The sequence below is a fragment of the Kryptolebias marmoratus genome, linkage group LG12 (assembly GCF_001649575.2).
Source record: "Kryptolebias marmoratus isolate JLee-2015 linkage group LG12, ASM164957v2, whole genome shotgun sequence".
Classification (NCBI taxonomy): Eukaryota; Metazoa; Chordata; class Actinopteri; order Cyprinodontiformes; family Rivulidae; genus Kryptolebias; species Kryptolebias marmoratus.
The window spans coordinates 11,655,021-11,722,758 of NC_051441.1; the positions used below are offsets into that span (position 1 = coordinate 11,655,021).

General features: G+C 40.0%; 1 protein-coding gene across 1 annotated transcript; it reads right to left on the minus strand.

Moving 5' to 3' along the window:
* Nucleotides 1-6,149: 6,149 nt before the first annotated feature.
* fam20ca (FAM20C golgi associated secretory pathway kinase a) lies at nucleotides 6,150-42,543 on the minus strand. The gene is made up of 10 exons (XM_017421748.3): nucleotides 41,282-42,543; nucleotides 40,827-41,011; nucleotides 37,644-37,722; nucleotides 13,050-13,142; nucleotides 10,424-10,539; nucleotides 9,393-9,573; nucleotides 9,196-9,305; nucleotides 9,029-9,110; nucleotides 8,838-8,897; nucleotides 6,150-8,089 (listed from the first exon to the last, which is right to left on the minus strand). Exons 1-10 carry the CDS (start codon nucleotides 41,872-41,874, stop codon nucleotides 7,831-7,833), a joined length of 1,758 nt encoding a protein of 585 aa, XP_017277237.1. The 5' UTR covers nucleotides 41,875-42,543; the 3' UTR covers nucleotides 6,150-7,830.
* Between the last annotated feature and the right edge of the window lie 25,195 nt (nucleotides 42,544-67,738).

The following is a 67,738-nucleotide window of genomic DNA, read 5'->3' on the forward strand; positions in this document are numbered from 1 at the left end:
GGTGGGGGGTGGGGGGTGGGGGGGACGAGGTCTTGCAGACTCTGCTGGGGAGTCTAGCAGCCTGTCCGGCAGCCACCACTTGTGCGGGTGAGGGAGTGGGAGACAGCAGATGGGAGGAGTGATTGCCATCATCGTGCACGTGTGTGTGCGCGCGTGTGTGCGTGTGTGTGTGTGAGGAGAGGTGAGAGATGGAGCGATTGCTGATGTGCTGTTGGGAGGGAGGAGAGGAGTGGGCTTCAAAACCTCTCCTTCGTCTCAGGTTTGCTCTCCCTCCTCCTCCTCTTGTGTGTGGCAAGGAAGCTGCATGTTTGTCTGGAATGACAGCTGCGTGCGTGTGTGTGTCTGTCTGTGTGTGTGCGTGTCTGTCTGTCTGCGTGAGAATTTTATGTCTTCTTTTTGTTTATCTTTTTTTGGGGCTTGCCGTTTGTTATTAACTGAAATGTGTGTGTTCCTGAGAGAGCGAGAGAGGAAAAAAGGACACACACTCCATCTGTTTGCTCATGTATGAAAAGAGATGATCCCAGTGTGAACGGCAGCGATAGGAAAAGATGAGTGGGAGCTGCCTGTGTTTCTGCGTTTATGAGAAAATTAGATAACAAAAGAGAAAAAAAAAGACAAGGAGCGCGTGTTTGTCCCTGTCTCTGTGTGTCTTTTGATGCTGCCAGGCTCTGCATGCGGGAGATATATATATATATATATATATATATATATATATATATATATATATATATATATGTGTGTGTGTGTGTGTGTGTGTGTGTGTGTGTGTCAGTGATTGTGCCATGAATGAAAATAAGAAGGGGAGAGGAGGAGAAGGTGGAGGGGAGAGTGTGTGTGTGTGTGTGTGTGTGTGTGACTCTCCTCCCATTCAGCCTGTCCCTGCCTCTCCTCCTCCTCCTCCTCCTCTTCCTCATGAGTGGCAGATGAAGGGCTGCTAACAGCCTGCTCAGGCGCGCGTCAATAATTAGCATCATCTCCGCTGTTCTCCTGCAAAAGAAGAAGAAGAAGAAGAGGACGAGGAAGAGGAAGAAGTCGCCATCATCCAGAATCTCTCCTGTGCAGCCAGGAGTGTTTCATCGGGTTGTCCTCCTCCCCGTCAGGAGCTATATGTGGCGCGCTCGTGCAGTTAATTAAGCACCGGCCCGTGATCGCTTCTGGCGCGCGACACGCAGGATGGAGAGAGGGAGAGAGGCAGACACCTCCGAGTCAAATAAACAAATTTATGCTCATGCGCGCGCGCGGCGGTTCAAGGGCGATTGATTTGGTGTTTAATTTCTCTCCCCGGTGCTCTTGACGCAAAAACGGATGCGCTTCAGTCTGACCTTGACAACAGGCTGGAGGAGTTTTCTCTCCCTCTTTTTCTCTCTCTTACACACACACACACTCACACACACAAACTGAATCATCCACCTTAAAATGTCAAAACCTCCTATAGATTGTTATAAATGAACGCTATCCATCTGCCTTCTAATTTTAAGCCGGCCTATAAGGATAAGCCTAATTTTAGCTGCAGCTGCGAAGAAGTCGTTTTTCAATAATTCACAAGTTGAGACTCAGAGCTGCTCTTTTTTTTAACTCTTATTGTGGAGCTGCTGCTCAGCTGACTGAGAAAACAAGGACTACATTCTCATAAAACCTCTCGGAGCATGTCTTTATGGAGACGTGATGCCCATCTGACCTGCGGGGACATCTGGTTCACTGCAGCCGGACTTAAAGGGACAGTCCGGTGATTTTTGAAGTGATAGTTGTCAACAGAGGTGTGCATCTCTGGTCTGTGGACGATCTCGATTCGCAGCCAACGATCCGTTTCATTAAAGTTAGGTGGGCAGCAAAAACCAGTGCAAAGTGGGACGAGTCGGCCTTTAATCTTGTTCAACAAAGCAAAGGAATGGGCCCATGTCAGGGTTTTGAGGGTAATTATTTACTGCTTAATAAAAAATAGCTGCTCGCTCACAAGCAGGTCTTGTTTTAAAATTACAAAACGCTTTCATAAAATTTGACTCACAGGTGACAAAATAATACACAAAAAAACAAAAACCCAACGAGGCTTAGTGCAACATTAAAAAAAACCTACAGCAGCAGATGTCTTTAATACTTCTTAGTAACTTTGCAGTGAGCAGCAAAATGTACTTTTACCTTGTAAATAAAACACGGTACGCCTTTTTACCTTGGAATCTTGTTTTGGCACATTGTCAGTGTTTGTTGCTGTTCACGACCAGCGCTGCTGCAGTCCTCCTCCTGACCTGTAGGTGTTGCTAATGAGAAAACAATACAGCTAAACAGCAGGAAGTGAATCTTTATCTGGGCTTAGAGACACTCAGTGTTATTCAAGCGTAGAGACTTATTGTAGAGAAAGAAAACTAACATTTACGTCCCACCCTGACCGTCAGCCGGGGTGGAATATTTCTTTTCCACCTTAAATCAAATTTTCCTTGTTTTGCTACTTTTGATTCGCCTTTCCATTGTTGTCCTTTCCAGAATATGATTTTATTTCCTTTTCGCCCTTGCAGTCCGTCTGGAGGGTGTGTGTGTGTGCTATGGGACAGAAGAGGGGCCCACAGGAGCCCCTGTTGCTCTGCGTGAAGAGCAAGAACGACGCGAGCTTCCTCGTCAGAGTCTCTGGTTGCTTCGTTGAAAAAGAACAGTCGCTGAATGCAGTACGGCAACAAAGTTGCTAAGTTGGCAGCACTGATTAGTCTGCCCGGGGGTTTGGACTGACCGGACTCGCTGACTGATAAGTTCAGCATCCTCAGAAGACACATTTGCGTAGTAACCAGCGTAGTTCGGTTGAGAAAACGGTAACAAATTAAACAAACTGCTTCATGCAAAAAAATAGAGGTTTAATATTACTTAATGTAGAGTCCTTTCACACCTGTATGACATCTTTGAGCAATAAGCCTGAAAAATGATTTGAAAGGGCTCTGGTTTGGCTAGCCTTTAGCCTAGCCTAGAGGACTCATACGCTGCGCTCTTTGACTGATGCCCCCAAAGCACTAACTATTGATAACTAACATCAGCTCAGAAATGAGCAGACTGTCCCCTTCAAAGCATCAAATCACACCTGTCGGTTTTAAAGCCCACTAATGCCGAACTGAGCGGAGTGGAGCTTTTGTGCGTAGTCCGAATTGCGCCAGTGCATGCGTGAGCCCTAATCATCTCGGTGCGTTTTTTTCCCTCTGTGGGACGCGTTTTGTTTTGATCGATGCGATTCCGAGCGAGCGAGGCGTGATTCTGCCGACAGCGCCGACATCAATGGAGACGGACAGGGGTTAAACACGACTGCGTTTGAAGAGGGAGCGTTTGAAAGCGCCTCTAATCTCAGCTCGAACCGACACACACACACACGCAGGTCTGTTTGTGTGGAGCTTACAGCCCACAGGAGGGTGTGTTTGTGCGTTTGGTGAGCCTTCCGCTCAAGCATAACGAGGACAGAAAGCTTTAGAACCAACGTCTTGTGAGTAGCAGATCCAGATGAAGCATTTTTTTTTTTAGATTTTGACAAACGTTTATATTTTCTGTATCTTCTTATAGGTACCTTGGTGATGGTGTGGGAATCTTTAGACACTTTACGATCCGGTTCAGAGGTCTGCAATGCAACAATAAAACAATTACTGATGCATTTCCATTATTTTGGTGCTTCCACTTCTCCCATGTGTTACTGCTCTGTAATTTTAAAGCAAAGTATTTGTGTAACTCCCAATCAGTTCACTTCCAGCCGTGTATCTCGGATCAGCCATCTTGGGGCTCCGGTGCAGCTTGGGACAATTCCTGCTAAAGCAACTGTGTAATGTGAAACATATAGCAACGTGAAGAATTAAATAACAGCAGCTGCATGAACTGCTATGAGGCTGGGAAGACTGGAGATGTAACACGGCAGCAATCTGGATCCAGCTAACATCGGTTTGTCGATGTAACTAAATAAGCACATGATGTGAAACTGGCAGCAGCATACAGGTATGTGAAAGGTGTTTAAACCTCTTTGAAACCTTTGAGGTTGGAGTTGTTTCAAGATGGCTGAGTTTGGATGAGCCTACTTAGCCGCTAGCAGGTGCAGAAAATTTCAATGTAACCCAAACCGTGCTTCATACAGAGCTCGTAACCGTTAGAATCAGGTTCCACAGCTTCCCGTTCTGGTTTTTAACGTAGCGGAAAGCACACCAAATACACAAGCAACACGCTGCTGTGAGCTCCCCACAAACAGGCCCCATCAAACGTAAGCCGTGTTTCTCCAAACTGAGGCCGTTCGAAGAGCCATCCACAACAGGTAAGATGTTAATCCTTCCTGTCTTCTCCGCAGAACCCCATGCTAAATTGGCCGGAAGGATCCCTTTAAGGGATATTTCCAGGTTTGTGCTGCAGGTGGGGCAGGAGAGGTGAAAGGGTCAGGGTCGTCTCGGATTCGACCACCTTATTGGATCAATTGGAAGGGGGCAGGAAGGGGTGGCTCTCTTGTTGCCATGGAGACAGGGGGACAGTGGCGTTGGATACTGTTACTAGGCAGGAGTGGCTGCATGCCAATGAGGACGTGTGGAGGGCTGATGTGGTGGGTAAACAACATCAGCCCTCAGCGGTCCTGCTTGGTTTACAAGTGGGGACTGTCGCTTTGCCTCCCATTTTAATCGCTGAATTTGTAGTCACGGCTTATAAACATAAAACAATGAGGGGAATAAAAAGAAATTTCATCATGAAAGCTAATATTTTTACGCCGTTTTCTTCCACTAAATCAGTGAAACTTTTTTGAATACACCAGTCTAGTGCGCAACCTAGTGGGAGGGAAACCAAGTGCAACAACACCGAACATTTCTATATTATATTTGCGTCAACAAATATGCAAATGAGCGGGTTATGTTTGCTTTGATGTGGTTTTACTGCATCAAGCCGACTTCCTGTTTCATTTTAAGTCCTATAGGTCACGAAAAATTCACAAAAATAACCGAAAAAAAGCTAAAACATGCTCACCGTAAGGCAAAAAAGTAAATAATTCGCCGGCTAAGATGTCAATTCAGGACATCAAAAGGCGCCACACGGATGTAAACAACTTAATTAGAGTAAGCAGCGCTCTGCCGCCTCTTCAGGCCACCGCAGGTAATGCAGCAAGAAAAGTTGAATACGGGCGCCCTCTGCTGGCGGAACAAATCAGTACAGGTTTATTTTACTGTCAACAAACCAGAGGTAATTAAAGCTAAGAGCTGTTAAGAAGTTTGTTTGTACTTCATTGTTCTGAAGAGGCAGAAGTTATTATGTGAAGGATAATGAACAGATAAACAACCGAAGAGCACAGCAGATACGTGCAATAAAAAGGAAAACAATCCCTGTTAAAGCTTTACTGCTCCAGTAGGAGAAAAATTCCCCTCTTGGAAATGCAAAAAGAAAAATTAACGCAAATGTACTGATCAGATTTATTATAAATAAACCTCAATCTCCTACATCACTGGGACTGCCACTGATTTTCATGTTGATTAGAAACTGTTTTTGATGTTGTGAATAGTTCTGTGTGGATTGGTCCAAAAGGACTTTTCCTAACCTTAAGGATGAGAGACAGCATGTTAGTGTTTCTTCACTGAATCATGTTGACAGTGGTGCTTTCAGACCACAGGAAGTATTAAATACAGTTCCTCTTCTTTTATGTGGCTGCACTGCAAGATCTGTGTCAGATTAGCTGCTTTTATAGGGTCTTTAAAAAAAATTTCTTAGTATAAAGGGAACCATCTGTGAAACAGTAGACAGATTTTAGTGAGACTTTCATAAAGTGATCACTGAATGCACATTTACAACCCAATAACCTTTGAATTCAACCCAATTCAAGTTAGCTGCCACAGGTAATCAACACAAGTCAGCGCAAAAAAAGGCTACGACTCAGTCCATTTTACAGTTAATATACAGTTAGTGAAGTTATCATCTTCTTTAAAAAGTTCCTTCAGAAACTTCTCCGAACAGTTTGATTTCTGTATAAGGACTCAGTCAGGATCCATTTTGCACCACAGTCAGCACTGGATCAGCAGCAGTGCTTCTTCAGCACCACGGACAGCGAAATGTTCCCTCCATGCCAGCTTTATGACAACACAGACGTTCCAGCCTCTTCTCACGTCTCAAACAATCAGAAATAACACCTCCAGTCCCACACAGGAAAAAAGCTGTCCTCGCTTTTGTTTTTATTGCACACTTTAATCATTTAGTAAACAGATCTTCACAGTAACAATGCAAGAGCAGAAAACAGAAGCAAATTACTGTGCAGTGCAGCTTATCAGATCCTCAAAATATTTATATGTATTTACACTGAAAATATATAAAAACAGGAAAAAGAAACAGTGCCCATGGGTTTTCCTGTGTTTGGATGGGACATTTGAACCTTTAACTTCCCCCTAAAGCACTTTTTAAACTTGACTTTACACCGTTTGTAGCTCTGCGAATCCTGTTAATACTGCCAACCTGAACACATTCAAGTACTGCTCTTCTGCCATTGCACAGATACTGGATCAGCAAATACACAGGACTCTTTGGAGGAAAAATAATAAAAAAAAGAAAAATTGCACTGGTACCACTTGTAGAATCTCCAAAATTAAACAGCTTATTTAAAAAAAAAATCATCTGAACATATAAATCATTCAAAGGAATGTTAGTTTCAGCAGGATTCAAATCCCAAAGTGTTTATGAGGATGAATACTGTGTTTCGTAGTTTATAAAACATCCTGAAACCAAAGCAGGAAATGAAATGTATAGCAGAAGTGGAATTCTTTTGGTTTACCAATAAATAGTTTCTAAAGAAACAGTACAGAAACTAACATTTTAACTTGCATAAACTTTAAAATTACATCATAGCACATCAAACTAACTGCTTCAGGTCTGCTTTTCTGAATGAATCATTTAAAAAAAGAAGATCTTAATGAATTAACTCACACAAGTCTGTAAATATGGTTTATAGTCAAGAAAATTAGATATTTGTGTATGTGTGTGTGAGTGCGTGTGTTGGCTTTACTGCATGTAGTGCAAAATAAACCTCCAGGAGAAATTAGGAAATAAAAAGTAAAAAGCAATGCAGAGTTTAAAGTGAGAGTTCAGATCTGTGGACAATTAACATCTTACCTGCTGTAGATAGCTCTGTGTTTATATATTGAAGTTGATTTGAACTGTCCCTTTAAGTAAGGCAAAGTGAAAATACTGTTTGCATTAAAGTGTGGATGACTCATTCTCAGATTGAAGCTGTTTAGAAGTAGGTTGTAAAAACGATTATTCGATGTGACCCACTCTAGGTCTGAGGCAAAATAAAAAAAAATAAAGACAGACCAAAAAGAGGACCCACGTTCTGTTTACAGCATATTCTCCTGGTTATTTTCAGGTCGCACCTCATCTTTGAAACATTCAGTGAAAACAATGAATCTCAACATGTTTAACAAATAGAACAGAAACATTTTCAGTCTTGTGATACCTTGTGATAACTGATAATAAAGCTTATTGTCTGACCAGACGCTGCTCAGTCAACGATGCATTTGGTTATGATTCTTATATTAAAACAAAACAAGCAGGACCAATAATCAAACCCAGCAGAACTCCCTTTATGTCTCTTACAGATCAAAGAAAAATATGGCTGTACCTGACAAATATAGATCCTCTCTGTGTAAACACAGTCTGTTGTGGAATTAGTGGACTGTTGTTGTTGGTTTATAAACACAGTTTAAAGCAGTTCCTATGGAGGCATTGATGGCAGTCTTGGAATTCACTGAATTCAGCTTGATATCAGACGAGGGATTCTTGGTCTAACCCCAAAAAGGTCAAACAGCCACAGATGTGTGGTCCATGTTTCAGTGTTGTCACCCTGAAGTGTCCCCCTCACTACCTGGGGCCCGGGCCTCTGTGGGTGGCCGTGTCCCCAACAAGGTCCTCCTCCACCACATTGATGTAACCCTCCTTCTCGACGCAGCCTGCTACGACCTGCAGGACGAGCCGCAGCCTGCGGTCCATGGCGTGGAGGTGAGGCTGGATGAGGACCGGGGACAGGCGGTCACGCAGCAGAGTCTCCTCCATCAGGGAGCTCAGCTGGTACTCCTCTTTGGCAAGAAGCTGCAGGCGCAGGTACGTGGACTTCCTGACCCTGGAGACAACAAACAGGTAAACAGGTGGCTTTTTAAAAAACAGGTTGATTATTTGAGCCAATATGAATCAAATAAACTAGATCAAATAAACTGAACCTGCTCAACATGAACTGTAGCTCATAATTTAAAGCTGACTAAAGGTTTGTGGTCTTTTGAGCTTCAGTTCTCTGACCATAATAAGCACAAACATGACAACACTTATCTGAGGATATTAGAGGATTGCAGATGCCCATGTGGTAGAAGAAACTCTAAATTCCATTTCTTTTTTACCGTAAATTCTTATATCATCAATTCAAACAGTTGAATGTAAGTACAGCTGGTAGCCTTTTGAAAGAAAACCCAACTCTGTACCATCTGCTAAGAAGAAAATAAGTTTGGACTGTCAGGAACAAAGACTGAAAACAGATTCAGTTTGTTAGGCTTAGAGTGTCCTGGATGACTGAGAATCTGCAATGATGTTGTGCTACTTTGCCACCAGACTGTTCAACCTGAACTGTACAAAAAGGAGGAATAACTTTAGATTATATGTCAAATCCTGAACACTATTTGATACTTTAACAAGTCACTAACCCAAATGTACACTATTGATAGTTTAAATTAGGCTAAAATTAAACTTTTTCCAATGTTCTATCTAAAGTCCAACAAATAATATTTAAACTGTGCCCAAAAAGTTGTCTTGGCACCAGGAAACCATCAAATTTAACTGAATTCTTCAAATTCTGCCCCAGACGTAACAAAAAGGCCGACCTGCAACACTGGCTGAGAGGCACCAGGATGGACAGCTCATCATGGGAGTGTTTTCCAAACCTACAAGTGACAAAATAAAGAAGAAAAAAAAACCCATAAATATACTTACAATCATAGACAGATATCTGATGGCAACAATTTCATTTCACATTCACACACATATTCCAAAAAATTAATATGCATGTCTTTACCCCCTCCCGTTATCGAGGTGAATGATGAAAGTGTCGTTTCCGAACTTCTCAAAAGTTTCATAATGATGGCGGTCCATGTTACCTGAGCAGGAGGAATTACAAGACATCAGCTCACTACAAATTAGAAGCAGAATAAATATTCCTTTAACATTATCTGTCAGGTTTACCCATTAAGAAATCAAAGATGGTCATGTCCATAACGTCCAGCAGTCGAGAGCCGCGGTCGTACGGAGGCGTCTGCTTCACCTCGTCACAGTAATCTGGATCCACTTCCCACCTGAGAACGTCCAACAGCAGCGGTCTTAAAACTAACACATCTTCCAGGATTTAAAAGGGTTTTATTTTTTGACATCATGCTGCTTACTCTGCTTTTTTCCGCTTGTGATAGGAGCGTCTCCAGGGGTTCCTCCAGGTCTTCCGTTTAGCCAGGTTCAGGTCCGGCAGGAAGGCGGCCAGCGAGCCTTCGATCTGGTCCGGTTTACCGCACAGAGCGTGCTCAGTGGAGCAGTAGTAGGAGCATTCGCCATAGAAGCAGACGTTATTGGCTAAAGAAGGAAAAAAAAAATGTAGACAAACATTCAGGGAGTGCCATCAGAAATAGATCATTTGAAATAGTGCGTGCATAAATCAGGTAACTTTATATACAGTAAATGAGGAGAGAAACCAGCAAAAGGAAGAGTGAAAAGAGGAAAGACCTGACTTCTGTACAAAAAACTTTAAGGCCTAGCATTAACTGAAGGAATGCATATTACTCACTCCCTACACTGCCAGAAATGTAAACTAGAATCATCTAATGCTAAAAAGGGACAGAATTAAAAATATGGTTTTGGGGAAACTTTGAGCTCTAACTTTTTACACAATCTGCTGCAATGTTTTGAGATCTTACAAGATGTGATGACTCAGCCACTTCCACACCAAATTTTAGCTCAGTATCTGTATAATTCCCTGATTTAAAGTCATTTTGTGTTTTCAAGGTCGGTTGGCTACTTCAACATCTTGTTTCCTGATCTGGTTTTCATGCTGTTCCTTGCTATAAAAGAATTTTTAACAAATAATTTAGATTTTATAACCTTTTATTTAATTATTTTCAACATGCGTGCTCTCTTATTTTGAATATTTCTTTATGTAAAAATGATTTATTTATTAATTCCTGTGGCCTATATGTATGTATTTTCTGTTGACAATCTGTTGACTCACAGTGCCACCATGTGGACAGTTTACGGTACTTTCTTTTTTAATTATATCACCCAGTCAGACAGCCTGACTATCCTCAGCCTCATGTTCATAAACCTCCTTTGTGCACTTTGCTTGAAGCAGAATGGAAACCAGTAAAATATATTTGAAGCAGCCAAATAAAGTCCGTCTCTGTGGTGCAGGCGCTGACGGAGTCTCTACCTGGTGAGATGAAGAAGGTCCTCCACAGCTTCTTGTCCCGTGTCACGTCTCGGATCTCGCTTGTCATGTTGACGAGTCGTCCCGCCACCGGTGGGACTCTCCGAAAGTCAAGAATCCTAAAAAGACACAAAAGAGGAGAGTTGGAGGGATCATTCAAGGTTTTAAACAGACATTGATTTGATAGAGGAAGCAGTTTGTGGTGATAAAAATGTCTGGAGGTTCGGATCCAGGTTTAACTGTTTTGTAGAGTAGCTGCTACTCCTCCACCTCAACCCGTTGTTCTAGGAACATGAAAGTTTAGATAATTAGCAGGAGTGGATTCATTCAGAATCCTGCTGATGTAGCCAGCTTTCTGTTAGACAAAATAAAACAATATGATGATCAGTTATCAAATCATTAACTAATAGAAACTTAAAGGAGAGAGATCTAATGTTTAGGAATCCACATTTAATGATTTTTTTTTGTTCTGGTTTATTGGGCGAGCTGACACTGTTTCAATGGGGGTTTGGGTAACAGAGGAGAAGCAGCAGAGAGGTCCAGTCTGGTTCTGCTTCATGATGTTTGCATCATAAGTGAAGTAAGATATTTATGGACAGAAAAACAATCCTGGGTGATTTCAAATCAAACCTGTCATGACATGACTTAATCCCCTTGGTTTCAGCTCACAGTGAGCGTTAATAATTCATCGTGTTTACAGTGTTCCTGTCTGCTGCTGATGTGACCGACTCACAGCAAGCTGAACGCGGAGGACAGACAAATCCGGCAACATTTACAAAAACTCCGCGTTTCTATTAAATTCGACCTACACTTTGTGCTTTACAAGTGCTGACAGATCGCACGCAAAATGCATTCCTTCAGTGAATGCTGGGCTTTTAATGTTTGCAGCGCTCTTATATCAGAACAGTATACCTTTTTAACCCCTGTTTAGCTTGTCTTACTGTATGTTTGCTGCCCAGATGACCCTTGAACCATCTGAGACAAAGTGTAAGCCTCCTGAGAGCAGGCAGACACACAGGCAGCCTGGCTGAGAGGAAGAACGTTGGCGAAACTTTAGCCTACAGAAAGACGGCATTCAGGGGCTGCAAACTGCACCGTCATGTTGGGTCCTTGTGACAAAAGAGCTCCTGTGTGTACTGTGTGTAGCTGCGATAAGAGCACACTTCAAATTATATTTTTTCTGCTCTCGTCCAGTTCTACACACTAGAGTCACATTAAGTTCACATCAGAGCAAAGAAAAGGAGAACCCTGAGACTGTCGTGATTCAATATGAAGCAACACACCAGTAACCACAGCTGCAGTGAATCTGCAACACTTCTATGATTCAAAGCCAACCCTGCAGCATTAAAGTCATGTTCTAGTGGTAATCACACGCCTGTGATAATCCGTTTGGACTTTTCCTGCCCACAAAAACACGTGCAGTCCGAATTTCAATAAGAGCGAGGCTGTGTGTTTGTGAGCACATGTGAAGTCTTTAACATGCCCCCAGGCAGACCCTAAAACGCCTTACACTCCATTTCTTATCCTCCCATCGATCAGATTTGACTCGTCTTACTGAAGTCTGGGAGTCAAAGAATCGTGCTATAAATCAATATACTCAGCAGTGAGCAGATGAGATGATCCCTTCTCTGAGTGTTAGCTAATCCCTTGTGCTTTTAATCCCACTGAAACTGTCACAGGACAAATCCACCACCTCTCAGATATAATGGGGTTGAAGAGTTGGACTATTTTTACAGAACGAACAGCGGAGAAGGATTCCAACATCGTTCTGTAAACAGAGGAATCAAATCAAATGAAGCTGAACTGAGCAAAATCAACAGAATGGATGAGATTTGAGCTTATGAAAGGAGGATGTCTGGTTTGGGGACCTCAGGGACTCATCTTTGCTTTTTGTGGGGATGATGTGGTTCTGTTGGTGAGAAGTGGCTGGAATAAGAGTCAGCTCCTCTAAGTCTGAGGCCATGGTTCTCCACTGGAAGAGAGTGGAAGGGTTCCTCTAGGTTGAGATGAGCCTCAAGAGGAGGAGTTCAAGTGTTGTTCAGAAGTGTTGGCAGGATGGAGTGGGAGATGAGTAACGAGGGCGTTGCTCTGGTTTGTTATGGTGAAAAAAAAAAGCCGAGCTGAAAGGCAAAGCTCTTAATTTACTTGTCTGTTCAAGTTCCAACCCTAGGTAAAGATATTGACTGAAAGAACAAGATCCTGGATACAAACAGCTGAAATGAGTTTCCTCTGTAAGGTGGCCGGACTCAGCCTTAGAGAGAAGGTGAGGGGCTTCTGGGTGAGCTCAGAGTAGAGTCGCTGCTGCTCCATTGAAGGGAGTCAGCTGAGGTGTCCTCCCTTTGTGGGTTTCCAGGTATGTTCCACGTGGAGGAGACCCCTGGCCAGACCCAGAACTCACTGGAGGGATTATGTATCCTCTCTGGCCTGTGAACACCCTGAGATCCCCCCCAGGAAGAGCTGCAGTGTGTCCCTGAGGGAGAGGGATGTCTGGGTCTCCCTCCTGGACCTGTCGCCTCCGCAACCCGACCACAAACAAGCAGCAGATAATGTGTGGACGGATGGAGGACCAGAATCACATCAAGTTTATCCGAATCCAATGACGAGGACAATAAAACAAGGTAAAACTCACCTGTCCAGGTGAAAAGCAGCAATCTCAGCGTTGTGTCTTTCAAAGTCCGAGAAGTAGAAGAAGTCTGGAGGAGTCTCCTGTTCGCGGGTCTGTCTGAAAAACAGAGTTCAAAACAACATTAGCATCAGTTATTTTGGCTAAAAATGTAAATTTAAACATCCAAGAGTTTCCCCCTTTAATCACATCCCTATTAAATATGAAAAAAGATGTGTGTGTTAATTCTAGTCTTGCAGCTTCTTGACTTGAACCTCTTCAACCCTGTCTGAGAAAAAGTTCCCACCACCCATCAGTTTTTTGTTTCCTACCAGGTGAAACTCCATCCCAGAGGCAGCTGAGGCATCAGACCAAAGCCTGTGTGAACAAGTCTGCTGAAGGTAAGCTGGCTGGGATTCTTGCTCACATCCCGTATTTTTTTCTCAGCAAACACACACAATAAAAACCCCTCACACACTCTTTCAGGGAGATGTGGATCTCTGCCAACCAAGCCATGGATCTGAGTCAGAAAAAAGCTGAAAGCTTCTTTGTGTCTGTCTCTCTCTGTGTCTTCTCCCTCAGATCGTTTGTCAGACAGCCGGTTGGTTTCATTCCTCTTTATCTCACCTGTACATATGTACACACACCTGCACCGTGAAAGCTGCGCTGGCACAAACCAGCTACAGAACGTCCGTCCTCTCTGTATCGTCCTTATCTTTCTGCTGCTCCTCCTCTTCATTAGTGTGGATTCAAGGTTGAGAGCAGCATTATTTTTACCTGCCTCTTCACTCTTTCTGTCCCTATTTCCCCGCAAAGCAGTGACAACAAAAAATGTCTAGTCCTCCTATTACTTTTCTTGTCAGGAAAGCAGCCATTTACCCATAAATCAATAGCTGCCATTGTGATTCTTTCCGTGCCACCCAGAGCCAAGAGGGGACTAATGGTATTTGTATTTTCAGGGCTGGAGGATAAAACTCACAGGAAGCTGACTAAACAGCAGCAAAGGCCCTTAATTTTAAATCGAAAGAGGTCAAGTTAGCAAACATTGCACGCAAAGACCCACCTTGTTACCTGTTTAATAATCATGCATTTCCGAATAAGATTTTTAAATTTGTGCGACATTTCTTTCCCCAGTTTCACTTTTTCCCGTGCAAAATTTGCACTGCAGATTTTGGTTGCCATGGCCACCGAGATGTAAGATGCAATTTCCTGTTGAGGGGAGCTCTGTTGAATCTTGAATGGAGGCAAAGTCAGGATGTGAAAACCTATTGCGAAACAACAGATATCCCACCCCCCATACACACACACACGCACACACATCCATACTCGCGGTGCAAAATCTCAACCATATTTTTCCCCACAATAATGCTCCCATTCAGCCTTTATCAGCGAGCGTCCTTGATAATAAAAAGGGCCTTTATCTAAAGTAGAGTGCGGTTAGGCTGCAGCAGACGAGCAGCATGTAGTTCAGCAGAATCTCGCTCTGTGTGTGTGTGTATGTGTGTGTGTGAGACTGCAACGTGATGAAGCTGAACTACTTGCCTACGTGGACTCGGTTTGTGCTGACTTGACAGTTTTAATGCTCTTTCATGAGCTTAGACCTGCATGGTGGAGGGTTATATTAGAGGGAGATGGGAGAGAAGGGAGGAGTCAGGAACAGCAGATCAGCTGTCGCCTATATAGACTCTACACACACACACACACACACACACACACTGCTTTTCTCTTTCCCCTCTTACAAACAGGCACAAAATGCCAGATTGATGCTATGAAAGAGAAAAGTAATGTGTGAACCACCTCCAGGTAGTCCTTTTGGATTCAAAGAAATCACGATGAACTGAATCTGTTCTCTTCCAAGCCGGCAGGGTTCATGTTTGTTTCATTGACAAGAATCTGCAAATCTGGGCAAATGCTTATAACAGGGCGTGTGTTAGTCAATAGTAGGATTATTATTGGATTCAAAACATTTTAAGATCTCTTCCACATGTTTGAAAATTAAAACCTTATTATTTTCTCTGATAGATGTGACTTTAATCCTTTAAAGGTTAGCATAAAATTCCAGTCAACCTTCTTTGGGGTTGACTGCTGGTGTTGAGGCCCCAACATTGTGGGAATTGCTGATTGACACATGTAACAACACCGTGCTGCCCACAGATGTGCCTGCCTAATAATCAGCTTAGGAGCATACTAACTATTTTTAAAAAATGGCAATAAATGGCTCAGGTAATGGGCTCTAGCTGCACTCTACACAGATGCAAAAAGAGGCTTATTACATAAAAAACAAAAACTTTTTATAAACCACATGCATAAAGGTTGAATATTACTGCAACGTCTTTTAAACATATAGACCATTTTCAAAATATATTACAACTAGTTCTATAACAATCTCATTAAGAAGTGATGTGTTTTAATGTAGCACAGGCAGGAAATGATTCTGTAAAATGTCTGTAAAATTAATCCAAACCATTTACCTCATTATTTTCTTCAGATTATTCGGTGCAGCGGAGTTGACATTAAGAAAAAGCTCACTTGGATGTCGTCTAACAGCTTTTTGCCTCTTGTAACATTTCTCTCTCTTTTTTTAACAAACAGCACAGAAATGAGGAAGAAGACGAAGTAAAAGTCCAAGTGAAGTAAAAAAACAATCCTATATTATATTATAAGTAATAATGAAGAGATTCATTAGCGTAAATGCAATTAAAACCTGTTTTAGATCAACCTAAACCTGTCTGTTTTAGATGCAGCTTTGCTCCAACTTAGCTAATTAAAATGTTTGAACCATTTCAACAGCTCGTTACTGTGTGAAACCTATGACCCGTGCTGAATATTTACAGTAGATATGGTTTCATGAACTAGAATATCATACAAGCTGAAGGAAATGAAGGATGAATCATTTTTAACCCAACTGTTTAACGGTATAGTCATTCACTGATTTGAGGCTCGGATGATATTTTAATGCTGATCCAGCAGAGAGAGAAGCAGCTGGAGGGTACACAGGAGATCTGTCTCTATTTGTAATCCACAGAAGATCTCAGCCCCCCACTGATAGGCTGCTTTGTCTCTGTTTGGCCCAGAGTCGTGCGCCGTATGATGCTGGAAGGCTGGTAAGACACGAGCAGCGCTTTGTTACCGCATTAGCACCTGGGTAAGTACAACAGAGCGATTTAAATACAGGTCGGTGAGGTTTCGCATCAAGATATGACTAAAATGTGTAAAAATCAGCTGTTTGTAGCTGACATGTTTGTGATTCTGTCCTTTCATGCACAGAAGAAAGACAAAGGAGAAAAACGGGAGCCAATAACAAGAAAATTGATGACTGCTAGAGCCCGTTTCTTACCTGCATCAGTTTTACCAGTTTTGTTACAGTGCTGCTAAATCAAACACTCTCAAGCAGTCTGACCCTACTTAACACCAATTATCAAGTATCCATCAGCTTCTCTCTGCGATGCTCTCCTGTGTTTCCTTCCACTTAACCTTCTTCTGTTCCCATGCCCGCTGCTGCCTCTCAGCCACGTCATTTCTCTTCATGCTCTTCACACCGATGTGATGTTTGTATTCCCAATTTTCACTTGAAGGAAAGTTTAACATCTCAGAAACTAAATTCAAAACATCATATCTACTTTTTCTTACTTTTGTAAAACAGTTACTCTCTAATGCACCCAATAGTCTGAATGGTTGTCATGTTTGTCGTCTCTTTTGTACATTTTTTGCAAGCAAACTACTTCCTCATTTTTTTGTGCAATTTTGACTTTTCATACATCAAAATGTTGGGGTTAATCATTGTTCTAATTTTGCTTTTTTGTTTTGCTAGTTTTAGCTTTCAGCTACAGTTGTTTTTAGAATTTAGACAAGGTTTTGCTGGTTTTAGCTTTTAGGAGTTTATTTTCTATCAACTTTCAACTATGGTTTTGGTTATTTTACCTTATAGTTGGAGAGTTGCTTAATTTAGTTTTGTTCTGCTTTTTTGAATGTTTCAGCTTCTTCAGCATATTTCAGCAATCACTTAGTATTTTTACAAAAAAAAGGTGCAGATTTCTCTAGTTTAGTCTACAATTGCCTTTTAGGGTTTTAGAGAAACACAAGTGATTACGATGACACACTCAAGACACTTCTGGGTAAATGAATACCCAATACTTCTTAATTCATATCTTTTGAAGGGTCATGTTCTGGGGAAATGTTATGAGCAATTAGTTTTACCTTCTTTAGACAGCTCTTTGAATAACATCAGTTTGGAGAAATAGAGTTTGGTTCTGACTGGACTGATGAGCAGGTGGGAGTGGAGCCAACACCGAAGGGGTTTAATGAGATCTTAAAACAACTCTAGTCTCAAACATTTTGTTGCAGTTCAGGCTACCTTTTCTTTTGAATATTTGAAGATAGAATCAGCAGCAATTAGCTGTAGCACAAAGGAATATCACACTACTGCTGCTGGAATAACTGCAATGTGAAGTTGACAACAGTGTTCATACAACCGTGATCACATGAACCATTATGAATTTTTAAGATTGAAGCTGTTGAAAGATGACAGCAATCCACTTTACCCTTGGCCACACTTGTACTAGCTGTTAGCTTGTTGATTCTGTTCTCTAATGAGAACAGATAGTACAGATAGGGCATTATTTGTTCATAACTTTTCCACAGAATTCCACTTCAAAAGATCTGAACAAGGATGACAAAAAGGTCAAAACTAAAAGCCAAGGATATGAGAGTTTTCAGTTTTGTGATTTGTCAGAGTGTTCGTCTGCAGGCTGCGTTACACACAGGAGTATCAGAGAGAAAACTTATGCGCTCATACATGAGTTCACATCTGCAAATAGCAGCTTTCTGCGTGGGTAATATATGCATTTTTGGCACATTCCTCCCTCCGTGTCTGCTCGTTTGCCTTTATTTTCCTCCAACACCGCTACCAGAGATATATCTAAGAGTCAGGCCCGGGGCCTCAAGGTAGCTGCCGAGATTGAATTTCAAATCAGTGTTACACAAGTTGTGTTCTAGCTTCAGCTATTTTCAACACGCAGGGTGAGACACCGCCGGGAGGGAAAGGCAAGTCATCTGCATGTGTGGGATGCAGTATTGGCGATATCATCGCAGGAAAAAAGGCTTGACACGAAGAAGATGGATGAAGGATTGAGTCAGTGCCATAATTTCAAAGTTACTGCATTCTGATATGGTGGGAATTAGCGTGGAATTAACGGGACCATAAAAAGACCATCAGTGATCGTCCATCTGCAGCAGAAAGTATACATACTGGTTAAGAGGAGAAACATATACAGTCACTGGACGGTCATTTTGCTTCATTAATGAGCTGCATCAAATTATATGACTGATTAAATCTGCAGCAAATGATATGAAACATTTAGTGCCACAATGAAAGTAATCCATTAAACATTAAATGCTATGCTTGCAGGGACATGTCTCCTGTTCATGTGACTCGTTAACTTATAGCATCATGTATCCTTGTATGCACAGGAAGACACACAATCCAGGCGCACACTAGTTTCCTATTCTACTTAGCCACAGGGAATTGAACGTAGCAAACATAAAAATGGTTGGGAATTCAGTTAATTTTACAGATACTGAGCCAAAATCTGATGTGGTAGTAGCTGAGAGTCATCCCCTACACATACTGTACATAATGCCGTTTTCAAGATTTAACCAAAAAGGCTAAAAACTGCATTGAGATGCTGCGATAACATTAGTTCAAAAATCTGTCATAAAATGTGGCAGGCAACATGGATTCCTTCAAGGATTAATAGCCTGTTATTTCTTTAAATGTTTTGGCTGAAGAAATCACAAATTAATTGTTGAATAAATCAGCATATAATTTGTCAGGTTTAATAATCAGACCTGCTGTTATTTATTCAAGTCTGAAACAAGTGGCACAGACTCCTTTTTCACACAAGAATTCTTATAGTTTCACTGAAACATCGAACCCATATAGTATACAGTAAATACAAATTAATTTGACAATACCTATTTAACAAACACATTTACCAAGAAAAAACTAATGAAATGAATCAAATAATATTAATACTAACATGTTAAACATCCAAGAGACATAAAAAAGGTTTCCATAGGTAGTTAAAAAATTTTTAAAAAGATGTTGACACTTAAATAGGACTTGATTTAAAAATGACAACATTTAGCTCCTGGTTCTGGTTTCCATAATGCATGACTTTGTGTTGGTCTGCATGACTGACCCTCTGCCCACATTAAAAGCTGCGGGCAAAATCTGAGGCCTTGAATCTGGAATTTAAATGTTCATAAAGCGGCACTGCTGTGGGCTAGGTCACTATCTGTGACCAGCAGAGAGCTCCCTGGCACCTCTTGAGATAGATGACAGAACCCCTCAGAACCACACACACATAAACCATTGTTTCCGTGTGTGTGTGTATGTGTGTGTGTGCTTGCTTGCCTAAGGTTGAGTCATGTCTGAAAGTCAGTTAGATAGAATGTGCCAATACAACTGTCTCATCTGGCCAGATGGCTGCAAATCTCAGTCTCTCTGTGTGTGTAGGGGTGTGTGTGTGTGTGTCAGAGATCAGGATGTGGCTCATAGCTCTGCAAATCCCTGCTGCTCTTTAACTACCCTCTGTGCATGCTGTTTAATGAAGCAGAGTAGATGTGAAATTGAAACTAAAAGCCAAAACTGTGTTTTTTTTACTTAAAGTGACAGTTCAGATCCATTGAGGTGGGGTTCTGTGGAAAGGTCATGTTCAAATAATATTTTCTCTGTTGCAGATAGCTCTTTGAACAACGTCAGGTTGGAGAAATAGAGTTTAACTCTGGTAAGGTAAAGGCTAACTGGACCAAAGCCAAAGTGGCCTAATGCCATCTTTAAGGAACAATTCATGCTAATGCTAATTTACAAACTTTTTCACATTACTTGGTTATTTATATAGAATGGCTATTTGCAAGCAAAAAAAAAAAAAAAAAAATTAAAAAAGGAAACAGCAGCTAACTGTTACTTTATCTGCACAACCTGGTGCACTTTCTTCAGAAGCATCGTAATATTTTTGACAAAACAACTGTTTAATGCAAAACTGACAGAATGTAAAGTTTTATAAAGTAGTGTTTACATGGCATGCTGAGCTTAGAGTTGTTTTCAGATGACAGCAATCCCTGTTGATCTTCTCCACACTCAGATTAGCCGTTAACTCGTCAATCCGGTCAGAATTAAACTTATTTCTCCAAACTGAAGATGTTTAGAGAGCTATATAGAACAGGCAAGATGTTAATTGTTTATAACCTTTCCAAAGAGCCCATTAGCAGATCACTACAAATCTAAGTAAATTGTCCTCTCCACTCTTTCCCTTTTGAAGTAATAAGCAGAATGCTTTCTCCTCCTAATTCTTAGATGATAGGCAAGATGTTGCTGCATTCATGTGAAAAAACTATGACTATTTGCATTTTTTCCAAAAAGCTACCGTGTCTGAATTTAATTTTATTATACAGCTTTAGACAATTTTATTCTTCCTCAAAATATTGTTGTTTCAAATATCTGGCTTTTTTTCTTTTCCTGTACAAGTCTTAATAAAGTGGAATGATACATTCAAAAGTGTGTCATGATTAAAGCTTGAAGTCACTGTGGGGAACGAATGCGAAAGCTGCAGAATTATGCACAATTTGGGATCTCTTCCCAGCAATCTTCTTAACAGGCTTTATGAGTCAAAAGTGTGGCTATGCAGAGGAAGAAGAAAAAAGAATCAGGAAATCTTATTAGTGTCACTGTGCTATTTCTGTGTTTACAAGGCCTTCTTTTGGGTGAATGCATTAGAGTGTTTCCATATTAAAATAAATGAGTTGTTCTTGGTAGTAAAACGTATTTACTCATAGCTTCTTGTTGGAAGTGCTTCCACATGGCAGCTTTCTGAGATCCCACGAACAATAGTTTGATGACTAAACCTCGTTTTATTTGCACTTGCATATTTTATTTTGGTTTTATGATACAAAAGCTCAACGTCAGTGTTCATTTTCACTTCATCAGATAGGAAAATAAATATTTATTGGCTACTGTATAATGTTGAAGACGAACAATATTGTTTTCGTCTTTGTCTGTGTGCACATGTAGTTTCATATGACTGTTAGCAAAATATCTCATGAACCACTGCATGGATTTGAATGAAACTTTCAGTAAATAATCATTCAATGTACCTCTACAACTGATTAACTATTGGAGCCAACTTCATGCAAGATGGCAGCCATAGCAAACTGACTTTAGAAAACAGAAAAATAGCCACAATTCAGTCAGTTTTACAGATATTGGGCTAACACATACTCTTGCAATATTGCATAAAATTGCGCACAAGTTATTTCTCAACATAAGGGGATCTAAGTCTAAAACCCTGACATGAATACGGTGAGTGATATTCATTCCTTCAAGGAATGTCAAGCCTTTGATTTTACACTTCTAATGGTTCCTAATAATATTTGCATAGTATGAATGCATAAATGCATAAATTGTAACCATGTTGCAAAATCCCATTAATTATGCAGAAGTTCTCTTTCAGCAGCTGACAGGTAAAAAATAATTTAAAAAAGTATATTTAGGACGTTACATTGCACAACTGGACCAGGAGTTTTATGTTCAGCAGCAACACTGATTGTCATATTTCCCAGTTCTTCTTATTTCCTGCTATTTCTGTTTTGTTGACTTTCTGTGGAGGGCTTTGAAGACAAAATGGACCTGTCTAACATCAGTTTATCATGATAATTTCTGCAGATCCCTTGCATCGGTTGAGTTTAAAACAAAAAAAAGCAACACAAAGATAAAAATGTGTAGGTTTTGATTGTGCTGCGTGTGCATGTAGGTTGAATACTGGAATAGCGTTGCTGTAAATGTGCGCATTCACTCAGGGGATTATGTCTTAAAAAGGATGAGATGGATCTTAATGTTTGTAGTTTCCCTTTGTTTCGCGTCTCTCTCCCACATTATCACCCACAACAAACGAACATTGGTTTATCCTGAACAATCAGGACGGCTCCAGCAACGCAGAGCCACGCTCCTGACATATTTACATATCCATCCGCAGTGGATTAACTGCTTTCAATAGTGCAAGTCTGATCCAGTCCTTCGCAGGGTGTACGATTTATGACAGGCTTAGCGCAGAATTTGAACTCTGAATTATGCAGAGCATACAAAAACATCAAAGGTATTCTTGGGTCAGCAGCGATTAGACGTCTAAAAGCTTGAGGCTGTTTAGAACAATAAAGCTTTTAAAAAAATGTGACCATGTGTGCCTCTCCTGCAGGTTTTTATTGGTTTCCTGCACATTTTGTATCAAACACCTGTTCTAAAACGGTTGGAAGCTACACCAAACTGCAAATGTAATCGGCAGCCACCCATGAAATGATTTGTCCAAAGATTCACTAGGAATGTCAAAGGGTTTTACTATATCAACTACTCTAAGGGGGTGGGGGGTGACCACGTTGCAGTCTATTCCTGCAAGAAAATCCTCCAGTAAACCTTCAACCAGTTGTCTCCATCATTCACAGCTGCGGGATGTGTGACGAGAGGAGGGAGGTGAGAACGCTTCAAAGCATCCAAAAGTCCGATTTAAACCTAATAGTGTGGGAAAAAATAAAAGTCGATATTCATCTTTACACTTTTGGGACCAAATTGGGAAAACAAAAGATCAGCAAAGCAAAGCGAAGACCAAGAATGCTTCTGTAATAAAAACAAACTTGGATAGCTTTCAGCCTGTTGGGATCAGCGAGCTTTCTCTCTCACATGTGTGTGATTTTATTTTTCTTTATACCAGTATTACAAAATCAATGGGTATTACTGCGAGGCTTCATGTCTCAGTAAGAAGCCACCGTATTCAGCCTGAGTTGTAAGCTGCAGCTGATGAGGGGAGGGAGAATAATCTCAGCCCAAGCATGTCGGTACTTTTCACAGGGTTAGCAAAAAGTACTCACTTTTCTTTCTTTCTCTGTTGAGGATTGAGAGGAAGCCATTGTATCTCCTTTGTTCTCTCAGCTCAAAAATGCATCAAAAACAAATTTGAGGACATTAAAAGCAACAATGGGGTACAATTTGAACAAAAGTCTGGACTGCTAATTGGCAGATTGAGTAAAAAGGAAAGCGGAGTGGAAATGGTTTCTATAACAATAAAAAAATTTCATTTTTAAAATTTTGAATGTTCTCCAGAAAGTCTATCCCCCAAAGTAGTAAAATAACAGCTGAAAAGTTAACAGGAAAACAAAATAATTACAGTAATGCAGGAGAAGCAATAAAATTTCACCATCTCAAAGCAAACACACTCGACTCTGCCACTTCATGGAGTGTATCTGTACGGTTTGGCCCAAGGAACGGTTACTGGATTGTGTAAACATGTTGAATGTTGAATCTTTGCATCAGTGGGGTGAATTTCTCAAAATAGCTTCGACCAAAAACAAATATTATCTCAACCCAAAGATACACACATACACACACATAAAGTGTAAATGCAATCCATCACAGACAAACAGAACACCTTTTTTAAATTCACCTGCTGCTGCTGCAGATCATTCAAAAATGATCTTCCTTTAGGGCATTACGGATTCACAAAACACAACTGTGACTCTTTGATTTCTGCAAACTTGTACTGTTCAATTTTTGAGTCTTTTATGTAAATGGGACCCCATTTATCAAAGGTTTTTTTTACCCATTATTCTTAACTACAATCTGAACTCACATCTAGGACATTTTAAGATGATTCATTAAAACATGAACACTGTTTATCAATCACACTGTTTAAGAAAGTTCTAACAACTTAATTATAAACTTAGATTGGATCTAGAAAATGTTTTTTACCCTGAAATAATTTCTTCAAATGATGGCAGAATAATTGATACTTCAGTCAAGAATTAAGTATTAAGTATTGATTTACAGTCAAGACACCTGAGTTAAGGGTCAGTTTGAGATGTTCTTTTTTTTAATAATTCTTTAACATGTACATTTCAGCTGCTGTTTTATGTTAAACAACACAATTTCAAGGTTGTTGTTTGTTTTGTTTATAATATTCTGTTTTAAGACATTATCTGGTGTGCAGATAATTATGAGGAACTTTGTGGAAACAGGTTCTATTTCGGAAATGCACGATGGTGGAAAGACTGGGAAATTTGCATGTTGTGCCATTTATGGGGTTTCTCCAGGTGTCTTCATCCCATAGTCCAAAAACAATCATGTTATAATCAGGTTACATGGAGATTCTGAATTGACTTTAAGTGTGTATGTGTGTGTGTGTGTGTGTGTGTGTGCTGGCACTGTGATGGACTGATGCCCGGTCCAGGGTGTGCCTCACCTCTCACCCACTGATTTCTGGGACTGGCACCAACCCCCCCATGACACTGAACAAAACTAAATGTGTTCAGAAAGTGGATGAATGGATGTGCTTCCCTAATTCCATGGCAATATACGGCTCAAGAAGTGGTTTTGTGCTTGGGTTCTACTTAAAATCAAAATAAATCTTTGGTAGGTTTGTAAATGAGGCTTTCAGTTGAAATAAATCAGAATTATCCTTTAAAATGTTTTGAATGCAAACCAGCTAGTCCTGTATCCGCAAATCCATCTCCATCACTCAGTTCCAATTTCCGTCCCTTTCTTTTCTTTTCATCATCCTCATTGTGATTTCCTTCTCAACACACCACAATGAATGCTGAACACAAACATGTTTGCATTTACAGCCACAAACACAGCAGCTGGTTCACAGAGAAACTTGGCACGGTTTTATTTTAGACAGACAGTCACTGAAGACTTAACAGTAATGCTTAAAAAACTTGGAACCAATCCATTATTTCAAGCTGAGTCTTGTTAATGAATGATGACCACACCAAATCGTGTGCAGTAGTTCTTCTCCTTATTTCCCAAATGAATTAGTTAATTACCTGAGAAGCTTTGAGGAGTCGAAACAACCCGTTCTATTAAAAGTTAAAAGTTACAAGCTCCAGCAGTTCATCCATTTTTACAATCTGCTCAGTAAAGGGGAAAAGATCAGTTTCAGCGGTATGTCGGATATTTTCAGCACTGCTTTTCCTTCTTTCAAAAAGACTGCATACGGCAGAATGAAACCTACCTACAATAAACTAAAAGCTTTGATACGTTTACCAAAAAAAGCAATCCAGAGAGCCTACATGGAAAGTTATTTTGTGGGTAGGTTTCAAATCGAGCTTTGTTTCCTCCGCAGCTGAATCTTTCTATTTAGACCTGTCAACAGGCTTGTTGTGCACTGCGGTTTGTGGTCACATGCCATTCCTAAATAGAAACCATCTATCAGAGGCTAAGTGGTGGCTGAGAGATGTCATTGTGGTCATGAGTGGGTGACGGTGGCAAAGGACGAAGTGGTGAAAGGACTGGAAAAACAGTTCCAAGGGTTGCATTTCTACTTGTGTAAGCGCTAAGTGGGATGGAGCAGGTCCAGTGTGCTTGAGTATAAATAAGGTTAATGAGTATGTGAACTGACTGAGGAGGAGACTTCCAACTAAAACCACAATTAATTTCTGACAACCCTCTGGATGTTCAGCAGCCATCCACATCACTTTCAAAATAAATTGCAGCACTATTTTTAGTGCAATGAATGATTACAGGGCTTTTCAGCAGCAATGGGTGGGGTAAGCTGAACAAACAACTGAACAAACATCTCCTAAAGGAAAACCAGCGATGAACACTGGGCAAACCTCACGATTCAGGCCTTTTAGTTGCACCTTCACCTTTTCATACCAATAAAGACAACATTTTCAACATATCGTTCCTCTGTAGTTTGACGCCTCCCTCTATTTCTAACATGCAACACATATCGGGTTGTGTGTTGTCACGTATCCGGTGTTTTAATCTTTGTGTGAAAACTCTTCACCGAGGCAGCGATACAGACCCAGAGTTTCCCTTCACCTTCAGCACAGAGACTTCTCTGTTTGCATCACTGGTGCCCAGGACAAACAAAGAGGAAGGGGAGGAGTGACGCAGGGAAACCCCTGGATCAGGTTCCTGCTTCCCCATCCTGGTGATATCAGACCTGGTCATGGCAGCCCCTCCTTACATCCTGTCCTGACAATGGGCAAAGCCAAGGCAAACCCTCCTCTTCTCCTCTGGTTTAATTGGTAGACAATGATTGCATTCTCCTCTTTTCTCCTGGCTTCTGTCAGCAGGAGCAAGGAGAGTCGCACACACACATCAAAATTGCCACCTTGCACAGGACAGGCCTACAATGGATGTATTAACCTCTATGTAGCTCTTACAAAGGGCCACATTTACTACAATGCTGTCCCTCTTTCTCTCTGTCGATGAACTGTTGTTTCATTCATTCAGCTTGGACAGACATTCAGGTGGACTGTGACAGATCTACCTGGGAAAGGCTATTATCTAATGACAGCGCTCAGCTATATGAGGCAGAGCTTGTGGTCCTAATATCAAGAACAAAGGTTGACTTAGTGACAAAGTAAAATCGAAGCAGACGTGTCATTTTCAGACAATTTCCCATTTTTGTTTAAGCCTACATAATTATCCCCATTACAGCTTAACAAAAAAGCCTCTATAAAAATATCTTACGACACATACATAATGAGCTGCTGGCTTATTTTTAAGCACAGACTCCTAAAATGACAACTCTAATCAAAGATATAGATTCACCACTCCATATAAGTAAATTGATATCAACATTTGAAAACCGTATGTTCATTTAAAACATCCCATCAGGGAAATCTTGTATAAAATTAGCAGCTATACCATCTCAAATTAAATATTCTCACCACAAGTCAACAAGTGGCCCACTTTCCTTGCCTCAGAAAAAGAACTGCTCATTTGGGACGCTGAATTTTCATCATTCCAGGCAAATGTGGACTCTGCTAGTGGGAAGTGCAGGAATTTCCCCTTCTAGTATTTTTGACTATAATGACATGATAGACTTGGAAGGCTAAACAACAGACCCATGCAAAGCAGTGACAAAGACACTGTCAGGACCCACAAAAATGCACAATTGCAGAAAATATGATATATTTTGACTGAGTGCAGCACAGAGGGGCGTCCATGGACTGTCCCAGTCCACAAACAAGAACAGTAACACAAACCTACACATTTGTAGGTCTGTGGTCAAAATAAATCAACAATTCTCAAAGAAAATAAAGCATGTTTGAGTTCAAAATTAATGTATTTCAGAAGGAAATTAACTTTTTGGTTTTTGTATTTTGCAGATGCAGCGGGCCTCGTAAACTATGACTAAAACATTTGTGAACATGTGGTAGAAAACATCAGAGTACTTATTTTACACCAAACCAGTGTTTTTAAAAAAAAATCAAACTATATAATCCTTAAACATGAACAGGTGGTTTAAATCTAATAAACCATCCATCCATCCATCCATCCATCCATCCATCCATCCATCCATCCATCCATCCATCCATCCATCCATCCATCCATCCATGCAGTGTTGTGGGGGAGCTGGTGCCTTTCTCCAGCAGGTGGGCTACCCCCTGGACAGGTTACGATTCTATCACAGGGACACATAGATACAAATGAGACAAACAACCATTCACACGTTCACTCACACCTAGTAATAATTTGGAGTTATCAGTTACCCTAACACGCATGTGTTTGGTCTGTGGTTGATGTGTGCCTGTGTATTACATTTGACATTAATGTTAATTATCTTTACAAAACATAAAAACAGGTAAGTAAGTATCATATTTATCCAGTAAAGCTATTTACAATCTCAACAAACATTGTAATGTCTACTTTTGTGTATTGTTATGTATTTGGTTTTATTGTTGTTCCTCCCTAACAGGGTTAAAAATATGTGCAAAGATTTGACAACTAGTTCTACAAGATGTATGTAGGCAAACTGATGTTGTGTTTGTTTACTTAAAAGGAATCAGCTTTAACTCTTGAAGAAGTGTCCCATATTGCAGTGAAATATTTACACCACTCTTAATTAAGGGCCAAGGGGTAATTGTGGGTGTGTGGATCGGGGTAATACAAGGAAATGGGATTTGGCTTTAATGTGCACTGGAGGATAATAAGAGTTTACTTTTTATAGCTGCATAGACATGATTGTGGGTATTGCCTTTTAAATATTAAACAAAAATAAGGCTTCTTGTTTGCAGTCTGACTCTCGATGACGGTAAGGATAGTGCAGTAACTGCTGATGTGTGGCATTATGATCATAAAGCTGCAACATGAACATTTAGTCAGATATCACTCTTATCGCTTGCAGTATCTGCAGCTCACTTGACTTGTAATCACACTACACAGAGCTCTGTTAAATCATACTCTGGATGCATAAACACTTGTTAAACATTAAAAGAAAACAAAGAAGCGGAGCAGAGGAGAGCAGCTCTGAACAGAAGCGAGTGACAAACCGGGATTAGTACCGCCTCAGCGAATCCAACAAACAAGTCCGAAAAGAAAGCCGGGCGGGAGGTGGAGACAAGAGTGGAGGATGGACAGAACAGGGGAAAAGGAAGGAAGGGATGGATGGTGATGAAAAGCAACACTTCCCCAGGAGCTGACCTAGTAAAACATTCATGAGAGAAGTCTTTATGTGAAGTGTGTGTGTGTGTGTGTGTGTGTGTGTGTGTGTGTGTGTGTGTGTGTGTGTGAGTGGGGAGGATGTGAGGGGGAGCCTAAAATAAGATAGCCCTCAGCGTGTCAGTGTCTGTATGAGTGTGCCTGTCAAAAAATAAAGTTATTTGAGATTTAAGATGTCACACAGGTGCGTTCGGTGCCAGATGCTGCTCTGTCGACTTCCTGAATCAAGAATAGACATCAAACCGAGGACGGAGAGAAGGACTAAGAGGAAGGAGCGAGGAGTATGAAATAAATCTGCTCTGAGAATGGGAGAAAAATGACTCAATGATAGCTATTACTCATGCGACTCATGAATACAAAGGGACTGATTGCAGAACACTAAAAAGTGTCAACGCACACTTTAATGGCGAGACAAAATTAGATAACAAGCAGAACTTGGATAAATGATTGACAGATCAATTAAAACATTTCATGCTGAGATTCTGTTATAAAAACTTGCCTGAGCTGGCTCAAATGATCAGCTCAAACTGTGTGTGTGTGTCGATGGGCACGCAGACTTGACAAACCACCGAATGCAGCTGGTTTCATGACTGTTAACTGAGCACTAATTAACTGGCTCATCTCACAGCCCACGAGAGGTCACAGCGCCCACACATGGATTGCACTGAACAAACACACACCACGGCGTCATAAAGTGTAGCCGCAAGATCGAGAATTTCATTAAAAAAAGAATTTGTTTACATGGTGGCCTGGAATAGACAAATACACAGCAGAGAAGAAGTAAGGCGGAAGAAAAATATTGGAAACCGACATCAGGGTAGAAAGCCATGTTGAGAATAGCAACTTTACAAACGTATATGCGCCTGAGGGGGAACCACGCAAAAGTCTTTGATAGAACAAATAAAAGCGAGGAAGGAGGAGAGGGGATGAAAGTGGAGCTGGAGGGTGGGGGAAAGGAGGAGTAAGAGGCTGTGTAAGATGAGCAGTCTTCATCCACATTAGCACAGCTTAAACCCCAAATTAATCTTAAAGACCTAAGGAGGGAGTCAGCAGTCCGCTGAGCCTAAAGTCGAGCTGCTGGGGCTGGCTCTCTCTGGCTGCCTGGATGCAAGCACAAAGCTGCATGAAAAACAGATGTCGAAGACATCTAAGACAGTGAAAAAACAGTGTGTCTGAGGGAGAGAAAGACCATAAAATCTAAAAAGGAACAAAGGGACGCAGCAGATATTTGCTAGGAGAGCCAATCCTGGTTTTGTTCATTTCTCTGTGTTTGAGCAAACCTAGTAGTGCACAGTTAGTGGTATTATCACTACACATATATCAAACAGTGGGGCAAACTCTTCAATTTTGTTTAGAGACCTTTGAAAATATTTAGAGTTTTTGTTAATAAAACTTGAGTGTGTGACATAGAAGTTAAAGAGCCAGACATTTACACAGAGAGGACTATAACTGTGGTTAATAAACTCGTCCTACAGAAAAATATGCTGCCGGATGCATGAACTGAACAGTCTTAACTTGCTCTACCACACTTTACACAACACTGTTATAAAATAACAAATTACCCTCTGTTTATCATATCTGGATATGGGCTGATTTTTGGTTTTTAGATATGCCACGGTTTCAAATCCTCTACAATGCTCCATCAAACTGTTCTCCTATGGTTTATAGGTTTTTCAATGAGATGCCAGAAACAGTAGGTGGTTTGGGACCAAATAGTTATAAGGACCCCCTGAGGGTTTTAAGGACTGTTAGTCCCAGTATGGAGTGGTTATAAAAGGACCTATGCACTGTATGTATTTGCTTTTGCACTGCCAAGGGAACGTTCTGACTGCACAACACTCAGCTGACGGTACGCACAGTCACATCACTGATGGAGCTATGTTTGTGTATTCGAGCTTTGGTTTATTTTTTAAAGCACACCTTAAAACAGCACTATTTTGAAATAGGAGTTCCAGGAGTCAGGACTCATGACAAACCAGTTGACACTGTGATGCACACGTTCAAAAAAGAGCACGTCATAGCAGACAATGGCAACAGTTAGGAGCTTCTACTTCAACAACGCTAATGCAGTTTTAGTACTGCATCAACGCATACTTATTTATGAACCAATCACATATCTTTATGTCATTCAAGAGTCTTTATTGAGCTGAGAAAAGCACCTACTCTGAAGCAGGTGCTAAAAAGGACCAGATAGATGTTGCAAAAGAGACTGCGAATGGCCACAGTGGTGGCAGTGTGAAAACAACAACAAAAAAGGCAAACTACTTCAAAAGGTTATTGGTTAAACCATTGTGAAGTGATCCTCTGTGGTCCCAAAACACCTAAGTAGAGTTTTCTCTATCCACATGGAGCTTAAAATACTGCTTTCTCCCATCTATTTTTGCAGGCTGTCAGTCAGCTATGCATGATGACCGAAGAAAGGAAACCCTTTAAGCTTTGCCCTGTCAAAAAAGAACCAAAATTACCCGTTTTCTGGCAGTAAAAACATTGACAATCATAGATTGACTAAAAAAAGAGCACAGCCCATCCCTCTTTTTAAGGAAATACTATTTTGAAACCAACACTTGCAACAAGCTACAAGACTTAGCATGTGCATATGCTAACTTAGCTAAATGCAGACTTGTTACAGAGTCATAACCTGGTTAATAGCTAGCTAATGTCAGCTTATCAGTCTCCCAAAGAAAAGAAAGAATCAATATTTTGAACAATATGCAAATTTTTACAATAAATAAATTGAGCAGGTATTAACTTGACAGTATCAACACACTTACACAGCAGGTTTCACTGAACAATGATGCAGGACACAGTTAGGCAATATTTAACAGTTTCTCACACTAATTTTGAAAAACACAATTTGAACAATTTTCCTCTGATACCTTTTTTTGTTTAGTCATAGTATTTCTTAATCAACACATACTTATCAAACTAAACACACACAAATGTGAATATGTCCCTTTTAAATGACGACACAAAAGAAAAAAAAAAGAAAATCATAAAAGAGAAACATATAAAAGTACGTACTGGACACACACACATACACACACACTCCCCACCACACGCACACCCACCCACACACACACACACACACCCTTCAGTTGAAATTTATTGCCTCCTCTGTGTGGGCCTACTCATGAACAAGCCACACCTGTGCTCTGCAGATTGCCATTGATTTGAACAGCCAGGTCAGACAAATTGCTCGGCATCCTGAGGTGCTGCTCTGTCCTCTGGAAGCTAAAACAGCACAGCAGGGGCAGATGAAAAGCTGAAGGCTCTTTCCCCGCCGAGCCCCGTTCAGACGGAGTCTGAATGAGCCACAAAAAGCATGTGCTATAGGGTTTCCGTGAGCAGAAAGCAAGGGGGAGATGGATGTGACGATTCAGTTTCATAATATGCAAAATCTGAGTGATGATCATAATAGAAAACTTTGTGGATTATGCAATGATCCTTCATCACTTCTGTGCTTCTAGGCTTTTCAGCTTGTCACAAAAAAAACATTAGGGGAGTGTTAAATCGTGAATGGTTGGGAGTGAATGAGTTGGTTTTCCTTTGAGTTTGTAGGCAGAGTGTGGGCTTGCAGTCATCACCTTCTGTGGAATACACCCACAGCTCTGAGTGAACTGCTACAGCTGCAACTTGGCTTACTGCACATTTTCTAGTACCAGCTGTGGGTGATGGGGGGTGTACAAACTCCATAACCCTTACAGACTGTGTGTGTGTATATGTGTGTGTGTGTGCGTGTGTGTGCGTGCACTATAGCTGTGCAAACAGCTGACTTGAGTCACATGGCTGATCTGTATTCATGCACGAATCCAAAGACAAGTTCAGACATCACCTCTTAAAGGTGTGTCCAACCATTGACAGCCTTATTTTTCTTCTTCTTCTTTTTCTTTCATCTGTTCTGTTTTCAGGGGTCGCCACAGTGAGTCATCCTCCTCCATCTAACTCTGTCTTCTGCATCCTCTGTCCTCACTCCAACTACCTCCATGTCTTCTCTAACTTCATCCACTTGTCTCCTCTTTGTCTTTTTCCTAAAATTCCATTATCCATGGTCAGCCTCAGGTGATAATGAGAGGCTAAATCAACAACCAAAAAAGTACTTTTTTTCCTTTGAATTGATAACTTCACTTCTAATTAAAGTTTCTATGAATATACATAACAAAAAATGCCATGACCCATCTTCTAGGGCAAAAATGATAGAGGGCAACAATAAGATTTGTGCACACAAACTGTCTGTAAAGGATTTAAAAAAACTGAATTGCCTCTTAAGTGTTGCAGTGATGTGATTTCACAGCCAACCCTAAAGAATTGACATGCAAAAAGAGCTCAAGCATGTCAAAACTGATTCATTCTTGAAAGATGAGGACATATTTAGACTCCCTGCAGTGCTAAAGGTTGGTGCATATGCGCCCCATATAGCTATACAGTGTGTTAAATGTGCTCACACATAATGAACAGCTCTTGGCAGGACTAGAGTATGTACATAAAACACAAAGCAATCAGTGTTATTTCTGCTATATTTGCAGCACAAAGTGTTTTGAACAGCAAGGCTAAAAAAAAGAAAAAATCAAAGAGAAAGACTGGAAACAAGGTTGTAATTTGCATACTGGAGGCTTACACCTCCTCCCTCAAACTCTCAACCCCTCGTCTGACAAACCCATTTAGAGTGAACATGAACATTAAGGTTCTGCGTGCACACCACAACCAGGGTCTTGGCAGGGATGGAAGGGAAATGGAGATGTGAGCCGCAGACACAAAGATGTGGCATCGAGAGGTCTTCCTTTGGTCCGTGACTCGGCTCCAGCTGGAAGATCCGACTCTCTGACAGGTTGGCAGCGCAATAACTCTCCCTCGCCCTCTGGACCGCTTCTCATCTGTTCTCCAAAATCTGTGTTTGCTCTGTTCTTATGCCACTTCCTCCTGTCTCCCTGACAGACTTTGATCATGTTCTCATGTACTCGTCATATATCCTCCAAGTTCAGGTTCAGCCCATTTATTATTCTTTTTCAGGTAAACGAAGTGAAGATCTGTCCACGATTCACACCTGCTTTCTTTTCAATCTTCTTTGAGAGTAAAAGGCTTAGCATTCCTTGAAGGAATGCATATCGCCCGCCGTCTTGCATGCCACAGTTTTAGACCAAGATCATGTAAAGTTATAGCTCAATCTGTAAAATTATATATATTATAGCCATTTTAGGGTTTGCTAAAATTGCTTTGATGTGGTGGCCATCTTAATTCCAGTTGACTCCAAAGCTTAATCAGTTGTAGATGTACTTTCAGTGATTGCTTTCTGGAAGTTTCATTCAAATCCATTCATGAGAAAATTTGCTAATGATACAGACACACAAACATTGGTAAAAACATTATCATTCACCTTTCACCTTTTGGCGGCAGACAATAAAAATAAGAGAATAATTTTGCCGTTTGAAAGCTAAATGAGCATCCTGTACCAAGCACACTTGAAATCAAAACACTAGTTAGGCAGACAGGACAAAGCTTTAAATATTTTCGCCGAGCTGCATTTAAAAGAACGTCGGGACGACACGTTGTGAAGCTGTCAGCCTGCTCGGGGCCTGTGGCGGTGCAGACATCTGCATCCGACTCAAACGAGGCTCGAAACATCAAAGCACCACTTGATGCTGCACAGTAGGACAAGTAACAAAACACAATGAATTATAGGAACGCTCTAAACTACTGTACCCAGAATGCACCAGCCGTTCCTAAAACAAGGTAGGACTGATCAACATGACACAAAGAACAAACGCTCATGTTATGCTTTAACTAAAACAGAACAAAGGTTAGTTTTTCTACAGTGTACCTCTCAGAAAGGTCTTTATTTTTGTAATTCCGCTCTGGGGAGTTTTGTATAATATCTGTACACACTGCAGACAGATGACTGTGACAGTCGGAGCAGGAAGCCTGAATAAAATGTGACAGGCTAAACAAAGAGCCGCAGGAATCCGTAGCTTGTGGTTCAGAAACTGACATGTAATTACTGTCAAATTTGTTTCCAGCAGAATCTGAGAAAGACTGTTTCTAAAAAGGGAAAATCAGAGCTTTTTTTTTGCAATTTTAAAGGACAGACTTATAAATCCAGTCGTAGGTTTAATTATTTTACCTTTATGATAAAATTCAGTGGAAACACAATTGAATCATTTAACCTCTATTGTAATAATGCTGGATTAAAGACTAATCATGAAATTAATAAAACCACAAAGGTCCACCAAATTCGTGTAAATAAAGTTTTAAAAGTGTTCAGTGTTTAAAGTTCATCACCAAAAGGTCTGTTTGTTTGTCTGTTGTGTTAGTAAAATATCTCACGAGCCAGTAGATTTTAATTTAAATGTGAGGAATTAATCATTAGGTGTACATCAGCCTTAGAAAACAAAAAAAATGGCTCACAGAAATGAACAGAGATCCTTTTCATTTTTAGATTTTAGCTGCTGTTTTGCTAATTTTAATCTTTGTCTTGATAGTTTCCACTTTTGTTCTTATTGGTTTAACTTTGGCAACTCACTTTTTGCAGAAAATGCAAACATTTCTAGTTTTGTCAGCTTTTCAAATATATTTAAATTTATTGTCATTGAATAATAAATGCCATTTGTAAGAGATGAATTTGAGTTTTGTTTGACAAAACTGAACACTTGCATCTAAAGAGGTGGAGTTGTTCCAACTGATCTGTGGCTGATATGATACATATCTCAAAACTTGATACACAGCCAACAATACGATATATTAAAACCAATGTGATATGATGCCGTATGATTCACTGACTTTTCAGTCAACATAATGAGGTTTGACACAATACACAGAGCAAAAAAATAGTAATCCTATGCAACTTAATGAGACTAATTATTAATTAATTTGATTAATTAATGACCTTTTACAATCAGAATGAATTGTTTAATTGTCCTTGCTAACTGTTGCTAACTGTTGACAATGAATGACTCTCTGGGTAAATTTAATGTCACACTTTGCCCTGAGCAACACGCCGGGATCTGACCATGCCCCTTTGTTTTTGACCCATGCTGCCACGAAACCTTACACTCACATGCGGCTCATGCACGTGCACATATTGTCCGACTGTCCGTGTAGCTGAGAGGCAACCCATGAATCATCCGCGGAGACGGAGGAAAAACCCCGGGTAACCTCTGTACTTGTCAGATGATCCCTGCTGGGTGTTGTTGTTTGTTGGCAGAAAGGTTTTCATGTATGAAAACTAACACAGATTTATTCATCTTCTGAAGTCTGAAGCATATGCTGGGGCAAATTCTGTGAACAATGCGCTCTGAAATGCACCCTCCGGTTCAGTTTGAAAACAAGACACAGAGAGAGCAAAATCCACGAAGCTCAGATCTGCCACCACTGAGAACAATAACCACCAAACTATGTTAATTAAAGGCCTAGCATTCCTTGAAGGAGTGCATATCGCCCACCGCCTTTCATGCCAGAGTTTTAGACTAACATCATCTATGTTAGGAAATGACAGTAGTAGTTGTTTTGGTCAAACTAAGAAAATAATATTATGTGCAATTACGCTCAGAGTATGTTTTATGAATGAATCTCAGCTAGTACCAGGCCAAATGTAGCTGTAAAACTGACTGAATTTTAGCCATTTTTGCATTTAGGTATCGTTTCTACAGATGATATTGAAATCACACATCTAAACCTTCCAATTCCTGCAAGGAATGAAAAAACATAGTGTGATTTGTACTGTAAATGGCTTTTTATGGTTGGAAAGATAAAAAAAATATATTACAACCTAGTCCTTGTTAGGTAAGATACTTTGAGGCTTTGTAAGTTTCACTCACCATAAATCTTCAAGTCTTAACACACACACACACCTCCTCATGGACTGTATTTCTCACTGTACCTCTCTCTGCTCTCACTCTAATGTTCTCCACAGGGGCTCTCATGCAGAAAACCTTTTTGCATTTCATAGCAATCGAACCAGGCTTGTGAGCAATTACGTCTGATCACAGTGCAGTTGGCTCGGACGCTGTTTATACGCGTCGACGTGGGAATTCATCAGGAAAAACTCAGACAGCTGAGAGGAAAAGGTATCCATTTTTTTTTTTTTTTTTTTCCACGAGCGAAGTGCTTTCGCCAGCATGTATGCCTCCCTAAAGATGCCTTCACGACGGCTCACTGCTCGTTTTAATTAACACATAAGCCTGTTGATGTTAATTAAAAAGCAGACAGACGATTCCCCATCAGAAGAAGATCACACGAAGGGGAGATATGTGAATATGAGCACTCTGAAAAAGGCGGCAGTGTTCATCAGGAAACATAAAATAAATCACATTACGTGGTAGATAATCTGAGGAGTGTTTAGTTGCATGTTTTAAAGAAGATCCTCGGACAAATATAAAAAAAAACCCCGGCAAAGTTCTACAACCTTATTCCCAAAAAGGTTGGGTAAAATGTAAATAAAAACAAAATGTAGTGATTTTAAAATCATAGATTTACATACATTTGACAGTAAAGATATCAAACGTTTAAACCAAGTTATTGTACCGTTTCAGGAAAAACAACAATAATTGTGAATTTTATGGCAGCAACTGATTTCAACGGTCCTGGGTCTTCTTTGACACTTTTTCGGTTTCACAAAATATGCAAGGCCTTCCCTGAAAAAGGCTCAGTCTGGATGGGAGTAGATGTTCTAAAATATTTATATACTGTTCTGTATCAATAACGCCTTTCCAGATCTGTAAGCTGTCTGCCATAGGTACTAATGCACCCCCATACCATCAGAGAGGCAGGGTGTTGAACTGTGTGTTGATAACAGGCTGGATGGTTCCTCTTTGGTGGTGGTGATGGTTCCTTGCTCTTCCACCTGTTTCTTATTTGTACCACATCTTTTGTTGTCCCTGTCCCAACTTTTCAGATGTTTTGCTGTCATAAAATTAAATATTACCTTGTTTTTCCCCCCCACAAAAATAGAACAATTTCTTAGTTTCAACATTTTATGTTTCAATGTAAATTATTGGTATAGGATTAGAAATTGATCGCATTCTGCTTTTACTTACATTTTATTTAACGTCTCACCACTTTCAGAATTGGTGTTGTATAACTAAATGTGGTGTTAAGTGTGAAATGATATAATCCATTCCTGTGTGACTTACTTCATTGGCTTGAAAAGCGCTTGTCCATAGTTCTGGAAAGTCATGATCAGCTTCAGCTGGGTGCCTCCTGATTTCATGGCTGGAAAGGGAAACAAGTGAGATGTTAGTTTACAACTCAAACCGTGCAGTCTTTAACACACACAAACACCCATACATAGGCACAGCTGTTTTGTTATTTGACAATTATACAATTTTGCATGGATTCATAATAGACTTTATGCATCTGTTGACTAATTTGCCAATTGCTGTGCAATTACAGTGAATTTATGGCAGTTAGGAGCTCTGTGTGACCGAGCACAAACGTGACTGCTAGAAAACGATCGCAAAAAAGCATCTGCTGGCAAACTAGGGCTTCCTCTGGGTTTGATTGAAGGCCGAACATAAAAGTAAACAAAGTCCCACTGCATGTTTCTCTATTGTACTCATCACTTGTGTCGACTTGTGCACATTTGCTGCTTCCTTTGTCACTCAGTCAAACTAACCTCCTGTTCTTGGGCAGTGGAGCCGGGCCTCCATGTCTCCGACTATCAGTCATATTCATGGTGTCTCCCACGGGGTGATGGAGACCGACTGTGAGCTTCCTGCTTCCCTCTGACTCAAACAAAAGGACCGCCAGGCCCGTCTAAATGCCTTGTGTTTCTGTCACAATGGACAGGCTTTTGGGCAGATTTGCCCATTTATTACAGCACATTAACTTGAGTGTATTACGGAACACAGCGCTTCAGCCTAACCCCAGTATCAGAATAAGCCCACAGTTGTGGACCCACTTACTGCCTGAGCAGCTGGCTTCACTGAGCATTTACATAAAGCTGTATTTGGTGTTTACCGACTGTCTTGATGTTTTTGTCTCGAGAGCTCTCACATTTTGTTCCTCTGTTTTCTCTTTTTTTTTTGTTTGGATACATCATCCTTGTTTCCACGTTCCCTCTGTTCTCATCCGTCTGTCTCAGGTCGTTTTACTCAGTGCCAGAAAGCTTCTCTTTTGACTGTGACTCATTTTCAAAGGCTTCTGGATTTTTGTATGCACTGTTGCGCACGGCGGTACATAACCTTTTCTTTCTGACAGAGAAAGATAACTGACTGAGATTAAACTTAAAGAACACAAGAAGCATTAGGCTTGGACATATGATAGATTTGCTGGAGTGGAAGGTCACAAAGAGCATGTTGATGCATTTCTACAGCCAGACAAAACGTTTAAGAGACTGGAAATCAATGAACTGTCTTTTAAAGTCACGACCTAAATAGAGTTGGATCAACTGATCTGTAAGCCGATTAACCTGGCCAATTTTTGCCATTTTTAAATAATCAGCATCGGCCGTGCCTGAGCATACTGAGTTAATTTAAAGTATGCCCTTGTGTCACTGTGCTTCCTGGGATGTTTTTCCAGCACAACACCAGGAATCACAAAGGAAGTTGACCAGAATACTAAGATGACATTACGCTTTACCAATATTCTGTGCTAAATAATTGTGTTTAGAGTCAGTGGGTCCTAAGTAGTGTCCTTGTCCTGATGACATCATCATTAGTGGCCCATTTTCTGAGCATGTCAACCATAAAAATCTTGACACATCCAATAGAAACCTAGAAGTTGAAGCTGGAACCGGACCAGCATCCATGAAAACTCCCCTTTAAGTCCCTCCCCTGTCACGTAAACCAGTGTAACTTTGCCTCTGTTAAAAAAAACAAAACAAAACTAATTCACCTCAATAAACCTGCTGCTTTAAGTGTTCATTTTTTCTAATGTAGTACATTGTAATGTGTAAGAACACTGAACTGTTATAGTTTTCAACCCAAAACAAAAAACAGATTAGTTCAAGAAATCGGCCCGAATTCTCTTCCCTGATTTGCAAAAATCTGCATCGGTATCGGCCTTTAAAAAACCCCCAGAAAACATCAGTCAACTTCTAGAATCTAAGCTTCCAAAAGAAGTGGCCATCATTGATGTACTGCTTTGGTCAAATCTACATAAAATTTTATGTAAAAACAAAATTTACTCCCACTTTAAAGGCTGAGCTGATTGTTTCTCTACGTTGTATCTGACATGAAATCAAGCCAGACTTTGACGGTAACTTTTACCAGTCACATTTTTCTTTTTTTCCCCCAGGAGAGGTCCAAACCTCGCCCACCTCCATCAGCTTCCCCTCCAAAGCCGTGATGATAAATCCATCGTGCTCTCACCTGTGCCTCCTCACACATCTATGATTTATGAGTTCAACTGAACACTGAACAAAAGGCCAGCTCCAGCAGAGGGACAGAAACCACTGTTTGGGATAAAATGCTGACGAGGGAAACTTTCAAATGTTGCCTCTGTTTTGTCATTTTGGTGTGACGGATAAGTGGTGAGGGTGTGCAGTAATTATGGGGCACTGGTAGTACATGCATCCAAGGACACACAATCGCTGCATAGGTTGTTTTTTTTCTGCAGACAAAGGAGATGGCGGGACTAGTAACGGTGAGACAATTGGCAGATGAATCACCATCCACAAGAAAACAGCACAATAGGAAGATATTAATCCCATAAAAACGTATTGCAGCCAGTCCCTACAAGCACAAATAGGTTTTACAAAATACTTTAAAATTGAACACTGGAAAGAATTTAATATTACTTTATGAATAAAAATGTATTTATAACTTCATTTTGAACATCTAAAACCTTTTTTCTAGTCAGCTAATCTTCAAATACAACACAAACATGTTAAAAACACATAACTGTGTAAGCATTTCAACTATTTGTTCACCTGAAGGTTCAAATGGAGACATTACTCATCAATATTTCGCCCAGGTTTCTAAATGTGGTCTTCATGGACATGTTTGTGTGCCGACCGGGTAAAGTTCAGGTGTTGCTCAACTTCTCCAGCAAACATCACAGCTATTTTCCTCCGTTGATGACTACAGTTTTTACGTCTTTTAACTACGACAGCAAAAAATATGCTGCTTGTTTAGTGACTCACAGCCGGGTCCCTGCAGGAGGTTTATGAACCACAGAGTAAGTGAGCGCGCTCAGACTCTTTGAAATGTGAATGCTTAATAAAAAGCTACAGAAAAAGACAGATGCAAACAGCTCAGAGTAAAACGTGTGTGCATCTAAAGGTTGATATATTTCCTCTACAGAATCAACTCTTCTTGCTGTGAAATGTGTCCCACTACCTCCCGGGCTGCACACCGTGGTTGCATGACTCTTACCCACGCTGGTGATCCTCTGAGTGACCAGGTCCTTCAGCAGGGCGTCCAGCACAGGACTGTGTCTGGGGTACAGCTCGTAGCGGTTGATCCCGATGTGGAAGCGCAGCCAGTTGGGGTAGGACTCTGCTGTCACCTCTGAGGTCGGAGCAAACTCATCCTCTTCCTCGTTGCCCTCCTCGTTGTGCCTGGAAAACAACAAGAAGAGGAAGGATGCAGGTTAACTAGAAAGGTTGTGAGGCTCAGATCAAGGGTTAAAAATACAACTTCACTATGAAGAGATGCAGGACAGGAGATCAAAATGTGCTCGATAGATAGATAGATAGATAGATAGATAGATAGATAGATATTGGTTATAATAGTTATAATAGAAACTGATAGGCTGTCATTTAAAGTCTGTGGCCTGCTCTTTGTTCCTTAGCATCTCCTTAAGTGAACTAACTTGTTGTTGTCCTCACCATGCCTGGTTCCCTGTTGCTTTGGGGTAAAACCTGATGTCATTGTTGACGTTAAATAAAGTATCATCATCTGTGAGGGGAGGAAGGTCAACCTTGAATAAGGGATGTTCAAACAGAGCAGCCAGCCGGGAGACAAGGGGGGCAAAGGCGGTCCGACCCCCGCTCCCGTTCCCTATGAGCGGCTTGTGCTCCTTGGGATCGCCCGCCGCCGATGGGGGTCTGGTCCGCCCGTGGGGGTCCGCCGCTTTGTCCCCGGCGGCGGCGGCGCTGGCTGAGCTTTTCTCCAGCGAGCGGGACGTGAGGTTGGAGCTCGGCTCGTTGCTGAAATCCTGCAGGATTCTCAGCGTGTGCTTCTTGTTAGGCCAGCCGGCGTCGGCGCGCTGCTTGCCCCAGCCCTGCGCCTCTCCGGCCGGGTGCTGGGCGCACTGACAGCCGCCGCCGCCGCCGCCGCCGCCGCCGCCGCCGCCGTCCTCCCCGTCCGCCCCGGCAGCCCTCTTCTCCAGCTTGGGCAGCAGGTCTATCATGATGTGCAAAGTGCACGCGACCAAAAACACCATGAGGATCAACACTCGGAATCTGCGAAACAAAATCATGGCTATTTCTCTTTTCCTCTGACACGAAACGAGCTTCGCGGCGCTGACACCGATGTCCAATTGTTGCTATGAAAAGGCGAAGAGCTGCAGCTTATGTGAGAAACTCCGTCATGTTGGACAGCCTCGGAGCGCACCACACCGGTCCCAGACAGGTGAGCGCATTGTTGGAAGAAAAGCCGGACCGGGACAGGGTGTCAGGAGGACGGGGGACTGGGTAAATGTTGGAGGAAGTGTGAGAGACAGGAGTGGGGTCCCGTTAAACGCATCGAAAGCAGCGCAGACAGTCAGACGTGTCTTTAAAAAAAAAAAAAAAAAAAAAAAGTCACACAGACAGCCAAAGCTGTCCAAGCGTATTCAGGATAAATTCATGAGCAAGACAGGAGAGACAAAGGAGAAGAATCCGCCACAAATTGAAGAGGTCATCAGAAAGATGCTCGGATGCTGCCCCACTTCTTCTTCTTCTTCTTCTTCTTCTTCTGGTCTGTCTGACAGCAGCTCCGGCAGGTGTTCTGGTCCTGGTCGTGATTCGGGTCCTTCCTCCCTTTCACGCTGCCTTGTCTTCACCTCGGAGGGCTCGCATCCAGGGTGGGTCTGTTAAATCTCAGGATCGAAGACATCTGAGCCCAGCCTCGGTGGCGTCATGAGGAAGAGATTGGCTGCGTCTGCACATACGAGCAGCAACAGCAGCAGCAGCAGCAGCAGCAGCAGCAGCAGCAGCAACTGTGACATGAGAGGGGAGGCTGCAACTCCCCTGACCGCCGCCAGAGGGCGCCGGCGCCGCCCCACGCACGGTCCTGCATGCTACTTCATTACAGAGGACGGGAGTGGACTGATTCTTAAAGTTGGACCGTGAAGGGTACTTAAGGATGAGAAAAGAAAGTGTCCTAAAGCTGGGGAAACAGTTGCTTCATTCTAATCTGACAGATGAGCGAACTGGTTTATAAGTGTCTCCTAAAGCAGCGGATCCCAAACTTTTCAGTAAAATAACAGTGACAAAGGTGTGTGAGGCCATCTGTTGGCTGTTTAAACATCCAAAAATGCTAATGACTCTCTAAAATAAGGACATAATGACAACACAAACAGTCTTAACATCCTTTATGCTATTTTTTAAATCAATTTATGGTCTTGTGTTTCAAGTTTTTCTAATGAATATGGTGCGAATAAGTCTTTTATTGTGAGTTGATATAGGACCTCTACTTGATGTCGAGTGACCCACATTGGGGTCCCGACCCCATCTTTGGGAATCATTGTCCTAAAGCATACAGTCTTCTGATCGGATGGTCAGAGGTTTGAGTCCCAGGCCCAGCAGTGTATCAAAGTGTGGGGCAAGATGCTGTACCCCCACCACCACCCACCGATATGCTTATCAGTGTATGAGTGGGAATAATAAAGTGGTGCATACAGTGTCTAAAAACCTTTAACAGAAAGCCCCGTATGAGCGTTTGTTTGTTTATTGTTGTGCGCTGCTGAAGCCAAAAGGCAGTGATGTTTTAGCCTGTCTGCGTGCGTGTTTGTTTGTCTGTAGCAAGTTATCTCATGAACCAGTGGGACACATTTAATGAAACTCTTCAGTAATCACTGAATGCACATCTACAACTGATTAACTTTCGGATTCATCCACATCTAAGATGAAAAAAAAAAAAAAGAAATCATTATAGTGATTCAAATTGTTGCTGTATTTTGAGCTTTTCCGCTGCACCATATTTGTGTCAGGTGATTACCTGCAAAGACATCTGAGGTCAGATGTCTGTCTGTGTTGGAACGCTGCAGGTTTGTTGTTGTTGTTTGCAACTTGACTTGTTTTCACTCTGGAGTAAGCCCAAGTCTGGCTAGCTGTTAGTTGACTCCTATACAAAAAAATTCTCCCTGATTCTCCAAATCATCGACTGTTATCTACTGCAGGTAAGATACCGAGTGCTGACAACCTCTCACCAGAAATCACTTTTAAAAAATCCCGTTAACATGTGGCTAATCAAACATGTGAATGTGTTTCTCTTATCTTCCAGAGCCCACAAGATGCTGACTTTTAGCTTCAGAAGTTGTCAGAATTCAAACTGAAAGGATTAGTCTGATTAATTGTCTGATCAAAGCTCACAGAGGACAAGTCAAACACTGTGATTGACTTGATTTAATCAACTTTTAGTCATTAAAGTCATTAAATACAACAACCTTTTGGCCTCCTGGGGCAAAGAATAGCTCCCTTTGTTTTGGGGCTTTCTAACTTTCACAAGCCTGTGTACAATAAGAGAAGATGAAAATCTCAAAAGGCATACTTTAACAGCTTAAAGTTGAAATAAACTGCATATTGAATCTCCTCTTTATACTCTATTTTAAACAGAAACTGTTTTTAAACCCTAATTCTAATTAAAAGGTTTCTAATCAGTTCAATTATCGTCCTCGAACATTATACCTCAATTTTAGGCCATTTTGCCGTCCAAACACACCCACACTTCTCCTCAGAGGTTATTTACTTTATTTCCTGATAAAGTGCAAACAGTGTTCATGTGAACTGCAGGAACAGAAAACATCAAAAGCAATTACTGCAGTTGGCACTTATGATTGGGCTGGACTACATTTCTGTCTAACTTGAATGAAATGAATAGCACTTTAAAATCTGTGGAGTTTCAGTTTGCCAAGGGCGAGGCTTTTTGCCTGCCAAAGAAAAAAGAAAACGGCAAAAAGGCTTTTTAAACGTTTTGTATTTAGCTCAGTCAAATTAAAGTTCTGTAATTAGCAAAATATGCATATTTCTTTGGCTTGTCTGGGCTCGCTTTTGCACGACTCGCCGTGCAAGCCCAACTGGAAGAGCTTTTCTTGGCTTCGGCTCGTCCTCCCATAGGTGTCGAGTTGAGGTCTGTGCTGCTGGAAGATTTGTTCCTCTAAATAAAACAGGATCTTAAAGTTAACATGCTAACTAAATGTTTTCCCAAAGGCAAGATGGACAAAAAAAAAAATCCACTAAAACAAAAAAAGCATTGCACAGACATGTCCGAATCTTCTGACACCAAAAAGGCATAATTTGCAGCAGCACAAGAAAGAAAGAAAAATGTTATTCACATGTGAAGAAAAACACATTTTACTGTGGGATCTGTTTGCTTCTGCAGGTGTAAAACAGTTGCTTTTAGGATATAGTGTGTGTTGATGGTGAGCAGAGACCTGAGCTCATCTTCAGACATATTTTAGACTGCGTGAGTAAAGATTCAAAGCAGACGCAGTTTCAAAAACTTCAGGACAGTTTCCATTATTTTAAACCTCTAAACTGCCATCATTTTAACATTAGTCCAGCAGAATGATACTCCTGGATGGACATCTACAACTGACAGCAAAACCAAACACAAAAATGTCTTTAACTCAGTTAATTTGACAGATATTGAACTATAATTTGGTGTGGTAGTAGCTGAGAGTCATCTCATTATTTACCATTAACTAATGGAGTCAACGCTTACTGTCTGTTAGCAAAATATCTCATGAACCACTGGATGAATTTCAATGAAACTCTCAGAAATTAATTATTGGATGCACTTCTGCAACTGATTAACATTCAGAGTCAGTTTAATTCAAGATGGCTGCCACAGCCATCTGACTTTAGGAAACACAAAAATGATAATAACTCAGACAATTTTACAGATATTAAGCTAAAATCTGGTGAGGTAGTAGCTGAGAGCCATCCTCAACACACACTCTAAGCACTAACATGTCTCACGAGATTCATGCAATATCACATGAGACTGCACAGAACACCATTTCCAAGGTTTGACCCAAATGGCTATCATATCATATCATCATTTTTTTATCATAAAATGATTTTACTTTGAAACTCTGGTATGAAAGAAAGAATAAAATGCATTCTTTTAAGGAATACTGGGCCTTTATTTAATAAGCTTTGATTCAAAGACTGAATCATTTGATTCTTCAAATAAAGAAAGGAATGAAACAGAGAAAAAAGACACAAATAAACTCATACTATGGATTCCAGTCTGGTTTGGAATCCACTAATAAATATTTTTGTGTCTGTGAGTCTGAAAGTTTGACCCCGGGGCTTGTCTATACCTCAGGTTGGAAGTTCAACTCCACTTTTTCACCCTCAGTGATGACAAACTAGTCTGCAAAGACAAAGTTATAAAACACTGCAGACCAATAACTTTCACACCAGATGAAGGCAAAACATGTGTCTGATCCAATAAATCAGACACATTTCCTAAGGGAGCCATGGTTGAAGAATTATGACATGTTTTTATGACTGTCTTCCATAAAAAAGCAGTAAATTCCATCAGATTGGGCTCTGATGAGCCTCATGATTTATTAACAGGTAATTTTAAGATGAAACATAAGTGGATGTGCAAATATTTCATGAGTACAGAAGGTATAATTGGAGAATAATTGGATCAGGAAAATGTTTTTAAATGGAGTGTCAGTGGGTACAGCAGGCTGGATAAAAGAAAAGACTGAATTAGTGACTGAAATGGAGTTAGGGGAAATGGGTGTGAGGGTGAGTAATGACACATTTATTCACTTGACTGAGAACAAGCTGAAAATGGACTTCTTTGGGAATATGTAGTGGGACATAGTGTGAAAAGGACACACTGCTACTGTGGTGTCTGTGATTTGGTGAAAAGGAAATCCATATTTGAACAGTGTAAGATCTGTTGTGGCTCAGAAATATGAGTACATTATTAAAAAAGAGTTGTAATTGTGGAAAATATAGAGGTTGGGGCTTTAATTTGTGGCTATAAATTCAGCATATTTCAGTGTCATGTACTGCTCAAAGTAATGTTTATTGGACTATGATATATGTAGTAAAGAGAGTTCTGATATTTTGAAGTGGGGTTCTTTGGAAAAGATCAAATAGGACTGGTATCATCTTAAAACAACTCCAGTTTTAATTTCTTAGTTTATTTACCAAGAACAGTGCACGTTAAAGCCGCAAACGAGTCAAAGTTAGCCAAAAGGCTACTTTTCATCTGCTGTTCATGAACAGGTGTGACAAAAGCTTTATCAAAACAGAATACAAAATGATGACATCAATGTCAGTAACTCGATTTTCTAAACCTTTTCATCGCTGTTAGTTTCACATTGCATGCTTGTTTATGTACATAAAAGTCTGTGGTTGTTTGCTAGTGCTTTTGACGCCAACAGCAGCCTGAGGCATTTCCTGCACAAATATTCAAACATTTCTGTCAGAATAAATGCTTAGTGTTAAATTGCTGGCATCGTAAATGTCTACAGTAGTGTTTGCATGAACGGCTATGATAGTTCTGAGATTGGAGTGGTCCACTTTAAATGTTTCCTCGGACTAGCCATTAACTCACCAGTCCAGTCAGAGTTTATTCTTTACTTCTCCAAACTGAAGCTGTTCAAGAGCTTTCTACAACAGGTAAGATATTCACTGTGGACAGAGTTCTACTTTACAAGATCAGAACGATCGTTTTAATGTTACAGTGTTTCAGGGAATCACAGAGTGAAGAAAGCTCAGCGAAGACAGCAGGCCGTGACCTTGAACTGAAGCAACAGAAACGTGGTTTCTGTGACTGCATGCGTGGCCATGGATGGGCTGTTTCCAAAGCAGACATGACAGCTACGGCAGCTGCTGACCCATCTGTCATCTGAGTGCTCGGTTGCTGAACTTTCATCTGTCCATCATTCACTCGTCAGCTGACACTGTAGTTGACACCTTATTGTTACTCAAGGTCCCAATTTATACCGCCATCAAAGGCCAGATGACAGATGTCTCTTCTTTATTTATTTTTTTTCCCTCTCACTTTCTAACTTTTAGCATCAAACAAGCTCAGTTCAGTACGAGGGAGGATTTTTAAAGAAAGATGGAGTTTCTGTAGTGGCACATGCTGTCCGTCTCGTGTTCCCTTAGTTTATCTCAGTTTTGTCTTCATGTATTCCTCTGAGTTCTATAGCTGCATGATTTAGGATCCTGCTGGGAAGTACTCCTCGGTTGTCTGCCCAAGTAGAAAAGAAGCAGATGATGTAACATGACAAAAGTGTGCTTTACAAGCCATGCTGTGTTCACCATCCCTGCTGACAGACTGATAATAGTATGTATAGCAAAAAGGAATCATCCAGTCTTCTTTTTACTGTTTTCTTCTTGATTTGACAGTCTGCGAGGGGAGAAGTGTTGCGAAATTAACATACTAAATCATATACATGAGATAAATCTGTTTTTTAATTTTTTTTATTTTAATAGATGATTTGTTTTCATACTGACAGAAATAAGAGGAACAAAAGTGGACTCAGCATGTGATACTTTTTCTTCTTTGGTTTGTGAACCGTTAAGTCACATGTTTTAAGTAAACTAACATCAAGTGCATCTAAAAGTAAAAGGAAAGGGAAACAAAGGGTATTAAGTTTTGGAGGAGAGGATAGTATTATTCCACTGTAGGTCCCATCCTTTTAATGCCAACCTTTTTTTACATTGGCACTTCTCCGACATGTCTTTGTCACAAATGAAAAAAAATCCCACAAGCCTCTTCTATTTTTGTTTTATCTTTTGATTGAACATCTTGAACTCTCTTTATTGTCCATTGTCCACATTGCTTAAGAATGGTCTGGCTGTTTCATCTTGATATTAGAGCAAAGATGGCATAAAAGAATCACTTTGTTTTTCATTAAATCTTCTAAAGATGCTGCATTAACATGGTGTCACGCGGGAACAACCTAGGCTTTGGATCTTTACAGCTATTCACCATTTTGAGGCTGGAGCTTGCTGGTTATTATGCTTCTAACAAAAATCTGTTGTAACCTCTTTTCACTTGAGGGTATAGGACAAAGAGATTGATCATTACAGATCGGGCTCCTCGCTCACAATGCATAATGTTTAACAGGAAAATAACAACTGCTGAGAATCAAATTCAGCGGCTTAAAAGGATAATTTAACAATCTTTTTCCAAAGCAATGCCAACTAGAACTGCAAGCAGTTATCATCGGGGTCCAAGACCCTTGTCATGTGTACCTCCTCCAACATCTACCCCACCAATCATCCGAGGACTTGTTAAAGCTCTGGCTTGCAGAATCACAAGTCATTATTTTGTTCCCTATTTGTGTCTTCAAGCTACTAATAGAGTTTGAAGGTTAGTTTACTTTGCAGCGTGCCCCTTCCAAGTATAAAAGCCAGCTATTTTCCTTTGTTCGGGGTCAAAAAAGTGTCTTTAGAATGACATAATTAGAAAAAAGTGTATCAGTGGAACATATACCGTTTGCTTTACCATGCCATTGCTTTGCAGCCGTGGGCTTGGACCCCTAATAACAGCCTAACAGTGGCAGAGGACAGGCCTGATGTCGCTTGCTGTTGCAGAGTCCTTTGTTTCAGCAAGGTTATTGGTAAGCTCGGTCTCTGTGGCAATATGCTGTCATATTAGCTCCCTGCATGTCAGAATGGGATGTCTCAGAGGGAGATCACAGGCTGTCTCTGCTCCAAACAGAGCTGAAGCTGGATCACTGCTCAACCAAACAGAAGTAATCTGCATGAGTGAATAATGATGATACTGTTAGTGAGGTGTCACTTTTAATAACATGCTTTGGATGTTGGCTTGAGCTTGTCAAACAGAAGATACAGAGATATATTGCTTGTTATAAATAGCTTTCTGAACAGCCTCAGATTGGAGTTTAATTCTGACAAGACTGATGAACTAAAGGCTAGTCAGAGAATCCCACTACAGAAGATGTGTCGAGAAAAATATTGTTGAGATCCTACTGTTTAGCCTTTTCTTTACAAGCCAATTATCATGTGAACGCTGAATCATCATTCACACTACTTGTTTTTCTAGCTAGCCTTTTGCTACTTTTAGCTTTTACCTAACAATTTTCTACTATTAGCTTATAGCTAGCCATTGCTGCTTTTGAATACTTTTAGTTAGCCTTTTGCTACATTTAGTTTACCCTTTGCTACATCTAGGTTTTAGCTAGCCTTTTTCTACCTTTAGCTTCTAACCAGTGTTTGACTTCTTTTAGCTAACATTTTGCCACTTTGGGCATTTAGCTAGTATTTTGCTTCTTTTAGCTTTAACAAGTCTGTTAAAACTTTTGCAATAATGTGCAACAAAGTCGTTCAGCACTCAGCATTCCCACTACAGTTCTGCATAAAATCCAGTTCCTCTTATTTAACATGGCTTCCCTAAAAGTTTACCCACACCACCCATTATATTGCTGCTGGCTGTCATAAGTTAGTCATCTGCAACAGGTAAGATATTATTTATTCGTAACCTTTTCATAGAACCCCTCTTTCAAAGATCTGCACTATTTTTTTAAATGTAAAAAAGTTCGAGAGGTGAAAATACTGTCATGTGAGTTATTTAGGTAAAGTTTAAATGCTTTGCTGCACAACCTCATAACCCATGCTGCACTGTTCTACAAACCAGCCAGTTTTAGCTGCACTGGATCGAAGTGACCAACAAATACCTCTGTTTTTATAAACCAAAAGGATTGTTTAAAGGGTTCCTTGTGATACTTTGTATTTTCAGTTAGAAAGGACACTGTGCTCTGCCACCCATTGGGATGAGATAACCTGGGGAGACTTTTACCTACACTCCTGGGTTAGACTGACATTTTGTGGGTCATCAACCAGGAAAACAAGTCTTGTGATGATGTGGCACTCTCCACACTGATTTACGTGTTGCTTGCAGTGAAGTACACGAGTGTAACAGAGTAACAACCGGCTCTCACCTCCTCCTCTTGACTCTGGCTGGTATAACACAATGTTTGTTACACAACAGTTTGGCAAGGCTCGGCATCACAGGCCACATCCTGTTACTGGCCTGCTCCCACTCGCTTGTTGACACACAGGTCACTGCAGGGCATTTGCTATGCCTCTTAAATTCAGACATAAAAAGGCATGACAGACACTCAAATATAGTGAGTAATAGGCATTTCTCTTCCCATTACAGAGCCACTGTGTGTTTGATGGCATGTCTCCTGTTATGTTTGGCTTTGACTTTGCATCCTGGAAGCCCATAATTAGACAGCACCGGATTCTGCCATGGAAGGATGAGGTTAAAGAGTGGGAGGGACTGGCCTGTTTTGCTCTGTGGTTTTCACAATGAGGAGTGTTGGGGCTTAATTACAGGAGTGACACCCCCGCTGGACCTCCATGACACATTTCCTGTGATTATAGGAAATGATCCTTATTGATCGGAAGAAGAGGGGAAGAGTCATGTTTAATTGCATTAGAATAATTGCTTATTGATGGGCCTGGCGAGAGCGCCGTCCCTAATGATGAAGCTGCAGCCTGTCAGGTGTGAAACTTGTTTATGCCACGATGACCAGGAAGTTGGTTAACTCTTTCACATCCCATGCATTGTTTTGGGAACTATTTTGGCTGCTGATCCAGACCACTTTCCATTCGCTGAATAAATCAGATTGTCCAGATTTTCCAAAAGCTGCCAAGCAGACATGAATTTGTATAGGAGCAATTTATTTCCTGGTAACTGAGTCACCTTGAGCAGCAGTCAATAGTTATTTCAGGATGTCAGCGCTGGCTCTGCACTTCCTCTTGTATTATGAGTTCATTGATCTCTCACCTGGTACAGGAAAAACAATAAAAATAAAAAGATGAAGTGTTTCCTGTCATATTTCTACGAAGTTTTATTTCTAAATTTTGGAAGTCTACAGTATAATTAAACTGTGCTACAATTCCGAATAATGTTTTTGACTCACAATAATCAGCAACATCCTACATTCAGCGAGTTAGAGACAGTTCCCAAAATTTCCTGCGAGGCAAAACAACTCCAGTCTCTAAAATGTCACAGAGTTTTATGCAATTTGTTTCTAAAACCTTTCCATGTCTGTCAGTTTCACATTACACAGTTTTTTCTATAAACCTCTGGAATTATTTGGAGGTTCAGATAGTGGCAGCAGCAGGTACCTGTAGCAGTTTTGTGTAGCTTGAAATATTTCTGCTGGATTAACTGTATAATGTGAATCTGATGGCAGTTCATAAAGTAGTGTTTTTAGTAAACCTTTTTGAAGTTTTTTTTTAAGACAACATCAGTCAACTTTTGTCTTTGCCCCACTTGGACTAGCCATTAGCTAGTCAGGCTGGTCAGAAATAAACTCTAACTCTCTAAAATGAGACGTATCTTGAGATTTATTTGTTGGAATAACGTCATGCAAAATAGTTGGTGATGACCTCTGTACAATTTTTAAGACTGGAATTGTTTCAGGGTGGCACCAGTCTGCTTTGGTCTCAGCCTCTTCTTAGCTGTTAGCTCATCAGTCCTGTCAGAAATAAAGTTTGTTTCTCTGTAAGTTTAATAAGTAAGATAAGATAGAATCTTCATAATCTGTCCACAGAACCCACTTTAAAAAACAAACAAACTGTGGACTACCTCTTTCATATATTTAATACCTATTCCTTCATGTAAACCAACACAATCATTAGCTGTATTGCAGGAAGGAGGCATGTCAGGCAGTTTCAGACAGGACTGCAGTGATGAAGTTTTGTCACATTTTAATCATGCTGTCACCAGCGTCCTGTGCTCCTGTTGTGTTCACTTTCTCAGTCCTGGCGGTATTTGGGTCCACTTCTCAGAGTGGTTGTGTTCTGAGCAAACCAGACAGCTTTGATCTCCAGCCAGGGACAGCGGCTTCAGGGTAGGCAGGGCTGCAGAAAGTTGCCCTGCTCCTGGGTCACTGTGGTCTGGAAGCCAACATGGAGTCACAGAATAAACAAGTGGTTTCACTCAGGGGGCAGCTGAGGGCAGCCGGCAGAAGGGCGGGCTTGTGAGTCTGAGCCAAAGATGACTGACAATTTGGACATTCCCTTATCCGTGCTGTCTCGTGGAGCTTTTTAGGAAATATTGACAGATCTGTGTCTCAACTAAATGGTAATGGATCATTTTTGGGCTCGCATTTGCAAGTGGTTGGTGGGCTGTTGAGACAAGCCTCATCAATTTAGCTTTGAAGTATTTCTACTGACAGGCATTAACGTTCTGTCAGAAGATATTACTATATTGACGTGTTGCTTATGATTTACGATGTCAACAAACAAACTAAAAAAAGCTGAGCATCTTCAAATTAACATGCAATGCAAGCAGATGGAGAGATTTTGATCTAATCAGCTTAAACATGCCACTGTCATGCCACTTTATTAGCATATTGTGTGTCATGAAGTATGCTCCTTTCATAAGACGTCAAATAATTCAAGTTTCTTAAAACATTCATGGAAGAATTACTCCTCATAAATATTCAAGTTCCAAAGTTTAGAAAAATTAGCAACAGGTAAAAAAAAAGTGTTTTTTGTTGACATTTTAAATTTAATGTCCATTTGTCAGCTCACATCCATCTGTCTCTTCGTTTTTGTTTTTCAAGGCCTGTTAGACTGTTTCACTTACTCTTACACAGCAGCAAAAATGTTACTAAATATAAAGTTTCCTCTGAATCAGATAATTTTTTCCTGTTGTTACAGAACAGGTTCAGTTCCTCAAAATCCATTTCATCTTTAAGAAAGTTAAAACAGATTGCGAGGGCGGAAGTTTCCCATGCGTCACCTCAAATTTAGTCTGAAACAGGGCAGAATAAAGTTTGAAAAAATGAAAATGATGAAGTAAATGATAATTGGATAATGCAACTGAATATGGGAATTTGTGGGCTGTTTTCTGCAGTCTTGGACAATAGTTAGACAATAAGGATATTTCAATTATAATAATAATAAGAATTTTTACATTTGTAACTCTGATGTGCCTTATCTCTTATCTGGCATTGACAGGTATGAGGGAAATGAACTCAGAGCGCAGACTCAGCTTCTTATTAAACAAAAACTGATTTCTTAAAGATAAAACAAAGACTGACGAGGCAGCAAACCCACAAGAAACTGAAATACTTAGAACCATGAGTAGACACAAAAAAATAACCTGACTGTGGCACAGAAACCAACAATGAACCAGTGAGGATGAGATGGAAGTGACTGAATATAAAGGCTGAGGGTGAGCGGGAGATTGACTGCAGCTGGAGTGACAGGAAATGGGGAACAGGTGAAGTGGGCGTGACAGGCTGATTGGAAAACTGCTGAAGAGATGAACTGAGGCAGAGTGAAGAGTGGCACGAGGAACAGAGGTTACAGGGAGCAGAACCACACAAAAACACAACACAGGGAACCAATCTAAACACAAGGATCACAAGAAAACAAAAAAAACCAACATAAAAATCAAACACAGAAGATCAAAAAATAACTCAGATCCTGACACACATTTCATTTATTAACATTAAAGGGTTTCAAGGTGGAAATTTAGTCTGGTTTTATAATATAAAGCAAATTAAAAAAGATTTAATGGACAGAAAAATGTAATTGATATATACAAACAAGCTTTAGTACCAATTTTATATAAAATTGATCTATTTTTATTTTTAGCAAAATGTTGGCATTTAGTTATTTTTAACCCATGATGATCCCCCTTATTGTGTTAATATACATATAAAAAAATCTGTTTCAATTATTGTACAAAACTCAGCCACCCTAAGACTTTGAATGCATTACATTTATCACTTCAAGGAATGCTAAACCTATAATTAATTTATTATTTGCTGTTCAGTTTATTTTGATAGGTAAACACTTATCTCTCATTCTCTTTTTTTCCTCTCTCAATTTATATATAAATTGCTAATATAATTAATCAAAGATCACCAATAATTTCATATGTCCAGCCTCGTTGAAGTGTGTTTTTGTGCTGCTCATAACTTTGAACAAACTTTCTGTCAGTGTTTTCTATTACAGTATAGTTGGAACAGACAATCTATGACAGCAGGTGATGCAGCAAACTTTGTTATTACCCTTCGGCCCAGGGGGCTGTTTCTTATCAGACACTGTGAGAGGGGCAGGGACACACAACCATGAACTCTCATCTCAAACCTGAGATCAAATCAAAGTCATCACTTAACCCGACTAACGTGCAGCGGTCAGAGGACTGACAAAGGCCAAGACAGAAAAATCAAACTCAAAGACAAACAACTTATTCGGTATTTGAGCCTCCTTGCAGTGAAGAAACACTGCTAACAACAACCTACATTTAAAACACAGTATTGTGTTGCTTTGACATGATATAGACAACATATTCATAGCATGTATACATCGTGTATTTGAGTGAATCATACGTATTTCTTGTGTAACATCATTTAATGCAGTATAACGTCAAGTATCCCGAAGCAGTTTAAATGCATCTTTCAGCAAAAGTGTAAAATGTTTCCCATCCAAAGTCCCTGAGGTTTTGCTACACAAATGAAGCCCTAAATTCCTTTTATTCACCACCGTCTGTAGGCCGCCCTCATGATCCATGTCCCATTGCTCCGATGCTGTCGCCTCTGGCAAAAAGCTGAGTGAGCTGTACTAATGTTTCTCCAGTCCGCCGGGAGGACATTTGATAGACTGGACAAAGAGTAAGGCTACGAGAAAAAGTGTTTTTGTCCTCTCTGAGAATAGAAAATCTTTAAAAGGACTAACATGATCAAAAGAGTATTCCATAACATTTTACAGAGTAATGTAATCTGGTTGTATGGAGGAGAAAAATGCAAGGAGAACACAAGGAGAGTGGGAAAACAGATTTCCAGTAAGTGGAGGCCTCAAGCTGCACTTAAACAGCACCTAAAGGCAAATAAAATTATGTTTTTTTATTATTTTTATTCATGAGGTGTTCACAGAGTCTAGTTAACATTTATAAATTCACAGAAGAACTTGACTTCGGCTTTAAAAGTCTACAGCTGATCATTATGCTAATCCAAAAAATCCTTCAGTGTGTATTTTTGTAACACAATAATTGGTGTTAGATGACAGAGGAATAATACTCATGAACTAAGAGCTCTTCAACAAGAAAACACCTATGTCAGCACCGTACGGCAGCGTTTCTGCAGAGGCAAGCTGCAGTATGTGGTACAGTCTACCACGAGTGTGATGGGGAGGACTGAAACCCCCCGGACTACAGGATATTTATGAGCAGTCTGTACTCAGGCAAGGAAAGTTTCGTCAGGCCTGTCACACATCAGAGCTCCTGCCTTCTGGCAGAAGGTAAAGTCTTTAAATACAAACTGAGTAATTTCAAAGATTTGTCCTTTTTGTTCTCACTTCATTCCAAAATTTAAACAAAGGCAGAATGAGTTGTGTGAACCGTGCAACAGTGTCATCTTGATTTTTTTTTCTCTTCCTTTGTTTTTCATATACCCTTTATTATATATATACTTAATAAATAAATAAAAGCTTGTTTCTTCATGTTTTTTGTGTATGTAGGGAGCAACAGGAACAGCGCCTGAGTCAACTTAAAACAGATTTAGGGACAAAAAGTAAAAATATATACATATCTCTAGAGCACAATAAAATGAACTGCTGTTGATCAAAGTGCTTTACAATTTAGTCAGACTAAATGTTAAAATACAACCGTTAAAAAAACAAACATTTAAATATAAAAGACATAAAAATCGTGAAAAGAAATAACACAGTGTAAACATCATCAGTTCTATTTAGGTTTCATCCTCTGCTCAAGTCAAAAGCCAAGAAAAAAAAAAAAAAAATCTTAAGCAGAGATTTAATGGACTCAGTGGTTTTAGCGGTTTGTACAGGATGAGGTAAACTATTCTGCAGATTTGGAGCAGCCACTGCAACAACCCGATCACCTTCAGATTTATTTTGGATGTTGGAACATCTCGATGAAACAGCTTGGTAGACTAGAGTGCTCCTACTGGTCTGTAGATGAGGACATTACTTAAATATAGAGCAAAATCATTTCAAAGTTTAAAAACAAGCAGGAAAAAGTTCATGTTATTCTGGAAACGAACAGGAAGCCAGTGGAGAGAAGTCAGAACTTTGTGTTACATCATTTGTTTACTTTGTTCTAGTGCAAGTTAAAACAATAATTCCTAAATCTGGAGCTGGGACTTCAATGCAAGTCACGAAATACCAATTGGCGGTCTTTAGATAATTTCCAGATATTAACTCACTTTTAAAAATAATTGCTTAAGGCATGTGTTCAGCATGCTTGTTACAAAGGATAAAAACAGTTGTTAGTCATAAAAATGATATTAATTAATGATATATCAGGAGCTAAAAGGTTTGGGAAGCACTGAGTTAAAAGAAGAGCTGCATTCTGGACAGTTTGTAAGCGTGTTGTATCATATCATACTGATTAGAGTTATAATGTTATATACTATGTTGTACTGCATCATATGTATTTTATGATGTCATATTATATTGTACTGTAATCATAATATATTTTATTGCATTTGACTGTCTTGTATCATATTTTGTATTGTATTGTATTTAATCATATCATAATGTATCATATCATATCATATCATATCATATCATACGGTATTATATTGTATTTTATACTTCTTTCTAGTGCATGCCCTCCTGCCTGAAGGTAAATATGAACAAACCATGACTCAAGAGTTAAACATTAATGTTAAGGTCACTACTGAAAACTGACACAGCTGATGTGACCTACATAAACTAGTAAAGTATGATACATTAGCATGTGATAAATAAAATGATAAATGAAATAATGAAGCAAACCTATATTAATACCTAATACAAAAACACAAACAGCACACAAAAAAAATCTGTCCTTGAGTCATACTGTAAATTCATGTTGCCTTTGTTCTCCAGCAGCATAATGCAGCCAGGCGCAGCCAACCAGAGAACAAGGTCAAACAAGCAGCATGGATACGTCCTTACTCCAGGCAAATTTCTTTAATTCTTAAACAAGATGTGCACGACAGAAAATTAATTTTCAACAATAACAAGTTGCTGTTTGTTTCCAGGGGATGTTTGGCTGGCCTTTTTGTCAGGAGCTGATTAATAATTCTGTCCTGCACCTACCACAGAGGGAATTAACTGCTGGGAATGAGTGTGGGAGTTAGGAAGTGGGCTGGGTCGTGTGCGCGTCGTCTGTACACTCGCTGTGCGGTTGCGGACACTTAGACGGTATTTCCCAGTGCAAACACACGCCTTTGCCTTGTGTCCTTCTGAATGTCACCATGTGTCCCTCCATGCTGCGGATAATGAGCACATTAATATGTACATACCCAGCCAGGTTAACTCCTGCCTGGCACTCCAATTTCACGGCCCAGTCTCAGGTCGAGGCAGTTTTTGCAACACCAACAGCCTGTGATTTCTTTTTATCAGATGAAGAAAGAAAAATACGGCCCTGAATTATTGAACAGATACATGACTGACAGGCTGGCTGATGAAACTGTAGGGTGGAGGTAAAAGACAGGGAAGGGAGAACAAAAATTGTTATAGTGAAAGTGATTGATGCCAAAGATAACTGTAGTTGAGGGGTTGATGCCAAATAATAGTGACACAAAATATGGCTGCAGGGGTAGTAGTGGAGAGGACAAAATTGTTGAAATTGTTATTTGGTTCCCTGTTTTCTCCTTTTCCAGAGTTCTAAAAGTTATTTGAGGCACAGCTTCAGAGGCAAAAATCTAACAGAAGCAAAGTTGGACCTTTAATTTTTCTGCTCAAAGACGAAAAACTCCAACTAAGCTTCTATTAAAAAAGGGTTTTGCCAAAATTGTGCACAGTTACAAGTGAATTAATTTCAGTGAAATCTGTTGTAACCATTGAACGTCAGAAAATCATTTTCAGGTAAAAGTCATTTGCAAATGTCAGGGAGATAAAGAAGCTCATCCAATAAACAGCTTGACAAGCGGCTGGGATCAGACTAAACGGTGAGATGAAGCAGGAGGGAGAGTCTCGTGTAATGTTTGGCTTTTAGAGCGTTTGTTTGTTGCTTTCTAAAGCTGAGAGCAAGGCATATCATAAACCTTTGACTGCCTGTTTTAAATCAGATGTCAACAGAAGCAGCATTTTATCTACATGTCAGTGTTTGCTGATGTGAAAGCATCTTGTAAAATGATCTATTTCTCTCCCTCAGATTAACACAACATCAATAAAAATGCAGTAATCTCATGATCGTTGGATTTAATAGCTATTATATATCACATATGTCTTAGAATTTATAGGTTGTTTTTTTTTTTTGGTTATCTTTTTCAAAGATGCCGTCCTTCTTATAATGTTTGTACATTTGAAGGATTTAGATATTTTGCTAACAGACAGGGTTTACTCTAAAAGTTAACGCCAATGATTTTAACAAGGATCTTGAGCAATTTGTTAGCACTTGAGGTATGTGTTGGGGCTGACTCTCCGCTTTTACTACACTAAATTTTAGCTCAATATCTGTAAAGCTGACAGGGTTATAGTCATTTCTGCGTTTGCTGAGGGTGATCAACAGTGGCGGCCATATTAAATCAAGGCAAATTTTGTCTCCAATGATTACTTTTTGAAGGCATTTGCTTGAACTGGTTAATACATTCTATCAAATGTTGGCAAAAAAATCACAGAGTGTACATTCAGTAAATATTAAACATTAAAAATAAAGAAAAAACTAAAATATCTCAGGGACACGGCCAGTTTGGACTGCACCTGCAAAAGTATAAAGAGGAAGTCAGTGACAAATGACAACTATCTGAGTAAAATAAGTCTAACACCTGATAAAGTAATGAATAATTTAGTTTGTTTTGAACTAGCAGTCTTTTTTCAGCAGTGTTGCAGCTCAACTGCAGCACTGCTGAAAATCTCCAGGGTGTCGTGTCAGTTCACAGCACCTTTATCTTCTGAAAACTGATAAATGAAAGTGAACGAGTTTACTTTGGGACTTGAATTCAAATAGGAAACTATAAACATGACTTAATTTAGTTTTATTCAGTTGGAAAGAAACTTTGAACCAGTTCCTGTGAACTTAAACAACACTGATTATTGGTCTGGTCAGATTTAACCACCACCACCACCACCAGTGTACACGATCAAAATAGACTGCTGCCTTGTGTTTACATTTACATTTCTAAGAACACATTTGCACATCTAAGTATGCATTAGCAAACCTTACTTTGCTTCTTCAAAACCTTGGGTTTTATACAGTAACAGGACATGAACACCATAAGATTAAAGCAGTGGACAAATGTCTAATATCAGTATTTTTGAGGCAACTGCATGTTATCAAAGCAAGCAAACATATTTTTATCTGACAATTAGAGAAGATTCTGGCACAGACTTGCATCGGTAATAAAACTGAATGCGAAGTGATGATTTCATCTCTCTGTGCTATTCATCAGCTCCAACATAATTGTGCTCTGCCTTTAGCAGTGACCTTTCAGGAACCTCTACTCTCACACGTATTTTACACTTCAAAGTATGCAGAAAAATTATTCCAATTAGGCCCGAAGCGCTGTTCTGGTCACACCAAACTGCTGATGAAAGAACTGAGTAAGCCTACCCTTCTCCTTTAAAAAGTCACTGCAGTTGTATATTATACATATTCATTAATTTGCTTATTTAGGGATAATTCAGTTCTTACATGTCACATGAATTAGATATCTACTCACTGTAAATATATTATTCTGTATTTCCCAATCCAATTAAGGTAAAATGGTTTAATTAAGGATAAAGGGTATAGATATAGGTTTTCCTTTCTTGCAAGATCTTGCAAGTTGTGCTAGCTCTCAGTGTATGTGTTGAGGACGCCTCTGAGCTACTACCACATCAAATCTTAGCTCAGTATCTGTGAAATTGATTGCATTCTAGCCGTTTACATATGTGTTTGATAAGGTCAATTAACTGTGGAATGGGGTCCATCTGCAATGGGGTTTGACTCTAAAAGTTAATGAGTTGTAGATGTACATCCAGTGATTACTTTCTGAGCGTTTCATTAAAATCCATCCAGTGGTTCATGAGATATTTTGCTCAATGTACAGACAATTGAAGACGGCACACACACAGACACAAGCAACAACAGAGTCACCTTTTCGCCCTTGGCAGTGGGCAATAATAAGCAGGTGATGTGAATCTGACGGCTGAACATTTATAAAACAACATTTGCATGAACCAATGTCATATTACTGAGATTGGAGTTGTTTTAAGATGACAGCAATCTACTACGTTCTTGGCCCTGCCTGGTCGAGTCTTATCTCTCCAATCCAGTCGGAATTAAATTCTGTTTCTCTAAACAGAGATTGTTCAAAGAGCTATCAGGTAACAAGAGGTTACATATTAATTGTTCATATAGAACCCTACTTTAAAAGATCTGAGGTATTGCTTTTAGGGTATGTGTTTACAGTAAGGGTACCCTGATATATCACTAATAAATAGTTAAAATTTGCAGTTAGTAATTAGGCTGTAAACATTTAATAAACCAATAAGCGGGTACAGTGCATGAAATAGTGAGTCAAATAATGAGTCAGCGTTTATCTGTCCTCTCTATTCTCACTGTTTACCTGAATTCGTCATAATTTAGACTCTAAATATCAAACATTTGTCAATGAGTCACCTGCACGTGAGCACTGTGAGCATTTGAAGTTTGTTTTTGTGAATCAATTTATTTAGTTGCAAAAAGTACGCTGAGCAGCTAGCAATAATTTGCATTTACCTGAGTAAATAAGAATACAGCCCTTGATCTCGCCAAATAGTGAGCAGTGTTTTTTAACTGTTTTACAGATGCTTTTTAAAGTTTTTACAAACTTATGATTATGACCTATTTATATAGAGAATTTATTATTAAGGTACCCTAAGTGTAAAGTGGTACCGCTTTTAGATACATATTATCTTAGCATCTCCAGAGAGTGATTTGTTTTATCTAACTATTATTCTAAGAGGCTGAAGGCTTTTATTATTTAACAATGTATAGTAATAATTTCAGGCTGCTGAAGAAAATGAGCTGTGTCCTGTTGATTCATGGACAATTAAGTGCAACATTTCTTTTTCATTTTTTTCATCAATCCATTAGATTGCTGGCAGTGCGGAGAGATATGTATTACATCAGCCCCATTCTTGTGTATCTTTTGCAGCAAACAGCCTGGTAAAAATATGACCAGATGGGAACTTATCAGCATTCTACCCCTCATGAAACCTGCATGCTGTCCTTACCAGTAGAAAAGGTCTCTTCTTCATCCAGCAAGCATCACACCTGCCTTTGAAGAAGCAAAAGCACGGGAATTATGCAGGAGAAAATTGCATATAGAGGCTATTATGTCTGCTGTAATATCAATTTCACAAACAATAATGTCAGAGAAGAAAAAGTAATGAGAGCAAAGGACTATTACCCAACATCTGCTCCCTTCCACTACTTTGCTTTTCTCTTCTCTCTGTATTGCTTCTTATTTATTCTCTCTTGCTTATTAGTTTTTTCTTCCTCCCCTCCAAACATGTAATCAAACTTGACTTTCTTCCATCTTTTTGTCTAGTTTGTGCTCTTCACAGTCTATGCAGAAAGTGCTTTCCCTCGTGTGTTGTATTCAAAGCACACATATGTTGTGAATCACCTTTAATAATAGCTTGTTAATAGTTTTTCAAAGAGAATAAAATGTTCAGTCGTATAAAAATGTCAAAAGACAAAAAAAAATCTCAATACATTTTTTTCTCAGCTATACGGGTAAAGTCAGGTGAAAAGAAAATGATAATTCTGAGCTGGAGTTTGTGCATTTTTTTCTTCCCTCCTTTGGTTTTAAAAAAGAGAAAAGCTCTGTGACCCTCGATGTCATCATGTTTAGGTAAAATGCTTTTATGAGCTATGTCACTGTCAAAGTTTCATATTCTAAACGCTTTAATTCATGTAATTTCTCCATCCATTCTCTCCTTTAAAAGCATTAGACGTTGGATGTTGAGTGGGAACACCAGCACTTAGGGTGCCCTGCTGTCTCACCTCTGTGGAGAAGAAGGCGTCGTGACATTTAGGCCTCCGAGTTCTTGCGGGTCCAATGCAAGCTGTGAAAGCCAGCCAGGGGGACTCGAAGGAGGGGTGGAAATGCCAACAATCAGCCAGGCGATGAGCCTGAATCTCACTGTTTTAGTGTCTCTGAGTGGCAGAGAGTGCTCCTAACAGTTAAAGATAAAAATGCCGTCTTCTCTTGAATTTTATTTGCTGATGCACAAATATATGTATGTACCTGGGAATGGCTTTACAAAGACAGCACAAGGTTAAAAACATGTATTTGTTGTGGGTTTTGGGACTTGTCCCCTGAAAGATATAGAGAAAATGCTTGTTATTTGATTTTTTTTTTTTTTGCAAAGCTTGAGATCAACAATAGGTCAGATTTTTAAAAATAGGGTTCTATCTAAAGATTATGAACTGTAAATATCTTACCTTTTGTAGATAGTTCTTTGAGAAACTTCAGTTTGGAAAAACAGAGTTTAATTCTGATTGTATTCATGAGCTAACAGTGAACAGCTGCATCATATGGTTATTTGTATAGATGTCTAGTTATTTGCAAGCAAAACAGCAGCTAGCACTAGCACTTCCTGTGCAGGCATACCATGCAGTTCTTGCTGGAATAAACTTGTAACACAAAATTAATGTTTGTGTAAAGATTTTTAGAGTAATGTTTGTATAATTTACTTTGAAACCTCTGAGATCAGATCTTATCAGCATTCAGATTAGTCAATGGCCATCAGTCCAGGAAGAATTAAACTTTATATCTCCAAACTGAGGTTGTTCAAAGCGCAACAGGTAAGAAAAAATTGTTTATAACCTTGCCATAAAACCCCGCTTAAAGAAATCTGAACTATCCCTTTAATCAGCCACCTGATATTACTGACAAAAATCAGCAATGCATCAAGAAGGGTTAAAAAGTTTTTGATTTAAGCAAGGACAATAATATGAAACAATACAAAAAGATTGAATATCTTAGATCTAGAGTTATATAAAAGCACAAGCTTAAAATTGAAGGTTGTATAAATAAAAAACTGATTCAACTACAGTCAAAAAAGAAAAATGAGCATTCTATTGCCACTGCTGTTGTGACTAAGTACAAAAACACTCAAAAGCTTTTCTCAGCACAAAAATAATCATTAGACAAATTACACGTGAATCCTAAAATAGAAGGAGGAAGTAATCATGCGTTTAGGTGTAATGACGCTTTAATGATTGCATCTCTCCCCCCGCGCAGCCTACACAGGAAATAAAAGGAAACGGCAACTTGCTCCTCCACTGCAAGCGCCTCTTTTTCTACTTTCCTTTGAAAACGAGTGTCTAAGAAAAACCACCGTGATTTTTGAGTAACTCGGGTTGACCATAACGGCTGCGGGGAAGTCCATGTTTTACCACAGCTGACCACACACACCCACTCGTCTGGATTCCACAGCTTGACCTCAAACAAGTCGACACAGACTTGTGACCGCTCGTCACACAGGCCAGCACAAACAGCACCGACCTGCCACCCACACAACCGCAGATACTCCAAGGTCTCGTTTGACCTTGTAAAAGGATAAACACACAGGCACAGGAGCATGAAGCCTATGTCCGCAAGCATGCAGCAACACAGCAAATTCCCGAGCACATAAAGAAATGTTCAAAAAGCCCAACATATACATGTAAGCATAACTATATACAGTAAGGTTTTATATCTGGTTAAAACTAAAGTCTCACATATTTTTTTCTGTTGCATGAGTTGTATGTTTTATGAACCACCATTGTGGTGTTTAGTCATCACTGACAAGCAAAACAAACAAAACAAATGCTAAAGCAAGTTTCTACTTAAAACAGACAGGTCAAAGGTCACATCTTGCAGGGACTCATGTCAGCAATCTCTAATGTGGTCACCATACACAATTCCAGAGCCTCTCTGATTATTATTACAGCAACACCCCTTATATTTGTAAAATCTGAAAACTTTCAGAAGTTTGGTTGTGTTGCTTCTCTTTGACTGCCTAACCTGCGTTTTCTGCTTCCCTGTCCATGAGCTGCTTACACTTTTTCCACTCCACTGGAGACACTAATGCTTTTCGCACAGCTGAAGTGTTTTGAACTCGTGTGAAATGCCTTTCCACCAAGATCCTCTTGACTTCCTGTCCTCATCCGAGATCTTGAACAGAGCTTCCTCATGTGCCCTTTTTTGACTGAGTGTAATTTGCGGCGCACACAGTTCAAGAATCCAACGGACTGTGAGATGATGTTATGAGCTGAAACAGGAGCGAACACGCGTTTATTTCATTGAGTAATGTCGCTTGGCAAAGCCACCGTAACACATAGGCGGGGTAATGGCTTGACAAATCAGATCTGTCAGATTACCAACACTTGCCACTTCTCCTTCCCATACAGGAGAGAGCGAATTCTTCTCCAAGGGGAGGGTGAAGTGTGTTGTTGTTAGACATACATCATGTTAATCTACTAAAGGATCACTTTTTTTAATACACCATGCATCTTGGTCCCCATCTTGGAATGGTCACCAAACTGTAATCTCTACATGTAACACAAACTAATATCCTTTCACTAATTCATGATATTAATAAGTTTTATTATGTCTTCAGTGTAATAGTTTTAAGTGTTTACAATATTTTCACATACAATATTTCCCATCAAGCAAATTAAATGGAATGTATTGCTTTGACTTCAGAACAACATTATGAGAACCTGTAGAGATTGAAATTCCTGTGGAGAGGCTATTTCTGGCCACTTCATCATTTCCCTTGAAGGTCCAACTCAGCATGGTGGCTCGTCTGACAGCCCCAACGCTCTGTGTGGTAAGTTCGTATTTCAATCTTGCTTCCTAGAAGTCTAAAACATAATTCTGGTACTGGAGATGAGTTGCAGTTTTAAATGTAGTCACGGCGCAAACCTACGACAGACCCAGTTACAGCAGATGCTACAGTTTACGTCGATATCAGCAACATTCAGTGAGGCTAACGGGTAAAGGACAGGTGTACTCTCGGCACCTGAAAAAAGCAAAAGTAAGTTGGTTTGTCTGACTTAGAACTTAAAAATTTAGACTTCAGAGTACAAATGAAAGGCACCATTAAACACTAATTACAGGAACACTTCTAGCTACAATCAAACAGTGCATCATTTTTTATGATCACATTAAGTCTTTTCAATAAGCAGCTCAGCAATATGGTCACAAAATGAGCTCTTCCTTTTGCTAAGTTTGGCTGTTCACAAGAGCACCAACAGAGCCAACCAGGTACCACAACAACGGATGGTTACACAGGAAAACCAGCATTCAACTCATCACTTTTAACATGGTGCACTACGCATAAAACATGTGTTGGACACCTTTATTCATTCACTGAGAAATATCAGCTGGTAAGATAGTTTGTCAGAGACCAGGATGTGTCCATGATCCTCACAAATCACATCTTTGCTCACTTGGATCAGTGGCCGACAATCCAGCAGCCAGTTAGCTTCAGATCCGGGCCATTTGTCTGCAACCTCCGACATCTGGCTGAAACGAGAGCTTAAAATAGTTTCGATGTGTGTTAGAGAGACGGCAGAGTGAAAAGTCGCCACACTGATTGACAAGTGAAACAAGCGATGGTGATGACTAATGGTTTCCACTGAGAGAGCTGGCACTGAGTTCAGAGAACACATTCAACCCCCTTGTTAATACAACAAAGGGCCACTGTGAACCACAGCACAATGAAACCTTTTCAAGCTCTTGTTAAAAATCTTGTTGTGGACAAAGAGTGTGTTTTTGTGTGTAATTTAGTCAGTGGACACAGGTAATTTAAGAACCCAGTGTTAACTGGTGTAGCTTTGTGATCATAAGAAGAAAAAAGGTAAATATGACTGAAGGATTGTGGTTGTGAAGTGAAGCGTTTGGTTCACAGGGATGTAACTGGCCCATGTCACCTAATGTAGTTGTCTTTCTCTTCCCCTCTCTATAGTCTCATATAATCTGTGCAACATGAGCTAATATTCAGTCACAATTAGCTCCTGATCTTTGGAGTGTAAAACATTTCAGTGTGCTAAGTATGCATCCAGGAAGCCTAGTACAACCCAACAACGGGTTATATGTTAACATGTGAAAAAAGTGTAAAGTGCAGTGGAACATGGTTTGGTTGTTCCAGTTGTTTTGTTAAAATCAGCTGAGTTTGCCTGATGAATATCAGTTTCTAAGTTTGTTTTAATACTGCCTGACAACAATTAGCGTATTCCAAGATGTATTACAAGATGTACTTTAAAAACCATCATGTGCAGAAGCTGACCCAGTATTTTTGTGAATTTATTGTAGTAATGATATTTAATAAGTATTAAAAAAGCTCTGTAAATCAATAATATAGCATTTTTATTGAACTGAAACTTGATTTCTTTCAAATGGCTGATTCTGCTCTGGAATAGGCCGCCATCTTACAAGCTGTTAGCTTTAGATTTCTGTAAGAATTTCTCCTTGATTCTCCAAACTGAGACTGTTCTGACTGCTGTCTACTGCAGGTAGACAGCAGACTACTGACTACTAACAGCCTCTTTCAAAAATAAATAAATAAACCCTCTTTTAATAAAAACTACCTCTGTAAGGACTGTCCAGCATTCTGTTACATATTGCAGCAGAATGCCCATATGGTGTTCTTCATCAGAAGCTGAAATATAAATTAGAATCTTATTCTTATTGTGTTACAAACTATGATTGTTTAAGGAGCCAAGAAAAAGAGAACGGCCAGATCTATAATTTTTTGCTAAGCTGAAGTCAGAAAGTATTGATCTTTTGTCACATATAACAAGACCTAACATTAACTTAAGCATAAAGTTCAGCAAAATGCTAAATTGCCTGTTTATTTATCCAATTATTAAACCTCCAGCGGTTTGTTCTGCCTTGTATCAAAAAGAAATGTCTATAAACTGATTTATTCTGCATGTCAAGAAATCAGAGACATTGATTTTGTTTTTTTTGAGTGACTCAATCAAAATGACCTGCCCAGACTGTGATAATCCACTCAGTCACTCTGACAGTATTCCCTTTAGCTGTCAAACGTGTGAAAATTGACACTGACAGCCACAAACATCGCCTTGAACAACAACTGTCAAAGGCGTCTTTTAAAAGCAGGAGAAATTTGCTCTCCCTCGCTGTCACTGGACCTTTTCTTTTTTCTTTTTTTTTTTTTTTTTTTTTT

Bases quoted from the DNA above. Each gene is read 5' to 3' on its own strand.
- fam20ca (XM_017421748.3), bottom strand. From the start codon at position 41,874: ATGATTTTGTTTCGCAGATTCCGAGTGTTGATCCTCATGGTGTTTTTG. The intron at 41,012-41,281 runs GTGAGGACAACA...GTTGTTTTCCAG, and splicing joins GCAACAGGGAACCAGGCATG to GCACAACGAGGAGGGCAACG. The intron at 10,540-13,049 runs GTGAGTTTTACC...GTGTCTTTTTAG, and splicing joins GCTGCTTTTCACCTGGACAG to GATTCTTGACTTTCGGAGAG.